Source organism: Oryctolagus cuniculus, chromosome X (assembly GCF_051225735.1).
Source record: "Oryctolagus cuniculus isolate XC-2025 breed Fujian yellow rabbit chromosome X, ASM5122573v1, whole genome shotgun sequence".
NCBI classification, from domain to species: domain Eukaryota; kingdom Metazoa; phylum Chordata; class Mammalia; order Lagomorpha; family Leporidae; genus Oryctolagus; species Oryctolagus cuniculus.
In genome coordinates, this window is record NC_142888.1 from 60,740,618 (window position 1) to 60,812,706 (window position 72,089).

At 38.7% G+C, this 72,089-nt stretch overlaps 1 pseudogene; it reads left to right on the forward strand.

Moving 5' to 3' along the window:
* Positions 1–10,967: 10,967 nt before the first annotated feature.
* On the forward strand, positions 10,968–41,332 carry LOC100356327 (transcription factor BTF3 homolog 4 pseudogene; annotated as a pseudogene).
* The last annotated feature ends 30,757 nt before the right edge of the window (positions 41,333–72,089 follow it).

Below are 72,089 nucleotides of genomic sequence, written 5' to 3' on the forward strand. Positions count from 1 at the left end.
CATATTGATGACCGTGTTTCTGTGTTTCTGTGTGCAACACATCTTTAAGCATCTTTTGCAGGGCCAGACGAGTGGTGACAAATTCTTTCAATTTCTGTTTGCTATGAAAGGTCTTTATTTCACCTTCATTCACGAATGAGAGCTTTGCAGGATATTATATTCTGGGCTGGCAGTTTTTCTCTTAGTACTGGGGCTATGTCTTGCCATTCCCTCCTAGCCTGTAGGGTTTCTGATGAGAAGTCTGCTGTGAGTCTAATTGGAGATACTCTGAGAGTAATCTGACATTTCTCTCTTGCACATTTTAGAATCTTTTCTTTATGTTTCACTGTGGTGAGTTTGAGTACCACGTGTCGTGGTGAGGATCTCTTCTGTTCATGTTTATTGGGGGTTCTATGAGCTTCCTGTATTAGGATGTCTCTGTCCTTCTCCAAACCCAGGAAGTTCTCTGCTAGTATCTCACTAAAAATGCCTTCTAATCCTTTCTCTCTCTCCATGACTTCAGGAACTCCTAGAACTCGAATGTTGGGTTTTTTAATAGTATCCTGAAGATTCCTGACAATATGTTTTAGATTTCTAATTTCCTCTTCTTTTCTTTGGTTTGACTGTATATTTTCCTGTGCTCTGTCTTCTAAGTCCAATATTCTCTCTTCTGCTTCACTGACTCTGTTTAAGGCTCTATAATGTGTTTGTCATTTGTTCTATTGAATTCTTCATTTCATTTTGATTTCTCTTCACTATCACAATTTCATGTTCTACTAGTTGCTTCATTTCATTTTGATTCCTCCTTAATATTTCATTTTCATGAGAGAGATTTTCTATCCTGTCCAGTAAGGATTTCTGTAGTTCAGGAATTTGTTTTTGAGAACTTCTTTATGTTCTTATCATAAATTTTTTGAAGTCCGTATCATGCATTTCTTCTATCTCATCATATTCATAATCTTGGCTTGGGGTGTTTTGTTCATTTTGGGGCATCATAATGTCTTCCTTGCTCTTATTTCCTCGCTTTCTGTGTTTGCTGCTTGGCATTGAGGAGATATTCTTTGGTTTCTTCCTCCCTCGCTCTGGTGTTTTTTCTCGTTATATTATGACTGTATTAAGTGGACTGTCTGCTTTTGGTGGATCCTTAGAGGCTTGTGATGGGTGTGGTCAGAGAGCTCTGTTTGGTTCTTCAGGGTTAAGGGTGTGCCAAAGGTGACACACCCAGGTTAGGCATGGTAAATCTTTCTTTCTTTCTTTCTTTCTTTTTTTTTTTTTTTTTTTTTTTGATTCAGAAGGGAAGTAATTCCACACAGCTGAGCAGAATTGAAGGCACTTAGTGTCTGATCTCTGGCTTCTGTGGGTATAATATTCATCTGCTTTTTCCCAAGGACCACACAAAGGATCTATGCAGTCCTCAGTGTAAGCTCAAATTTCTCTGCCGTCTCCCACCAGGTTACCAAGGTTACCGAGTTTGTGTACTCTTCCGAGAGTACTCACATCTCCCTGAGTTCCCTCCCACACCTTCAGTTTTTCACAATCTCAGTTCATTAGCTCCACACATTCACTAGGTCCTAACCTCATGTTATTTCACCACCCCCACCCCCACCCCCCCAGCGTCAGCTTTTTCTGCTTGGCTGATGGTGGGTGCAGCTTTTAGGTATGTCCAAAATGGCGCCTGCTCTTTGTCTTGCTCACCTTTGAAAGGTGAGTGGAGAGAGAGACTCGTGTCCATACTGGTCCCTTTTTTTTGTCCTCTCTCCTCTAGTTAGCCTGGTGAACTTTCCTCCATGGGGCTTCAAGCCTCATTCCCTCTAGGCTCTTCCTTCTGCTTTCCCGCCAGTGTCTTAGGGTACTGAGGTTTTGCCTCACCTCCCTTTCCAGCACTGGTGCATAGATTCCGTGGCTGAGGTCCCGAGCCATGGGCACCCATGCCCTCCATGTAGGTCCACCATGAACCAACCAGTAGTTCCAGAAGAGTTTCCTCTGCTGTTTATTTCCTAACTCTTCCTTGAACGTGCAGTATCTCCACTTTTATTAAATTGTCTTTTCCTGGACTATCAATGTGCTCCCTTCCTATTCCGCCATCTTGCCCTCCTCCAACAATAAGATATACTGCTACCTGATAGTCATTTAAACACTTATGGAGGGATCTTCTTCAATTGCAATTTTCAATGCCTGTTTTCTGGTTATGTAGAAGCTTTCTATGCAAGAAGGCTTATAGCATAGTAATTGAAAGGTTATCTGAAGTTGAGGGTTTTTTACATGGTACATTTCTGAAAAAGATTTCCAATGACAAAAGTATTCACTCCACTGAACAAATTGTAAGTTGAATAAGGCATTATTAATACAATATCATTAGGCAAAGCTATTCAAATCTACTGGATTGCTTTGGCCAAAGGTATTGCAGAATGAAGGCAATAAGATCCATTCCCCCTGAGAAACATAGATTGACTTTTATGAACTAGTTACTGGAAGTGCTCTGCCACTAACTTCATGTATTTTTCACTCTCCTAAACTTTGACTTGACTAAGTACCACAAGGCTTTAATGCATTATGGCAAAGTAGGTTTTCACTAGGTAAAGGAAGATTTTTTAATGATTGGCTGAAGACAAACTCTTCAAGATCTAGAACTTGGAGAATGAGCCTTTTGGAAAGAACATCAATATTGTCCATGAACACCAGAGAAATGGATCGTACCAAGTGCTTCTTACCACTCACACTGAAGTAAAGCTTTAGAGACTCAACTTGTGGATCCTCATCTCACAAATTGAAATGACCCCTCCAGACTCTTAGGACTGTCCACCTATTGGAGACCTCAAGGTAAAGATAGCTAGGGAAGTTTCTCCTCAAAATCAAATGATATCTTAGATATGGAAAGCTCTCCCAACACAATGGATCAAGACTTCTCTGCCGGCCAGCGCCGCGGCTCACTAGGCTAATCCTCTGCCTAGCGGCGCCAGCACACCGGGTTCTAGTCCCGGTCGGGGCGCCGGATTCTGTCCCGGTTGCCCCTCTTCCAGGCCAGCTCTCTGCTGTGGCCAGGGAGTGCAGTGGAGGATGGCCCAGGTGCTTGGGCCCTGCACCCTATGGGAGACCAGGAGAAGCACCTGGCTCCTGGCTCCTGCCATCGGATCAGCGTGGTGCGCCGGCCGCAGCGCGCAGGCCACGGCGGCCATTGGAGGGTGAACCAACGGCAAAGGAAGACCTTTCTCTCTGTCTCTCTCTCTCACTGTCCACTCTGCCTGTCAAAAAAAAAAAAAAAAAGACTTCTCTGCCATCATGAACCATCTCTGTTTTTAATTTTTCCTTATGACTACTTCTCTCACTTGGTAAGATAATGCTTCACTTAACAGTTTCACTATCTTGCTTCTGTGGGTAATGACAAAATATTGGCTCTCTCATGCCAAACCCAGATGCTTACATAACTGAAGGGGTCCTTTATTTTACCCTATTACATTAGTAATATCCCTAACACAACTGTTCACATTGTATTAGTGGTAAGATTTCTATATCCACCTATTATCACTACATGACTCTTTAAGTCATGAGATACAAGTATCAGGATCAATGTGTATATCACAGGACAGGTTTGTACCAGAAGCACAAATCAAATTTCTTGCAAAGTGACTTATGCGCCAGGGTACTAGCACCCTCTTTTAATCTGTAAGAACTTAATTGTGGATGATTTCAGGGCCAACTTTATACATGGGCAACTGCATGCCTTTATTGATAGAAAATGAAGGGCTAATTAGGGCTAAGAAAATTATTCTGGGGCTGTAACTAAAGTTACTTCATTTTCTGTTTAACAAAATCTAACTGATGACTTAACTAATTAGACTTTTTTTTTTTTTTTTTGAGAGAGAGAGAGAGAGAGAGAGATCTTCCATCTACTGATTCACTCCCCCAAATGGCTGCAACAGCAAGGTTTGGGCCAGGCAGAATCTAGGAGTGAAGAATTCCATCCTAGTCTCCCACTTAGGTGTCAGGGGTCCAAATGATTGGGCCATCTTCAGGTGCCTTCCCACACACATTAGCAGGAAGCTGGATCAGAAGCAGAGCAGCCCGGATTCAAATCTGAACTCTTATATGGGATGCCAGCATCACAAACAGTGGCTTAACTCGCTGTGCCATGATGTCTGCCTCCAGACTTAGTTTAACTTAACAGATAAATAATTCTTAAGAATTCCAGGGACCAACCTCAGAGTATTTGTCTAAAGTGGCAGAAATGGAGGAAATTTACAAATGCCAATTGTAGACATCTAAATCCAAAGTCAAATGGTCTATCACTTGGCAAAGCTAAGGGTGATTATCAGAACTGACTGTGGGAATCTGCTCAGTCAATAAAGTCCATTAATTTCCCTAACTTTCCTCACATCCTCTTTTAGCCCTCCTTCTAACTTAAACATTGGTGTATGAGTTTTGTGACTAAAATCCCAACTCACACTCAAGCTGCTGACTTCTTGAATAAACTTGATTTCTTTGTATAAACCCTTGTCCTTCAAATATCAACTTTTGAGCAGTGAATGATCCAGAGCTCTGTTGTTGATAACAATACTTTTGTTACACAATGATTAGGCAGAACAGAACATTGGTTCACTCCACTTAACCTACATCATAGGTTAAAAAGAACATTATCAAGAAATATTAACCTTTCTGGATAGGCACTTTTTGTTAAGTCTCTTTTATATCGCTTCAAGTCAATAAAATGAGATGACTATTAGAAAATTAGCCCTCAGGATGGACTATAGCAGACTCTACTATGGTTGAATAACAGAATTATTTAAATTCTCTTGCTAAAGTTGTACTAGAAAATACAACTTCTCTGTATTACGTATTGCCTGAACAGAGAGGAATCTGTTCAGTTTCCAATACTTCTTGTTGAACAGGGAAAGATAAATTGGGCATTACAGAGACTCGGTTGCAAAAATTAATGAATAGACTACTTGGTTAATATGTGTAGATGCCTATTCTGGCTCATTCTTTAATCAATTTAATTTTAATGGGTTTGGTTTGTGATGGCTTACTAAAGATTGTAGCTTTTGTGAGTGAGATCCCAGTGGATAGAAGGGACCATCAAAGAAGGAGGTACCTTTCTCTGAATGGAGGAGAGAACTTTTACTTTGATTATGGCCCTGTTTAAATAATGTTGGAGTTTGTGGACTCAAAAGGCTTCCATAGCCTTGGCAGCTCATGACAAGAACCTTGGATGATCAATGACGTCATAAATTAAGTGTCAATTATCAAATCAACAACAGGAGTCACTGTGCACTTGCTCCACATGTAGGACCTCCATCCTTAATGAGTTGTACTATGAGAATTAATGGTAAAACTTGTCTTCAAACAGTACTTTATACTTTGTGTGTCTGTGTGGGTGCCAACTGTTGAAATATTTACTTAGTATATGCTAAGTTGATCTTCTGTATATAAAGATAATTAAAAATGAGTCTTAATGAAGAATGGGATGTGAGAGGGCGTAGGAGGTGGGATGGGCGTGGGGGTGGGAGGGCAGGTATGGGAGGAAGAACTGCTATATTTCAAAAGCTGTTCCTATGAAATTTATATTTATTAAATAAAAGCTTTCTTTTAAAAAAAGATCATAGCTTCAAACTGTTGGTGTTATCCTCCTGATGGTCATAATAGTAGTCTCCCTGGGATGCTACATTTTCTCAAAAGTCTTAAATGTTTGCATATAGTCATGCATAGAATATTAAATAGTCTTTCCAACTGGAATGACAAAAAAATAACTCAAGGAAATGCATGATCATGAGGACACAATAACCATGTATTGAAGCCAGAAACCTGAAATAATGATAACTGCGAGTAGTGCTGATGTCCTAAGTTTTGGTCACACTCTTACCTAGGTGAGAACCTTTTCAAAAAGGGATAGCTATTAAATAAATATTTTGGAGGGAGGCCATTGTTTAGACTGGAGTTCATGCACTAGGTCTCAAGAGGCCAAATCAAATTAAAATGTAGTCACTCATGCTAAATGCCACATAATCAAACTGAATCTTCCAGGAAGCAAATAGATCCCAAAACAGACCTTTTTCCCCTTTAAACAGGAGATTATTGCCTACCTGAGTCAGCATAATAAGGAAGTCCCCTCTGGTTTAACCTTTACAAATAAAGTAATTTGAAGTAACCTGAGGTTGACCAGTTTTTCCAGCATTCCATTCCTTTTTTTCCCACCACACAAAACCCACTATTTTGCTATTTCCCAGTGGAGTTTGAGGTCAAAGAAGTCAATTCATGATGGTGACAACAATACCCAAAGTTTTGGCCTAAAGCTTTTCCTCCATATATTTTTATGTTGGCTTAAATGTTGCTCCATACATAGTGAATTATAACCTAATTTGATGTGTAAACAGACTACAATCTAGTATTATAATAAGTAGCCAAATCTCAGACAATAATAAAAATAAGCAGCACACTATGCAAATCATGTTCAAATAAGATAGAAATGAGTTATAACTAATCAGGCTGTCTCTGTATCTCAGCTCTATTTTCTTTATACCACTTCCTTTTCTCTGGTTATAATATGATCTGTACAGATGATGGAGTGGTGTATTCTCAACAATTTTTGGTCTGGATTGCTGTTTGATTATAGAATCACAAATAAAATCAATTAAGACCTGCAAAATTAAATTTGTTATAACTTTGACTTTTAACAAAGGGTAAACTAAAATTATCCACAGAATTACATAGTTTCTATAGTTTAATTTAAATCTTTTTTTTTTTTTTTTGACAGGCAGAGTGGACAGTGAGAGAGAGAGACAGAGAGAAAGGTCTTCCTTTGCCGTTGGTTCACCCTCCAATGGCCGCCGCGGCCGGCGCGCTGCGGCCGGCGCACCGCGCTGATCCGATGGCAGGAGCCAGGAGCCAGGTGCTTTTCCTGGTCTCCCATGGGGTGCAGGGCCCAAGCACCTGGGCCATCCTCCACTGCACTCCCTGGCCACAGCAGAGAGCTGGCCTGGAAGAGGGGCAACCGGGACAGAATCCGGCGCCCCAACCGGGACTAGAACCTGGTGTGCCGGCGCCGCTAGGCGGAGGATTAGCCTAGTGAGCCGCAGCGCCGGCCTATTCTATAGTTTAATTTATAGTTATACAGTTATGTAGTTTAATTATAGGTTATTTCAATCTACTAACCAAAAAAGCCTAAAGTCTAATTCTAGCAATAAGATGAATTGTAGTTGATAATAGTAGTGGATCTGGCCGGCGCCATGGCTCACTAGGGTAATCCTCTGCCCGCGGCGCCGGCACTCCTGGTGCTGGTTCTGTCCCGGCTGCTCCTCTTCCAGTCCAGCTCTCTGCTGTGGCCCGGGAGTGCAGTGGAGGATGGCCCAAGTGCTTGGGCCCCTGCACCCGCATGGGAGACCAGGAGGAAGCACCTGGCTCCTGGCTTCGGATCAGTGCAGCGCCGGCCATAGCGGCCATTTGGGAGATGAACCAACAGAAGGAAGACCTTTCTCTCTGTTTCTCTCACTGTCTAACTCTGCCTGTCCAAAAAAAAAAAAAAAAAAAAATAGAATTGGATCCAAATTCTATCTAGGTACTAGTCTTTGAAAGAATGACCCATAGAATTATCTATTTTTTGATTTAATTTTTAAATGCAGCTACATTGAAGAGTCTTGCATTTACATAAAACATAATTATACTCTTTAAAATACCTTATCAGATAAACCACAGACATGACATAAGTAGAATAACATAGCTATATGCAATGATTTGCTGGTAAAAGTTTAAAAAAATAGTATGTGTTGGGGCTGGTGCTGTGGTGTAGCAGGTAAAGCCGCTGCCTGCAGTGCCAGCATCCTATATGGGCGCTGGTTCGAGACCCGGCTATTCCACTTCTGGTCCAGCTCTCTGCTATGGTCTGGTCCAGCTCTCTGCTATGGTCTGGGAAAGCAGTACAAGATGGCCCAAATCCTTAGGCCCCTGCACCCGTGAGGGAGACCTGGACGAAGCTCCTGGCTCCTGGCTTAGGTTCGGCACAACTCCGGTCGTTGCGGCCATCTGGGGAGTGAACCAGTGGATGGAAGACCTCTCTGTCTCTGCCTCTGCCTCTCTCTCTCTGTAACTCTGCCTTTCAAATAAATAAATATTACAAATAGTATTGTGTTTTACAGTTTACATTTTGCTAACATAAACAATCTAATAAAAATGTAAGATTATTATAAACTAACAAGCTACTTTTAAAAAAGATTTATCATTTTGTCATTGGAAAGGCAGAGTGATAGAGAAAGGGAGAGAGCGAGAGGGAGAGAGAGAGAGAAAGAGAGAGAGAGAAAGAGAGATATCCTACATCTCCGAATTACTTCTTAAATTCCTGCAATAGTGGGGTCTACGTAAGGCTGAAGCCAGAAGTCAGGAACTCCATCCTTGTCTTCCATTTGGGTGACAAGAACCCAAGTTCTCTCCTCTGCTATCATCCGCTGCCCCCTAGGCACATTAGTAGGGAGGTAGGTCTCAAGCCAAATACTCACCACTCCAATCAAGCACTCCAATATGGGAAGCGGGCATTCCAAAGCAGTGGCTAACCCCTTGCACCACAATGCCTTCCCTCACATATAGCCAATTGATTAATGTGAATTGCCTCTTGGTTTTTGCCAAATATACATAGCCATAGATAACTGTTGGTATAACTGGGGAATGAGTATTATTTTGTATGAATGTTGGTTTATGTTTTTGTTTAGGTTGATGAACAAAAGTGAAACAATGAATATGTATTTCAGAACTTCACTTACTCTTCTTCTTCAGTAAGTGAAGATGCATGAAAAAATTTTGTACTGAATTGAATATAGTTTTCAAATTCTAGAATATTTCCTCAACTTTCTATGTTCACAATGTGCTGGTTATAGACATGGCATATTTGAGTTTAACTTGCATTAATAACACCTTCTCCATAGCTTTCTCACATCTAGACCGATTCTGAAACTATGGAGTTCAGTCACAATCCTCATTGCTACCTAATTTTTTTTTACTATGTCCAAACTACTTTTTATATTTTTTGTCAGAGATTTGTTTTTAAAAAACTGTAGAAGAATACAAAGCATATGCCACAGTGAGATAGTTTTGTTGAGGATCATCAGAAAAGTTATTAAATCCTAAGTAACAATTTCTGAAAAGAAGAGTTGATTGTATAAAAAGTTGAGGAATGGTCTCTTTATTTTTCTATAAAGATAAACTCTTAATAGTTGTAGTCTTCAAATTCATTTTTTTCCTTTTTCTTTTTTTTTTCAATTTATTTTTTAAGGAATACAAACTTCGTAAGTACAACTTTAGGAATATAGTTATTCTTCCCACCATGCCCGCCCTTCCACCACACTCTTACTCCCCCACCTCCCCCTCTCCCTTTGCCAGTCCCATTCTCCATTAAGATTCATTTTCAATTAACTTTATAAGTATCAACTTTATACTAAGAAAAGATTTCAACAATTTATTGCTACCTATTTTTATAAAGTTATATTTAAACATAGCAGTACTCATTTTGTTTGTATACTGTCTGTAGCCACTTGTAGGCTACTGTGACCCATAATATCTAATATATTCACTATCTTGTCCTTTAGGGGAAAAAAATTCAACTGCTCTTTAAGTTAATCAACAAAACAATAAATAATGCTCTGATTTTTAACATTTAGTGATCTTCCGGGTAAACTGTGACCAGTTTCAAGTTACTTACTTGATTTCACTGAATATGGAGTTAAAGAGAGATGTGTAATAGCACACCATTCTGTAGTATTTCAACTATACAGATAAATTATGCAAAGAAATTACAGGAAAATAATTAAAAATATTGTCTTGAGTATTTACTATCTTTAATATAAATTATTTAAGTAGAAGTTTATATAATTAAATTTTTAATAATGGCTGTGTTTAGCTATCAGTTCAAGCAATTTTGGAAAATTTAACACTCAGCTCTTGCAATACAGCACTGATCGTCTCTGGCATACCACTGGATATGGAAACTCTAGTAGTATTGATTATGTACTTAATAGCAGCAGAGTTGAAAAGCAGATTCTCAGCATAGAATAGGTCGAATAACATATGTATGTTTAACCATGAATGGCATGGAGGAGATGGCCATTGTAATCCTGAATGATGAATTTTACAACTTTAATTTATAAACCAATTAATGTATGATTATAATGGAAAAATATAATCATGAAAATGACATAGTCCCTGCTTAAGTTACTATATCTTTCTTTCAGTTAGTCTTATGCACCAGAGGAACCAATTGTGAAGCACAAAATTACAATCCAAAGTAACAAAGAGGACTGAGTGTAGACAAGTTACAGTGTTGATGTAAAGTGACAAAAGGTAATGCAATCTTTTTTTAAGATTTATTTATTTATTTGAAAGTCAGATTTACACAGAGAGAGAAGGAGAGGCAGAGAGAGAGAGAGAGAGAGAGAGAGAGAGAGGTCTTCCTTTTCCGTTGGTTCACCCCCCAATGGCCGCTGCAGCCGGCGCACCGCGCTGATCCGAAGCCAGGAGCCAGGTGCTTCTCCTGGTCTCCCATGCGGGTGCAGGGCCCAAGGACTTGGGCCATCCTCCACTGCACTCCCTGGCCACAGCAGAGAGCTGGCCTGGAAGAGGGGCAACTGGGACTAGAATCCGGCGCCCCGACCAGGACCAGAACCTGGTGTGCCGGCGCCTCAGGCGGAGGATTAGCCTAGTGAGCCGCGGCGCCGGCCAGATTTCCAGTTTAAAGGTAGAAAAATACATATATTTGCCTTTTCTTACTGTGTATATATCAATAAAATGAAAATTTAGGAATAAAAAGATAAAAAGTGCTCATGGAAAAAGAGAATAAGAGAAGGAACATAATAACACGGGAAAAGTGAAAATGGAAAACAGTTGGTAAAGTGGTAATGGCTTAAGCGGAAAAGCAGAGGAAGGTACAACCTTAAGGTTATTGAGTGTAGAATTATCATTTGTCCAGCAAAATTTTCCATAACATCAGAGTTGGAAGCCCTGGAAGAGAGAAAATGAGGCAAAGAATAGCAAAGAGAAGAGTTGACAATCTCCAAGCCCACTCACGGGACGCCTGTAGTTCGTTGCTAAACCTGAGGCAGGAAGCTCAAGGTTTAATCTGTGGAGTAAGTGAACAGAAGAAGCTCAGAACCGTAAAGACCAGGAGCGAGCATTAGCCAGGAAACAAGGAGTAACTACAACTCGGAATTCAGAATAGCTTGGCAGCCTTAGGTTTTTTTCATTTTGCCTGGTTAATGGAGTAGAGGCCACCACAATCATTTTTCCCCTCACCCCCAAGCACACCCCAGGAAATCCAACAAACTCTTCTCCCAAAAAAAACATAGAAATAATCCTGTAGGAAAAAATAAATACACACACACACACACACACACACAGAGCTAATTTTTTCTCTCTTATAGCAGGAAATCAATAAATGATGTCTAAAGCTGATATATCAAGAAATAGCAGAATAAAGCACACTATATATACTTTATAAACTGGTCAAACTAAGCTATTATAGCAAATTCACACCAAAAATTCAGTGGCTCAGGAACAAGAAGTCTATTGATCTCTTAGATAGCAATCAAAGATGCCTATTTGAGGCCGGATGGCCACTCGGCTGCACCCAGCCACTCAGGCCTCCAGCTGAAGGCAGCTCTCTAAAGTGGTGTATGTGAACTTCTTGAGACTTTCCAGCTGTTGATATTCTGGTTATGCAGCCAGGGAAAGAAAATATGGAAGAGGCACTGTTTATTCCTAAGGCAGTAGCCCAGACGTGACATATATCGATTCTTCTCACATTCCATTAGACATAGCATAGTCATATGGCTACAGCAAACTACAAGCAAAGCTGAAAAGTGCAATATCTGATGAAGCAGCTATATACTCAGTTAAAGTCCGACATTCTAGGGGACAAATAGATTTTGATGGACAGCTGGTAGTCTCTGCCCCAAGAAAGTAAAAATTGATGGCATGAATAATGAAAAACAATGGACTTTCTATCTATATGTAGTTGCGTCGAGGAAGTAGCATGTAATGATTAACTCTGAAGTTCCTGTTCACTCAAACATGTACATATATTTTTCCTATAATTGGAATTGTCAAAATACATATCAAATATAGCTGACCAGTATTTATAATGACATTTTTTTTCAGAGCTCACAACAGGAACTTGGGTAAATACACACACACACACACAGATGAGTATATGTGCATGTTTATTTATATACACACATGCATGTATACATGTATAATTGTACACACTTGGATATATTATATATGCCCATTTGTATGTGTGTAAATGTATTTGTTTACAACTCCAACGTATGCTTTGTTTAGGTGTCATAAAAAAATGAATGGTAGAGTGAAAATAAGACACTGGATGTTAATAATAGTGGCCTTTGTGGTAGAATACAAAAAAAAATTTACATTTTACACAGTTCTATATATTCCAGGTACATAAAAACCTAGCTATCCCATTGTAGCTAAACTATGAAATTAGATTATAGAACCTTACATTTACATGATGCTTTGTTACACTTTAATTTCGATTTAGGTTTTTCATGCATTATCTGTACTCCGCAAAAACATGGGCTACACGTGGCAAGGATTACTAAAGTCATTTTCTGGGTCAGGAGTGGAGGTTTGGTAGGTTATACACTTTGCGCACTATCAAAGTGATTAAGGAGGCCAGATGCTCATTCAGATCTGATTAAATCCTAGGTCCATGTTTTGTTCTCCCCTATACTTTGCTGCCATTCTTAACTGCAACATGCCATCCCCATGAATAGTCCAACAGGAAGCGCCATCTACAACAGGACTGCCACATAGCAAAGAAAAACACAGTGCACTCAGTTAAATTTAAGTTTCACATAAATAATGATTTTTTTTGTACAGCTATGTCCCAAATAAGGCATAGGAATATTTCTCCTAAAATATTTATGATTATTTATTTGAAATTGAAATGGGAGACATACAATTTTTCTGGCAACTCAAGCTTATAACAATATGAATGATTTTATTCCTGATCATATATCTGTTTGCTGTCAAACAGAAGTAGCCAATTCTGAGTGGTATGTAGTTATGTGAGCATTTTAGATATTGTAGACAGGCAATCTAAAAAAGGAAAAACTGATCAAATTTTAGTATTCTTCCTCTCAATTCCATGCTTCAAGATTATGAAAAATGTTGATATTCACTGCATATCACTTATAAACACACCACTATGTTTAGATAGTACTAGTAATAAGTGAAACTTTCATTTGCCAGATTTATTTTTCAGCTACAACTTGGACCTATATATATGATTGCCTATATTGATCAAATTTGCTGAGCAACTGTTCAATTATTACTTTCATGTTTATTGTAGCTGAGCCATATGGAGTATGTTTCACAATAGTGATTTATTGTATAAATCTGAATCATTAAAAAGTAAAAACTCCCAATGTATTTCTCTTCAACAAATGATAATTAAACCATTGAATTTTTGTTTGATATCCAAGTTGTTAAAATTTTAATGCTTCACACTTCCATTAATGCTTATTTTTGCAGAAAACTGAATGTTCTGGCTTATATTCAGGATCAGAAATGATGTGTGGTAAGAAAACTACTGTTTATGAGCAAAGAGGTCAGCATTGTGTGGCAGTCTTTATTTCTGGCTTTGAAACAGCCAGACTTGACCTTCTATGGGGATATTGATGTCCTCTGACACCTGAGCATGCCATTCAGGAGGGCCTTCAGCTACTTGTCACTCAATAGTTCAACCTCTGGAAAATGTTTCTTGTCTGGTCAAGACCAGACAATTGGTCTTTGGACTAGGTCCTGACATTCATTGTCACTGAACCTACAATGATAATCAATTGTATTGATGCCTTTAGCCATGTTATACTTCCCCAATTTTAAAATTATTCTTTTAGATTATTACTATATGACTGTTGCATAATTGTCAGATATAGATATGAAAACAAACTGTTGAATTGTATTGTTCATTTAAAGCTTCTTTTGTTTGCTAGTTTTTATAGAGTGAAGATTTGTTAGTCAAAGGATTAGTGATGACCTAGGACTTAGAAGCTCAACTTCTATGTACTTTTTAGGTTTACTGAGCTATTTGAATAATTTTAAATGGAGATACCTACTATAGTGATCTTTTAAAACCCTCTTCTTAAAAAAAAAAAGAGAAAAACTACTATGAAACTGTAATCAGAGTGTAGGCACCACCTCTGAGCATCTAAAATATATTCTCAGAAGGCATTGTTGTATTTTTTGTTAGTCTCTGCTTCATACATGTAGTGCAGGCATCTATTGTCAGTGAACAGAAGAGAAGGACTATCTCCATTTGCCATTAAGATTCACTTCACAGAATTAGAAGCCTTGGAAAACTTGACATTCAATCTAGAAAAATTCAACAACACATACCAGGTTTTATATCAAACACTTTTGTTTCAATTTATCTTCCCTATGGAAAAAATGAAATAATGCATTTGTGACAAACTACTAGAAGTTATGAGAAATAAAAACTTTGCAAGATGAAAGTTTTGCAGTAACAGAAAGCTAACTCTGAACAACACTATTATACTGTGGAAAAAAATTAGGATGCTATTTTACCAAACATAGAGATGTTTTACTTTTTCTTAAGAATTCCTGTTAATCAGGGCATGTGTTTAGCACAGTGGCTAAGATGCCACTTGGCACACCTGCATCCCATATTGGAGTCTGGGTTCAAGTGTCAGCTCCACTTGCAACTCCAGCTTCCTGCTAATATGCATCCTGGGAGACAGCAGATAATGACTTGAGTGGTTGAGTCCCTGACACCGACATGGGAGACCCAGATGAGTTCCCTGTTCCTTGCTTCTGTCTGCTACAGACCAAGCCACGGCAGACATTTGGGGAGTGATCCAGCAGACTGGGGGAGAGCGCTCTTTTCTGCCTGTTGTGTGCGCTCGCTCGCTCACTCGCTGTCTCTTTGATAAAAACAAAATTTCTTTGAATTAAAAACAGCAGAAAAATACTGCAAACAAATTAGAGTGGAGAATATATTTTAATACATACATTTCACAAGTGATTCATATTTAAAATACATGATGAACTCCTAGAAATCAATAATGAGATGGTATATAATATAATTTACAAAAAAAGGAAGAGTTAAAGTCAAGAAATTCTCCAGGAGAAAAATGTCAAATGACCAGCAAATATACGAAAGGATGATGGACCTAAACAGGGAATTCAAAGTAGATCACAATGAGATACTATTACATAATCACCAGAAAGGCTAAAATGAAAATGACAGCTAATATCAAGTTTGAAGAGGATGCGAAGTACCTGAGCCACTCAAAATTCTGGCTTGAAGCATACAGTATCATAACTATTTGGAAGAACGCTTGGTAGGATCTACCAAAATTGAGGACATAGATACCCCATGATTCAGCAAATCTACTCCTAGGCTTAAACCCAATAGATGTGCATACACATGCATATTAGAAGTCATATATGAGAATTTTATATCAACTCCATTTATAATTGATAAGAAATGGAAATAAAGGACCATTGAAAAGAATGGATATATATGGGGCAAGTGTTTTGGCACAACAGTTACATTGCTGTTTGGGATGCCCATATCCCATATTGGAAAGTCTGGTTTGTGTTCTGGTTCCTCAGCTCCAGATTACAGCTTCTTGATAATGCAAACTCTGGGAGGCTGGAAAAGATGGTTAAAATCCTTGGGTCTGTGTCACCCACATGAGAGACCCATATGGATTTCTGAGCTCCTGGTTTTGACCTGGCCAAGCCCTGGCTGTTGGGGACATTTGAACTATGTGGAAAATCTGTATGTTTCTCTGTCTCTGTCTTACAAATTAAATGAAAATAAAAAAAATAAAAAATTTTAAAAGAACTGGATATATAAATGTCAGTATATCCATACAGTATAATAGAATAAAATAATATAAATAAATAAAGTGCTCCTAACTGCAACAACATGTATGGAAATCAATAACATAATTTTGAATAAAGAAGGTGGAAAGAAAATAGTACATACATCAGTTTTTTAAAGCCAAAATTTAGGGCCTGTTTTTTGTTGTGGGAGTTAAGGACACCACGTAGGATTCTAGTACCTCATATTGGAGTGTGTGAGTTCAAATCCCAGCTCCTGTTGATGCCAACTTCTTGATCATGCTCACTCTGGGAGGTGGTAGGTAGTTTGGGTCTCTGCCACCCCCATGGGAGTCCTGAGTTGAGTTCCTGGCTCCTGGCTTTGGCCTGGCCCAGACCTGGCTTTTGTGAGCATTTAGGGCTAAACTAGCAGATGGAAGATCTCTCTCACTCTTGCTCTCGCTCTCGCTTTCGCTCTATTTATATTTCTGTCTGTCTCTTTCAAAAGATTCTTGGAAAAATCCAGTGCTGTGATTGGAGCCACGATAGTTTTCACTTTTGTGCACATGTATGTTTGTTGGGAGTTGGGGATGCGCTTGCATGCAAGTCTGAGGGATGTAGTATGTTGATTTTCCTGATATCTTGGTGGTCTCTCTGAAGTGATCACTACATAAACATTCATGGACCTGTATGTTCATCATTCATATTTTTGTGAATGCATGTTACTCTTCAATAAAATTTAAATAGCAAGACATCTTTTCGGTAATGCTCAGAGTACACAAAAGACAGGCTAAGAAGACAGGAAAAGGAGAGGTAGAGGGTTCATTATAAGGTGGTGAACTTTCATATGAAGTTCCTGTAAACCTACGTTTGAACTATATTATAGCTGCTAGCAGGCTATTATTGAAATAGCCTGAAACTACCCATGAAACTCAAGCTATATTCACACCATGGCAACTTTTTAGTCAATTGCTCTTGTGTGGAACTGATCTGCTAAACTCAACATTTTGTGTTGCAGCAAAAAAAGGTGATGCAGAATTTTAACCCACATTTCTGCACATTTCCATCACATCAAGTTAGATAATAGATGTGAAATGATCCTGAGACCCAGGTGTTCTAGTATATGATTATGTTACGGGCTAGCAATCATAGAAATTACATCTGATAACCATATACAATTCATCTGTTTGGTAAGGTCTTTATGGAAATAAAAAGATTTCTATGCTCTGCTAAGATATATTCTCTGAAAAATTATTTATATGGGAACATGGCAGATGAGTCTTATCTCTATAACCATTTTATGTTGATTATGGTTTGCAAAGACCAGCAGAGATTTCTTTTCTTCTATTATATAAAAATATCCTCTGGCCTTGACAAAGAGTTCATCAAGAAGCAGGGAGCAGATGCTGTTAAACTTTCTAGCCCCAGAGAAAGACACTGTCCAGTGCCAGTATATAATTTTATTCCATTTGATGCATAATTAGTACTTTTATATTTCTTTCTACTTTATTTTGACAACTGAGAAGTTTAATGAGAGAAAACTGTTGAGGAACCCCACGCACTCAACCTCTCTTCACCCTTAAGACTGTAGACTTGAAATTAATTGGTGTGTAACACATGCTTTTACTTCATATATTTAAAAAGAATTTCAATTCTACTGATAGGCTGATAGGTAAGTCACATACAAGATAAGAAACATACTTATTTCTGAGACTAGTTAACTGGATTGGAAGAATGGGAACCATCTTGACCATATGGATCTATATGAAGATAAATATGATGAATGTCAGATACAGATACATATCATGTAAAATGCATCTTATGAAAAAAGTCCTAATGTATGTTTTCAAAAACTTCTGAAGACTATATGCATGGATTTTTAAATTTTTTTGCACTAAAATACACATCTTTTAATTATATTTTTCATGAGCTTTTAAAATTGCTGGGGCTGGCGCTGTGGCATAACGGGTAAAGCGACCGCCTGCAGTGCTGGCATCCCATTTGGGTGCTGGTTCGAGTACTGGCTGCTCCTCTTCCTATCCAGCTCTTTGCTATGGCCTGGGAAAGCAGTAGATGATGGTCCAACACCTTGGGCCCCTGCACCCATGTGGGAGACCTGGAAGAAGCTCCTAGCTCCTGGCTCCTGGCTCCGGATAAGCTCAGCTCTGGCCTTTACAGTCATTTGGGGAGTGAACCAGCAAAATGGGAAAACTCTATCTCTCTGCCTCTCCTTCTCTCTCTGTGTAATTCTTTCAATTAAATAAAATAGATCTTTTAAAAAATAATATTGCCTTCATACACACACATACTCATAATACTTCTCAATAGTTACTACAATTATTTCCTGTTTTTTTTCATTACAGAAGCAAATCTGTTTGTATTTGTTCAGCAGGGGTATTTTCATAGACAATTTTTCTGGAATTTAGAAATTCATACTATACTGATATACGTGTCACTTTGTAACAGATCATATAGCTAATATGCAAAGAATCACAGCACCCAATCCAACATTTATCAGACAAATTAAGATAAAATTAGATAGATCTACCAATGTTATAATTCTCATCTAAAATCATAGAAATTCAGGAATAAATAGGATACCAGAGCTCAATTTCTAGAAACTTATCCTGATTCTACAAGAACTGCATAGGCCACAGATCCTTCCGTTTCCCTAGTTGTACAACATTCACTGCTACTTCCTTGGGACTCTCACCACTGTTCAGACAGCTATAATTTTTAAAAGAAATTCTTTATGGGGCTGGCACTTGTGGTGCAGTAGGTTAATCCTCCGCCTGTGGCACCAACATTCCATATGGGCGCCAGTTCGAGTCCCGGCTGCTCCTCTTCCTATCCATCTCTCTGCTATGGCCTGGGAAAGCAGTGGAAGATGGCTCAAGTCCTTGGGCCCCTGCACCCGCATGGGAGACGCGGAGCAGGCTCCAGGCTTCCGATCGGCGCAGCTTTGTCTGTTGTGGCCATTTGGGGAGTGAACCAGCGTATGGAAGATCTTTCTCCCTGTCTCTCCCTTTCACTATCTGTAACTCTACCTCTCAAATAAATAAATGAACTCAAAAAAAGAGAGATTCTTTTCATGTTGCAGGCGAGAATGTTAGATGATTTCCCAATATTAATTTTTGTCTGCTTCCTTACTAACATACCACCTAAATCAGGGAATAGGGCAAAAGGAAGATACAGGACCTGACTGGGGGGAAGAAAAAAGCTTCCTATGGTGGATTGGCAACTTCCAAAAGGTTGTAGCCTCCCCACCAGATGTGCTCAGCAGCTGCATTGGAGGTAAGTGAGAGGACCCCAGTGAATTGCTTGTTGAGCTATCACCCTAGGATCAGGATGCTGGCTGCTTTGCCTCTCCCTGAGATGTCATGGAGTACACACTTAACCCCACGCTCCTCCCCAGTCTTACCAGTGCCCCCTTCCAGCGTGGAGGGCAATGGTAGAACAGGGCCCTTCCCCCACCAATGCATCCCTGATACCACCTGTGACACAGAAACAGTACTAATGGGGCAGAAGCATGAAGAAAAAGGCTGAGAAACTATTCTGGGAAGTCAGGGAGGAGGAAAGCAGTGTGATCACTGCGGGACAATTTTACAAGCTGGGAACGTGTACTCTATTATCTCACTAGACTTCACTTACAAAAACATTCATTGGAAAATAAAAATATTATGAATTTTGAGCTAGCAAACAAGGGGCACTAAAGCTCTCGCATAGAGTCTGTCTGAGTTCATGGCCATCGGTAAACAGCCTACTTGCATGCCCATGAGGAATCACATATTGCCCTAAATCAGGGCAGGGGAACTTCTGTTCCTGCCAAGGCAACCACAGGTAGGACTCAAAATTCAATAAATCAGGGGCCGGCATTTTGTCATAGTGGGTAAAGCTGCCACCTTCAATGCCGGCATCCCATATGGCTGATAGTTTGTGTCCCAGCTGCTCCACTTCTGCTCCATCTCCCTGCTAATGGCCTGCAAAAGCAGTGGAAGATGACCCAAGAGCTTGGGCCTCTGACACTCATGTGGGAGCTCCTTGCTCCTGGCTTCAGCCTGGCCCAACCTGGGCAGTTGCAGCCATTTGGGGGGAGTGAACAAGAGATTAGATGATCTCTATCTCTCTCTGTAACTCAAATAAATAATTAATTAATAGGAATTCAGTAAATCTATAGCAGGTTAATTTTTAAGTTGATAAGCCTGTGATTGATATTATAAATATCCAAATGGCCCTTGGCAGAAAAAAGGTTCTCCACTCCACCCTAAGTTGATGGATGAAACCAATGTGCTAAGTATGTTGGAGCAGGAAGAAACTGGGGCCCAGACTATTTCATGAAATCTCCATATTAGCTCTGAGCTGCTGGTTTCCAAATGTCTTCTACAAAAAGAATAACTTCCACCTTGATTTTAAAGCCACTAGACATCTATTTTGGTCTTGGTTAACAACCACTAAGTGCAGCTCCTAATTAACACATACTATAATTAAATTTACTCACTGTCCCTTCCATATTTTGATCCTTGCTATATTGTGTGGGATAACAAAGAAACAGCTGCATGACTTATAAAGCTTGTTTTACAAGGCCATCCCATTTCTGAACATGTCTTTAGGAACTGCTACTGATTTTATATTTCTATTAACATAACTTTTCATCATTTCTACCACATATTTCTCGCTTTTTTTCATTTTTCTTTACTCACTCAACATTGAACTAAATCTCAGGCTATGTCTGGGCGTATCAGAAGAGCATAAGTAGCTCACTAGAGTAAAGAAAAGGGAGACTCTACCTCTCACCACATACAAAAATCAACTCAAGATGGATCAAGGACTTAAATTTAAGAGCTGAGATTATGAGTATTCTGGAAGAAAATGTAAGGGAGATACTCCAAGACATTGGTATAGGTGATGACTTCTTGGATAAGATCCCCAAAGTACAGGCAACAAAAGCAAAACTAGACAAATAGGTTTATATCAAACTCAGAAGCTTCTGCACAGCCAAGGAAACAATCCAGCTGAAGAGACATCCAGCCGAATGGGAAAAAATATTTGCAAGCTACATATCTGACAAAGGATTAATATCCAGCATATATCAACAACTCAAAAAAACTCAGTAACAACCAATCCAATTAAGAAATGCGCAAAAAACCTCAATAGACAGTTTCCATAAGAAATAGAATGGCCCACAAAGATATAAAAAAATTCTCAACATCACTAGAAATACAAATCAAAATCACATGGAGATACCATCTCACTCCTGTCAGAATGGCTATTATCCAAAAGACAAAGAACCATAAATGTTAGAGAAGATGTGGAGAAAGGGAAACACTTTTACATTGTTGGTGGGAATGTAAATTAGTATAACCATTGTGGAATGTACGGAGACTTCTTGAAACACTAGAAATAGACTTGCCATATGATTCAGCAATCCCATTTCTGGGTATATACCCAAAAGACATGAACACACTGTATCAAAGAGATGCCTGCATCACCATGTTTATAGAAGCACTGTTCACATAGGCAAAATGTGGAACCAATCAAGGTGACCATCATTAGCTGATTGGGTAAAGAAAATGTGATATATATTCATATATCTACATGTAATGGAATGTTATTCAGCTATTAAAAAAGAAAGATTCTACTATCTGCATCAAAATGGGAGGACATCATGATAAGTCAAATAAGCCAGACACAGAAAGGTAAATACTGCATATACTCCCTTGTAATATATATGAAAAAATACAAAAACAAAAAAGAAATAAATATGTATATCAGTATTGATGCAATAGACTTTTGTCAAAATTTCATATCCGTGTCAAATCAATGTTTAAGAATGAAATGCTATCTGTGATTATTTTAAAATTTATTGTATACAAGTGAAATGGTCATAATTTCATCAAATTATTGTTTATATCTCATGCTTATATTCCTGCAAAACTACAGTCTTTTTTACTTTTTACTATTGAGCTCTTTATGTAGTGGACGTGCAAAAATTAAAAAAGAAGTAGGAGAGAGGGAAGTATCATTGCATTCTTAAAATGTATCTATGAACCACATTAAATCTGTTGTCTTTATATAATTAAAGATAAATTATTTAGAAAGTAAGAAAGGGGGGAGGGAGGAAGAAAGGAAGGAAGGAAGTATTACTATATTCTTAGAATTGTATCTATGAACTACATTGAATCTTTTTCTTGTATTAATATCAATAATTTGAGAATTGATGAGAGTTACGTTGTAGTAATTATCATATATTTGCTGTGACCTTGGGAATCAAATGTATTAAATAAATTCCTTAAAAAAGGATGACCATTATTTTACAAAATGCCAACTCTAAATAATTCAAATGTTTTTAACCATCCTCCACTTCTGATTTTGTAGTATATTGGGTTGATATTTGGTATGTGCAACCCCTGTTAAATATAAATATAAGAGTGGGAATAAGAGAGGGAGGAGATGTACAGTTTGGCACATGCTCAATCGGACTTGCCCAAATGGTGGAGTTAGAAATGTGCCAGGGGCCTCAGAATCAGCCCTAAAGGCACTCAGATCTGGCTGAAAAGCCCATGAGAGTATTTCAGGCATGGAAAGCCAAGACACTCTGGCAAAAAGATCTCTGTGAGTGAGATCCCAGTGGAAAGAACAGGTCTTCAAAGAGGGAGGTGCCTTTCTCTGAAGGGAGGAGAGAACCTCCACTTTGACTATGACCTTGTCTAAACAAGATAAGAGTCGGAGAACTCAAGGGGCTTCCATAGCCTTGGAAACTCATGACTGGTGCATAGGGAGATTACTGATGCCATAAACAGGAGTGTCAATTGGTAAAGTCAACAACAGGAGTCACTGTGCACTTACTCCTCATGTAGGATCTCTGTCCTTAACGTGCTGTACACTGAGGCTTAATGCTATAACGAGTACTCAAACAGTATATTTCACTTTGTGTTTCTATGGGGGTGCAAACGACTGAAATCTTTACTTAATGTACACTAAACTGATCTTCTGTAAAAAAAAAAAAAAAGAAAAAAGAAAGAAAGAAATTATCAATTCCCAACTTGACTCTCACTGGGATTAAACATGACAATAGGTCAGATCTGATTTCATCATCATTTAAAAAAATCATCTATTATTTTTCACTTTATGTTTCTGTGTGGGAACAAACTGTTGAAATACTTACTTAAGGTATACTAAGCTGATCTTCTGTATATTAAGATAATCGAAAATGAATCTTGATGTGAATGGAAGGGGAGAGGGAGTGGGAAAGGGGAGGGTTGTGGGTGGGAGGGACGGTATGGGGGGGGAAGCCATTGTTTCACATGAGTCATACTTTGGAAATTTATATTCATTAAATAAAAGATAAAAAAAATAAAAAATAAAATTAAAAAAAAAAAAAAAGAAATGTGCCAGGGGATTCCAATACAATCCCATCAAGGTGGCATGTACCAATGCCATTTCACTAGTCCAAGTGATCAATTTCCGTTCACAATTGATCACACAGATAGGTCTAAGAGTCAAAGGGATCACACAAACAAAACTAATGTCTGCTAATACTAACTGATAGAATAAAAAAGGGAGAGAATGATCCAACATGGGAAGCGGGATACACAGCACTCATAGAATGGCAGATGTCCTAAACAGCACTCTGGCCTCAGAATCAGCCCTTAAGGCATGCGGATCCAGCTGAAGAGCCCATGAGAGTATTTTAGGCATGGAAAGCCAAGACACTCCGGAAAAAAAAAAAAAAAAAAAAAAAAACTAAATGAAAGATCTCTGCAAGTGAGATCCCACTGGAAAGAATGGGCCATCAAAGAAGGAGGTACCTTTCTCTGAAGGGAGGAGAGAACTTCCACTTTGACTATGACCTTGTCTGAATAAGATCAAAGTCGGTGAACTCTAAAGGCTTCCATAGCCTTGGCAACTCATGACTAGAGCCTAGGGAGATTACTGACACCATAAACAAGAGTGTCAATTTGTTAAGTCAACAACAGGAGTCACTGTGTACTTACTCCGCATGTGGGATCTCTGTCCTTAATGTGTTGTGCAATGTGAATTAATGCTATAACTAGTACTGAAACAGTATTTTACACTTTATGTTCTGTGTGGGTGAAAACTGATGAAATCTTTACTTAATATATACTAAATTGATCTTCTGTATATAAAGAGAATTGAAAATTAATCTTGATGTGAATGGAATGGGAGAGGGAGCAGGAGGTTGGAGGGGTGTGAGTGGGAGGGAAGTTATGAGGGGGGGAAGCCATTGTAATCCATAAACTGTACTTTGGAAATTTATATTTACTAAATAAAAGTTAAAAAAATTTCATCTTAAGTTGCTCTCATTCTTTTTATTTTATTTATAATCTTTGATTCTTCCATTAGATCTTTAAATCAACATCACAATATTTAAAATATTACATGGCTAATTTAATTTTTAATTCATATTTTTGACATTTTACACAATGAATATATTATTTTTGTTATAAACAGTTGATTAAAGGCTAATGGTCCGATATTGCTCTCGGGAATTCAGTCTTCCAGTTCTTCTATTCTGTTCTTTAAATTTGAGGACTCATTTTCTGGATACTCCTGTTTATCCTTGGGTATCTCAAAACTAAAAGGAAATCTGCATCCCAATACCAGTTTCACTATCTACATGCACAAATCATCAAATCATGGTGTGTGAAGCCTGGGAAATTAGAGATTTTTTTTTTTTCAGTTATTTGTTTGAGAGGCAGAGAGAGAGAGAGAGAGAGAGAGAGGAACAGATAGAGCAAGAGAGCATTCATTGACTGGTTCGCTCTTCAGATGGCCACAACAGCTGTGTCTGGGCCAAGACCAGAAGCCAGAAATGCAATCCAACTTTTCCACATGTGTGACAGGAAAACAATTAGCTCTGACTCCCAGGGTCTTTATTGTATTTTATTTTATTTTTTTAAAGATTTATTTATTTACTTGAAAGTCAGATTTACACAGAGAGAGGAGAGGCAGAGAGAGAGAGAGAGAGAGGGGTCTTCCATCCAGTGGTTCATTCCCTAATTGGCCACAATGGCTGGAGCTGCGAAGATCTGAAGCCAGGAGCCAGGAGCTTCTTCCAGGTTTCCCACGTGGGTGCAGGGGCCCAAGGACTTGGGCCATCTTCTACTGCTTTCCCAGGCCATAGCAGAGAGCTGGATCGGAAGAGGAGCAGCTGGGTCTCAAACTGGCGCCCATATGGGATGCCCGGCGCTTCAGGTCAGGGCGTTAACCCACTGCGCCACAGTGCTGGCCCCTCCCAGGGTCTTTATTAGCAGAAAGCTGCAGTCCGGAGCTAGAGCTGGGAATTGAACCCAAGTACTTCATTGTGAGATGTGGGTGTTTTCACTACCATCCTGCAAGGCTAAATGTCTGTTCTGATGTGAGGGATTTGTGAGAAGGTCAGTGGACTAATCACAGTTTAGGTAAAATGAACCCTGAAACATTTTGCATAGTGATAGATTTTTTTCACCAACTCCTAACTGAAAACATTATCCTATGATCTTCATACTAAAGCCACAAAAATTATATAGTCTATTAGTTGACTTTGCCCATTGAATGCCATTTTACTGCTGACTTACAAAATCAAGGTCAATATTCAGTTCTAATATCTCAACTTTTTATGGAAATGGTGCAGTAATTTGAAATAGTTAAATGGTGTATTCAAACAAAGCTATATACTTTAATCCCTTGATTAGCAAAAGTATTAAAACAGTGGTCTTTTATGTGTCCCATGTGAACCCAAACCTGAGGTATAATAACTGGAGTCTGATCTTCTTTGGTGCTTCCAGATGGTGCAATTCTATCAAATTTTTTCTAATTATTTTACAAATCTCAGTTATTATATTAATATCCATTTGCTCAATTCAGACCAAAACACAGTGATGAGATTTTATTTATATTTACGTAGCAATAAAAATATGTGATTTAAGTGTTGTCAACTAAATACAAAAGTACTTGTCCCAAGACAAATACTGTCTAAGAATAAAGGAAAATTTCTATTCAAATAATAAAATCCTAGCTCAGAAAATCATGCAATGGGGCCAGTGTTGGGGCACAGCTATGCTGGCGTACCACATCAGAGTGCCGGTGATCTGTTTCTTTGTGATACAGCTCCCTGCTAATGTGGCTGGGAAAGCCTCAGATTATGGCCTAGGTGCCTGGTGCACTGCTGTCCACATGTGAAAGTGGGATGGAATTCCAGGCTCCTGGCTTTGGCCTGGCCCAGCCCTGGCCCTCGTGGCCATCTGCGGAGTGAACCAGTGGATGGAAGAGCTGTTTTTCTGTCTCTCTTCCTCTCTCTATAATTCTGACTTTCAAACAAAAATAAAATAAATCAAAATTTTTTTAAAAATAAAATCATGTAATGAGTTTGCCTCATTGCACTAATTTTAGAGGATTAAAGAAAGAACATGAATGGACATAATCTATATATGATTCTTCCACATCAGGCCATGGATACCGAAGATTGTGAATGTTCTGTGTAATGTGTGAAATGAAAAATTGAATGAATTATTCAAAAAAGGGCAACTTCTCAAAGCAAACTTTGGTTTACAAATATCATTTGCCATTCAACAAATATTCTCAAGTGCCTAATGTATGAAAGGTCCCAAGGAAGTTACAGAGAGATACGAATATTCAACCCTGGTTTTCAGAAAGGGTGGAAGGACACATGTAAACAAAGACCTTATTAAGAAATTCACCGTTCTTCTGTGCAAAGGGAAAGAGGAAGTGCAACAGCTGAACATTACTGGGGAGAGAGAAGTCAGCTTTACATATCCTTTAGTGTGAAATGGATAAGACCTATTTGAAACACAATTGAACTAGTTAATCAAATACAAACACGAGCACACACATATCAGTCTTATCATTGATTTTTGGCTTCTCCTCACCTTAAACTCACCCAGCATACTGACTCACTTCTCTTCCTTTCCTTTCTTGTGTGTTCACTAACTCCTATCATATATTGTGTTGAGCAAATCCCACCAAATTAGCCTGTTTATTACAGGAGTAAGAAATTCAAATAATAAAAAAAAATCACTTACAGAGAACGCAGACAATTTTTTTAGTAATTTTTTCAGGGCATCCTCACTTTCTTCTCCATGTTTTTTACGCACGTGTGTGTGTGTTATGTATTCATATGTGTGCATTCATGTTCATACTTCTATCTGTTATCGTTAGGGCATGATAAAAAAATCACACTTCATTTATGAATCACTGAATCCAAGGATGAAAGAAGGTATAAAACTCTTAGTGAAACTCTTCGAGTTATGTTGAAAAAGCCACAGCCAAGAGAGTTTAAAGTGATTTATCAGAGACCATACTATAAGGGCAAGCTCAAAACCAGATGGACTCTTCCTTCTTGTTTAACATTCCGGTACAATTGTCCCTACCATGGCACATGTGAAGTAAATTTTACTTTAAACTTTGATCTTTCATTGGCCACTACATTAATGGCTGTTAAATATCGAAATTGGTTACTGGTAGACCTTTTACAAGGCATCTCTTTTTTATGGGGGTGATTAATTACTTTTTCCTGCAGGTAGATAAGCCCAGATTAAATTGCAAAGCCATTTTGACTCTCCACATCTAATAGTTCCCCTTTGTTACTATCATCAAAGAGAAGAAATAACTACATGATTAAAAAAATTGTCTTCTAATTTTTCTTCCTTCAGCAGGTAACTATTTTCCTTGATATGACCCATAACATATTTAAATTTTATAACTGATTAAATTGATTTTTAAAATTTATTTCTAAATAGCTTTCACTGCCTCAAAAAGCTTAGAATTGCATCCCTATTTACAAAAGGATAATACTTTCAGTTGTACTATGATCTAAGTTCATTTATTTTCCTTCAAGAAACACCACAGAAAATTATGAAAATGATAATCTATTAGTCTATGTGTTTATGTATGTTGCAGGGGAGGGGGAAGCTAGTTTACCTAAGCAAGTTACCCAAGTCAGAAGAGAAAATACTTAAATTAAAAATTTAGTTGTCAAAAAAAATTGGACCAAAGCATTTACATATTTCTTTTGTGAGACTCGATTCAAATGTTAAAACACACAGACACACAAACCTGGAAAGATGACACTTCAAATCTGTAAGTTTATTCATGGAAGTCTGTAATATTCTATTTGGAATCCATATTGGCTTGCTATTTCTACCACAGAAGTTTATCCTGCCTGCTTGGGAGAATTTTTTGTTTGTGTCTGATTATGTGGCCAAAGTGCAACTTGTTTTTTTACTGGTTATGAAGAAAAACAGCCATTGAAAATAAGACCTGTATTTTATTTTATTTTTTTAGAAACAAAATGGCTAAAATTAATGTAAGTTGTAGTTGACTTAAAAATATAGCTATAATTTTCAAAGGATTGTAGTGATTGTTCTTCAGATTCCTATATACTTTTTGATTTATTGTTGGTTAAATATGTATGAGATAGTCAAATACATTTGATCTCACACTTTAAATTTTATAAAACTATATATTATTTCAGTTTGAGAATTTTATTTCCCTAATTGCCATTTAAGACATAGTTTAAATAAGGACTGATTTTGTTTGCTAAGGAGTATTAAATAGCAAGTACCTTGAAGAGAAGATATAGAGTACTTATCACTTTATTAAATGTCTGTAAATATAAAATGAAAAAGCAAGATAGGAAATTTTGATCCTGTATATAAATGAAAAACATAAAGATTATACCCAAATATTTTGAGAATCTCCAAAATGTTAAGAGAATCTCTTAAATGTTAAAAAACATTTAATCAACTATGAATATTAAGTGATAATGAGTGCAAACAGTTTTTTGTGAATAATAACACATTTGAAATCATGGATAATATTTTTCAGTGAAGGATCTTTTTAAAAATATATGCTTGTGAGTTTTGTTTTAAAGGAAAAATGATACATGGAGTTTTAAAATTGATGTATAATTCCTAAAATATCAAGCCACAAAGCCATTCTCATTGGAGAGAAGAAATCCGTCACAGTAGCTTAAACACATAAAATCTCAGCAAAAGTAATTTGAAAAAATAAAAAGACAACCTTTTTTGCTACAACAGAGAAGTCAGTAGAGCCATCATTTGTTAAATTGAGTATTCTCATTAACTTTCTAAGCACAGTGTTATAAAAGATTAGAAAAGACTGACAGATTGCAGTTCCTCAACCATTTTTCTTCAACCCTATGACAACAAAAGTAGAAATGAAATACAGGAAAAATTCATGCATGAAAAAATCCAGTCCCCTATGCAATTTAAGTGCCATTTATTTATAACTGTTTAAAGCGTTTGGTTGATACCCATATTAATTAATATGTATGTTAAAATCAGTGAATTGCCTCCATCATATATTTTAATAGGTAAACTTATTATTAATTTACAATAAGGGCTAATAGGCCAGATAAATAGCTAAATCTGAGTTACTAAAGAAATGATAACATTTTCATTAACCTTAAAGTTGATTGTATTTTAACTGTTTTGTATTTTTCGTAAGCATAACTATTTCTGGGGGCTGGCATTGTTGCCTAACAGGTTAAGCTTCTGCCTCTGATGCTGGCATCCCACATGGGCCCTCGTTTGAGTCCCAGCTGCTTCACTTCTGATCCAGTTCCCTGCTGGTGTGCCTGGGAAAGCAGCAGAGGGTGATACAACTCCTTGAACCCCTGCATCCATATGGGAGACCTGGATGAAGCTTCTGGCTCCTGGAGTTGGCCTTGCCTGGCCCTTGACATTGTGGCTATCTGAGGAGTGAACCAGTGGATTAAAGATTTTTTCTCTCTGTATCTCCCTCCCTCTCTCTGCAACTCTGCCTTTCAAACAAATTTTAAAAAAAGGAGTATTCCTATTGATCTGAAAAAAAAAATAGGGTTGGGAAATCAAAGGTGGTGGGTATTTTTCAGGTCAATTACACCTACACTTACCAATTTAAATATTCATTAAAATTAAAGGATATCAGCAACACCAATAATTTAACATTTTATAGATGTAATCTGTAACACCAAACAATTCTGGAATGAAAAAAAGGTTTATTTTATGACCTGAACATTGTCTGTTTTTCTAGAAAGTTCTTTTCAGATATTTCAATCTGGTACATCATTCTTATAGTATGTACTTCATTTCTTCAGTTACTGAAAATAACCATTTCTAGTATAATCAAAAATTTGGCTCACTACAGAAGATAGCATTATTCTTCCCTAGAAATACATATATGAAGATAACCAGATTTAATAATAATGCATCTCAACAATATAAGTTTTAAAATTTAGTTTTCTAACTTATTATGAAGTAAATTTGTTTTTTTTTTTCCCATGGATTTGGGTAAGCATCACTATAGTCTGAATAAAGTTCCATCATTCCCCCCAAAAAACTGTGTAATTTCTTTTAAAATACATATGTATTAGAAAGGTGGGGGGAGAGAGAAAGAGAGAGAGAGAGAGAGAAAGAGAGAGAGAAAGAGAGAAAGAGAGAGAGAGAAGGAGAAGGAGAAGAAGAGACCTCCCATCTGCTGGTTTACTCTCCAAATGCTTGTAATAGCCAGGACTAGGCAAAGCCAAAGCCAGGAGCCTAGAACTCACTTCAGGTCTTCCACATGGGTGATAGCAACCCAAGTACTTTAGCTATCACCATTGCCTCCTGGGGTGTGCATCATCAGTAAACTGGAATCAGAAGCAGAGATGGGACTCAAACCCAGGGACTCCCTTATGAGCTGTGGGTGTCTTAACTGCTGCCCCAAATGCCAACCCATAGCTGTTCTATTTTACATTCCTATAAGCAATATATGAGTGATCCAGTTCTCTGCATCCCCTCATCAGTTGATATCCTTACATTTTTTAAATATTTAGATGTTCTTATAAATATATATCATTATTTTAATTTCCATCTCCCTAATGAAAAACAATGTTGGGCATTTTTATATGCTTATTTGCCATTGATACATAATGTTTATCTATGTGTGTGTGTGTGTAAAGTTTCTACTCATACCTTTTTCCATTTTTTATTGGGTTGTTTACTTCCTGTTGAGTTTTGAGAATTCTAATTTCTGAGTATATTGCCAGACAGATACATTGCAAAATCTTTCTAACACTTTGTGACTTCCCTTCTCATTTTTTTTTTTTTTTTTTTTTTTTTTTTTTACAGGCAGAGTGGACAGTGAGAGAGACAGAGAGAAAGGTCTTCCTTTACTGTTGGTTCACCCTCCAATGGCCGCTGCGGCCAGCGCACTGCGCTGATCCGAAGCCAGGAGCCAGCCACCTGGGCGATCCTCCACTGCATTCCCGGGCCACAGCAGAGAGCTGGCCTGGAAGAGGGGCAACTGGGACAGAATCCGGCGCCCCGACCGGGACTAGAACCCGGTGTGCCAGTGCTGCAGGCGGAGGATTAGCCTATTGAGCCGCAGCGCCGGCCACTTTCTCATTCTTTCAAAGGTGCTTTTTACAGGACAACAGGTTTTAATTTTGATGAACCTAGGTTTTCTATTTTTTCTATCAAGTATTAGGTATTTATTAACAAGTTTAAGAGCTCTTTTAGCTGACTACCAATCACAATGATTTTTCTCTTAAGAAGAAAAGTTTAGGAGAAAATTAATAAAGACTGATTTTTTAAAAATTATTTATTTATTTATTTATTTGAAAGTCACAGTTACAGAGAGAGAGAGAGAGAGGTCATCTGTCTTCTGGTTCACTTCACAAATAGCTGCAACGGCCAGGGCTGTGCCAGGCTGAAGCCAGGAGCCAGGAGCTTCATCTGGGTCTCTACATAGGTACCACTGCTTTCCCAGGCCATATCAGAAAGCTTTGGCTGGCCCCGTAATATGACTCTTATTTAACACTCCTTAAAGAGCTGGCACTGTGGCATAATGGGAGACCTGGAAGAAGCTCCTGGCTTGTGGCTTCGGATCTGCCGACTGGAGAGTGAACCAGCAAATGGAAGATAGCTTTCCCTCTCTGTCTCTCCTCTCTCTGTGTAACTCTGACTTTCAAGTAAATAAATCTTAAAAAAATAAATAAAAAGTTGGATTGGAGTGATGATTGAATATCCCAGTCTTGTTCCTGATGTTAGAGGTATATCTTTTTGAGTATTGACCCCTATATGATCACGTAATACCCATTGTATCCTTGATAACTTTACTGACTCTCAAGTCTGCTTTGTCTAAAATTAACATAGCTACTTCTGTTTTCCTTTGGCTAGTGTAGAAAGCTTTATCTTTCTCCATCCTTTTGCTTTTAATTTGTGAGGGTGCTTCAAGAAAATAAGCGTTCAGGTTTTCAGTGCAAAAAATTTTTGAAATCTACACATGTAAGAGGCCCTTTAAATAGTTCCTGGACATGCATATTATGATTGTATTTTCATGAATTTTTGTAGTATCATCATATACATGTCTATATATAAAATGGGTATCCTCTAGGCAATACATAGTTGGATGTGTGTTTTTTTTTTACCTTGACAAACTCTGTCTTTTAATTAATTGGTACATTTAGATCATTGAAATTTAAAGTCATCATTGATAGAACTGGATTAATATTTATTGTTTCTTATTGGTGGCCTTTGTTCCTGTTTTTTGTTGCCCATGCTTTTCCTGATTTTTGTTTTTTAAGTTTTTTAAAATTTCTGATTGGCAAATAATAATTATAAATATATATGAAGTATGATGTGCTATTTTGAGATATACATGCCTGCACATGTGCACGCGTACACACACACATAACACACAACACACAAAGTAGAATGGTAAAATGAAGAAAGTTAAAATAGCCATGCCTTATATAATTTTTGATGATGCAAAAAATCTACAACTTACTCTTTGGCAGTTTGATAGATGTAGTATTAGTAACTATAGTCAGCATACTTAACAACAGATCTCAAATCTTACTGCATCTGTCCAATAAAAGATTTGAGCCCTTTGACCAACATCCTCCAATTCCTTGCCCATTCTTCTTCTACCCTGGGGTAACTGGCATTCTATAATCTGATAGTTTGACATCTTTAGATTCTTTCTATAAATGAGTATTTGTACAATACAGTATTTGTCTTTGTGCCTGGAGTATTTCACTTTGTATAATATCCTCCAGGTTCATCCATGTTGTGGCAAATGATAGAATTTTCTCCTTTTAAAAAAACTTACATATTTTACTGTGTACATGTATCACTTTTTCTTTATCCATTCATCCTTTGATGGACTCTTAAGTTGATTCCATATCTTGGCCATTGCAAATAGTACTGCAATGGACATCAGAGTGCAGATAACTTTTTGACAAACAGAATTCAAATCACTTGTATATATACCCAGAAGTTAGATTTTTGGATCACAAGGTAATTCTATTTTTAGTTTTTTGAGAAAACTTCATACTGTCTTCCATAATATACTATACTAATTTATATATCCACCAACATTGTATAAGTGACAATTTTAATCTATGTTCTCACTGACATTTATTTTTTATTATTTTGATAATATCCTTTCTAACAGGTATGAAGTAGTATCTCAATGTGGTTTAATTTACTAGTGATTAATGATTCTGAATATTTTTTCATGAAACCATTGGACATCCATATGTCTTCTATTGAGAAATACCTACTCAAGCCCTTCGCTCATTTTCAGTTGAGTTATTTTTCTTGCTATTGAGTTATTTGTGTCTCTTCTTCACATATTTTATATACTGACCCCTTATCAAATGTATGATTTGCAATTATTTCCTTTTACTCTATGCATTGCCACTTTTTTAAAAAAAGATTATATTTATTTATTTGACAGGAAGAATTACAGACAGTGAGAGAGAGAGACAGAGAGAAAGGTCTTCCTTCCATTGGTTCACTCCTCAAATGGCCACTATGGCTGGCGCTGCGCCGATCCGAAGCCAGGAGCCAGGTGCGTCTCCTGGTCTCCCATGGGGTGCAGGGCCCAAGCACTTGGGCCATCCTCCACTGCCTTCCTGGGCCACAGCAGAGAGCTGGACTAGAAGAGGAGCAACCGGGACTAGAACTCGGCGCCCATATGGGATGCCAACACCGCAGGTGGAGGATTAACCAAGTGAGCCACAGCGCTGGCCCCAACATTGCATTGCCTCTTTATTAATTGTTTTCTTTACTATACAGAAGCTTTGTAGTTTTGCTTTGATGCCTGTTCTTTTTGGGGTCATATAAAAAAAAACCACCCCATATATCAATATTGTAGATATTTTCACCTTAGTTTTATTCTAGTAGTTTCTAGTTTGAGTTTTTTACATTTAAGGAATTAATATATTTTAATTTTATTTTTCTACATGCTATGAGATAAGGATCAAATTTCATTCTTTAGCATACTGATATCTAGTTAGCCCAACATCATTTACTAAAAACTGTATTTTCCCTGTCATGTGTTCTTGATACCATAGCCCAAAACTGATTGTCACTAGGTGTGTAGGCAGGCTGTCTTTTTCCATTTGTTGATGTGTCTGTTTTTATGTCAGAAGCATGCTGTTTTGATTAATAAAGTTCTGTTGTATAATTTGAAATCAGAAATTGGGATGCCTCCAGATTTGCTCCCTTTTCAAGACAGCTTTGGTTATTCAGGGTCTTTTGTGGCTTCATATTATGATTAATTTTTCTGTATCTTTGAAAAATTCCATTGAAATTTTTATAGGAATTGCACTGAATCTGTTTATCACTTTAAGAACTATGAATATTTTTGACAAAACTGATTCCTGTAATCCATGGACAGGATATATTTCCATTTATTTTCATCCAATCATTTTTTTCACCAATGTTTTATAATTTCTCTTATGTATATGTATATGTATATGTATATGTATCCACGACATATCCTTTACCTGTGGTTAAATTTACTCATAAGAATTTTTGGATTGCTACTCTAAGTGGGATTGTTTTCTTCTTTATCAAGTAGCTCAGTTGTTATGCAGAAATGCAAATTTTTGTGTCTTTTCATATTCTGTAACTTTCCAAATTTATGAGTTCTAAATTCTTCTAATAATGTCATTAAAGTTTTCTCTATATAAGATATGTTATCAGCAAATAGAGACAATTTTATTTTGCCATTCATTTTTTTCACTTAGCTAATTGTTCTGGCTACAATTTCCAATACTATGTTGAAAAGATGTGTGAGAGTGGCCATCCTTGTATTTTTCCTGATTTCACAGGAAAATCATTCAAATTTTCACTGCTGGATATAAGCTATAAGATTTTCATATATGGCCTTCATTATGTTGAAATTCATTCCTTGTATACCCAATTTTTTTAAAAATTTTATTTATTTATTTATTTGACAGGTAGAGTTACAGATAGTGAGAGAGAGAGAGAGACAGAGAGAAAGGTCTTCCGTTTGTTGGTTCACTCCCCAAATGGCAGCAATAGCCAGAGCTATGCCCATCCGAAGCCAGGAGCCAGGTGCTTCTCCTGGTCTTCCATGCGGGTGCAGGGCCCAAGCACTTGGGCCATCCTCCACTGCACTCCCGGGCCACAGCAGAGAGCTGGACTGGAAGAGGAGCAACCGGGACTAGAACCCGGCACTCATATGGGATGCTGGCGCCGCAGGCAGAGGATTAACCTAGTGTGCCACCGCACTGGCCCCCCAATTTTTTTTTTAACATTCATTTATTTATTTGGAAGGCAGAGTTACATAGAGGGGGAGAGAGAGAGAGAGAGAGAGAGAGAGAGAGAGGTCTTCCATCTGCTGGTTCACTCCCCAGATGGCCGAAACATCTGAAGCTGCGCCGATCTGAAGCCAGGAGCCAGGAGCTTCTTCCCTGTCTCCCACATGGCTGCAGGGGCCCAAGTACTTGGGCCATCTTCTACTGCTTTCCCAGGCCATAGCAGAGAGCTGGATTGGAAGTGGAGCAGTGGGGACTCGAACTGGCATCCATATGGGATGCCAGCACTGCAGGCGCTGGCCCCATATACTTAATTTGAGGAGAGAATATTTTTTAAACATGAATAGATGTTTAATTTTGTCAAAAGCATTTTCTGTATCTATTGCAATTATAATATGGTCTTTGTCCTTCATTCTGTTACTGTATTATATCACATTTATAGATCTGCGTATGTTGAAGCACCACAGGGATCAATCCTATTTTGTGAAAGCCAATTTTCTTTTCATTTTTTTAAATTTGAGTTAATTTATTTATTTGAGAGGCAAAGTTATACAGAGAGGGAGAGACACAGAGAAACGTCTTTCATCCATTGGTTCACTCCCCAAATGGTCGCAAAGGCCCGAGCTGGGCAGATCCGAAGCCAGGAGCCAGGAGCTTCTTCCCGGTCCCCCACGCAGGTGCACTTGGGCCCTGAGCTTGGGCCATCTTCCACTGTTTCTCAGGCCACCAGCAGAGAGCTGGATGGGAAAGTGGAACAGCCAGGACAGGAACCTGCACCCTTATGGCACGCAGGCATGGCATAGCCTTAGCCGACTATGCCACAGCGCCAGCCCCTGATCAGTGATTCTTTTAAAATGTTGTTAAATGCAGTTATTTGGTGTTTTGTTTATAATTTTTGCTTCTACGTTCATCATGACTTTGGTCTGTAATTATGTTTTCTTGTAGTATCCTTTTCTGGCTTTGGTATTTAGGACATTGCTGGCCTCATAAATTCACTTTGGAAGTATTCACTCTATTTCAACTTTTTGGAAGAGTTTGAAAAGGATTAGTATTAATTCTTTAAATGGTTGATAGAATTCACCAGTTAAGCCATCTGGTCCTGGGCTTTTTCTTCGTTAGACTTTTGATTACTTTTTCAATACCCTTCTTCATTCTTGGTCTGTTCAGATTTTCTATGTCTTCATGGTTCAGTCATGTTAAGTCATATGTTTCCAGGAATTTACCTATTTCCTGTGGACTACCCAATATGATAGCATATAATTGGTTATAGTGTAGTCTCTTATGATCCTGGTTATTTCTTTGGGGTCAGTTTATAATGTTTCTAATTTCATTTATTTGAGTCCTCTCTCTTTTCTTAATCTAGACAAATGGATTTTAATTTTTATAGTTTCATGAAACCAAATATTTTATGAAACCAAATCTTAATTTTCATTGATTTTTTCTTATGTATCCAGTTCTATTTCATTTATTTCTGTTATTATTGCTATTTCCTTCCTTATGCTAACTTTAGCTTATTTTTCTGCTTTTTCAGGTTCCTTGAGGTGTAACGTTATTTATTTGAGATCTTTCTTTCTCTTAAAATAGGTGTTTCTTGTAATGAACTTCCATTTTAGAAATGTTTTTGGTATATATAATTAAGTTTCAATATATTCTATTTTGCTTTCATTTTGTCTCAATATGGTTTTTGATTTCTCTTGATTATTTAATTTTTTTGATCCATTCGTTGTTCATGAATCTGCTGCTTAATTTCTATACATTTGTAAAATTTTGAAGATATCTCCCATACCACTGTGACCAGAAAAAAATACTTGAGGTTCAGGTGTTTAGTTAGCAGTGAAGATTCTGGGGAAGATGCCAACATGTTGAAATACTTAAGTTATACACAAAATTCCATCTCCTGACTCCAGTTCCCTGCTGATGCAAATGCTGGGAGGTAGCAGAGATGGCTCAAGTACTGGGCTCCTGCCGCCCATGTGAGATACGTAGATTGGGTTCCAAGCTTCTGGCTTTGACTCCATTTGGGGGCTCCCTCTGTCTCTCTGCTTCTCAATTGCAGCTGTTTTAAAAATTAAAAGACACTGCTGTTTAAAAAATACACGATATAATTTCAATCCTCTTAAACTTAAGATCTGTTCTGTGATCTCCTATTTGATCTATTCTGGGAAATGTTCCTGTGTGCTTGATAAGAATATGTGTTCTGTCCCTGTTGGATGGAATGCTCTGTATGTGTTTGGTCTATTAGTTCTGTTTTCTCTAACGTGATTCAATCTACTATGTCCTTATTGATTTTCTGGTTGATTGATCTATTCCTGTTGAACTGAGGTACTGAATTCTCCTACTATTTTGTATTGCAGTCTGTCTATTCCTTTCTATCATTTAGTATTTATTTTATGTATTTAGGTGTTTCTTGCATATATATTTATATATTTTTAGATGTTGAATGCATACATATTTATAGTTACCTACCCTTTTGATGAAATGATCACTTTATCATCATAATATGACCATATTTGTTTCTTTTTACAGTTTTTGACTTACATATGTAAGTATGGCTGCTTCTGTTCTCTATTTTAATTTTTATGAATTATATTTTCCACTCCTTTACTTTCAAATACTGGTATCCTTTCAAGGGAAGTGAGTCTTTCTTAGGTAGCATAGTTGGGTTTTATTTTTAATTTATCCATTCAGTCACTTTATATCTTTTTAAAAATATTTATCTTATTTGAGAGGCAGAAAAACACATATACACACAGAGAGAGACAGAGGTAGATAGACAGACATAGAAGGGAGATTCTATCCATTGCTTTAATTTCTTTTTTTAAAAGATTTATTTATTTATTTGAAAGTCAGAGTTACACAGAGAGAAGAGGCAGAGAGAGAGAGAGAGAGAGAGAGAGGAGGTCTTCCATCCGATGGTTCACTCCCTAATTGGCCGCAACGGCCGGAGCTGCACCGATCCGAAACCAGGAGCCAGGAGCTTCTTCTGGGTCTCCTGCGTGGGTGCAGGGGCCCAAGGACTTGGACCATCTTCTACTGCTTTCTCAGGCCATAGCAGAGAGCTGGATCGGAAAATGGAGCAGCCAGGTCTCGAACTGGCACCCTGAAGCTGGTGCTTCAGGCTAGGGTAATAAGCTGCTGCACCACAGCGCTGGCCCCTCATTGCTTTAATTTCAAATGCCCACAATGACCACTGCTGGGTTGAGTCCAAGCCATGGGCCAGGAACTCAATCCAGGTCTCCTATGTGGGTGGCAGAAACCCAATTACTTGAGCCATCACTGTTGCCTTCCTGGCATTAACATTAGCAGGAAACTGGAGTCAGGAGCCCAAGCAGAGAATCAAATCCAGATACTCTGCTGTGGAACATAAGCATCTCAATTGCCAGGCTAAATGCCCACCCCTTTATCTCTTTTGATTGGACAATTAAATACATTCACATTCTAAATAACTATTAATAGATGAGGACGTAGTTGTGGCATTTTGTAATTTGTTTTTTTGATCATTTTCTAGATGCTTTGTTTCCTTTTCCCTCTCTCGGTGTTTTCTTTTGTGGTTTGATGACTTTCCATGGTATGTTGCTGTGATTCCTCTCTTTTTATATTTTATTCAACTGTTACATGTTGTTGTCTTGCAGTTACCATAAGGCTTATGTAAAACATTTTATAAAAGGCTATTTTGGCCGGTGCCACGGCTCACTAGGCTAATCCTCTGCCTGCGGCACCAGAACCCCCGGTTGGGGCGCCAGATTCTGTCCCGGTTGCTCCTCTTCCAGTCCAGCTCTCTGCTGTGGCCCGGGAGTGCAGTGGAGGATGGCCCAAGTGCTTGGGCCCTGCACCCCATGGGAGACCAGGAGGAAGCACCTGGCTCCTGGCTTTGGATCGGCTCAGCGCACCGGCCGTAGCAGCCATTTGGGGGCTGAACCAACGGAAGGAAGACCTTTCTCTCTGTCTCTCTCTCTCTCTGTCTAACTCTGCCTGTCAAAAAAATCCTCTACATCCAAAAATAAAAAATAAAAAAATAAATAAAATGAACAGCTACTATGAGTGTTAGGAAAAATAAAAAATAAATTAAAATTGATAAGTTTTGTTTTCAGAAGACTCTTCCATTCTGTAGCCTCTGCTTTTTTGATGCTTCCTTGTAGGTAACATGACCGCTGACTATCTAGTGACTTTTGGTTTCCTCCACCATGAGACTTACTGAGGTATCCTCTTCAAGAGGTACCTAATATTCTAGAATTTTTCTTGTTCTTTCCCTCTCTTTTTCCCAAGGTGATACTAGCTGTGAGGTGATACACATATGTAATGTATTACCTATATGTATCTATATCTGTATATACATATATATATTTCAATATATCAGTGCCTTTCAAGTTTGTGAGAAAATGGAATTGAAAGATAAGTTTAGGGGCTGGCATTGTGTTACAGTGTATTAACTTGTTATCTGCAATGCCGGCGTCCCATATGAACTCTGGTTCAAGTCCCAACTGACCCAGCTCTTGACAAATGGGAAAACAGTGGAAGATGGCTCAAATGCTTGTGCCCCTGCCACCCATGTGGGAGACCCAGATGGAGTTCCAGACTCCTGGTTTCAGCCTGGTCTAGCCCAGGCCATTGCAGTCTTTGTGGAGTGAACCAGTGGACACAAGATCTCTCTCTCTCTTCTTCTTCTCTCTCTCTCTCCCCTGACTTTCAAATGAATGAATCCTTCTTTTAAAAGATAAGTTTATTTTGGTACCAAAAAGACCTTGAAATCTATGCATTGTTTTTTCAGAATATGCATTTCCATGAACATTTTGAATATCTGACATGCATATTTGTTTTTTGTCCCAGTTCTTGACACAGAGCTCCTGAAGGTCTTGGGATTTCCTGAATCATAGATATATCTTTTGAAATTAATTAAAACAAACAAACAGAAAAAAACCATCTTTCTACGCTAAGTTTACACCATTAGGTGGTTTCAGGCTGGAGACTGGTTGCCAGAGAAACCAACCACATGACTTGAGGGCTGGAACTTTCAGGCCCGTTCACTGACCTTAGGTAGAAAAAAGGGCTAGAGATTGAACTCAATCACCAAACATACATCATGACAATGTAATAAAATTGTGATTGGGGCTGGCGCTGTGGCACAGCAGGTTAAAGCCCTGGCCTGCAGCACCGGCATGTCATGTGGGCACTGGTTTGAGTCCTGACTGCTCCTCTTCTGATCCAGCTCTCTGCTAATGCACCTGGCAAAGCAGTGAAGATGGCTCAAGTGCTTGGGCCCCTGCACCCACGTGGGAGATCTGGAAGAAGCAGTCACAGAATGAAGAAAGTAGTACATAGAACAGCTACAGCTGATGACAAAAAGCTTCAGAGATCTCTCAAAACAACTGGCTGTGACTCATACAGCTGGTATTGAAGGGGGTCTTGCCTGAAATTTAGAAGCCCATTTCTTCCCCCTCCCTTCTGGTGCTGTCAGTGGTGATCACCATCTCTGAGGAAGAAAAGCCCACTTCCCACTGACCATGGAGAACACTTAGTATCTTGCTTGATTGTGACAAGGGCAGTTTTTGCTTGGATCATGCAATGCTTCTAAAGTAGCCAAGAATTAACTCTCCCAACTTTTTATACAATCAGCATGTTACCACCAAGGTGAACAAGATTAAAGATGATGGGACAGTTATTCATTTCAATAATCCCAAAGGCCAAGATTCCCTCTCAGCTAACACCACTGCAATTACTGGTCATCCAGAAGCCACTTCAATCACAGAAATGCCTCCTGGAATAGTATGTCAGCTTGGTGCTGACAGCTTAAAAAGCCTTAAGAAGTTAGCTGAACAGTTCCCCGGGCAAGTATTGGACAGCAAAGCACCAAAACCAGAAGACATTGATGAGGAAGATGATGATGTTCCAGATTTTGTTGAAAATCTTGATGAAGCATCAAAGAATGAAGTTAACTAATTTCTTGTTTGGTTTTTGCAAGCTAGCATGGACTAGATTTAATAAATCAGGTGTGTGGTTCCGAAGTTTTATAGACACAGAGAACATCACCTTGTTACTAGTTCGGTATATAAATACTTTATATATTAATAATGCTGTTTGTTCAGCATTGTTCAGTCGTTTGATTTTACATTTTGCACTTCCTTCCATGATCTATTCTTTTGCTCAAACTATGAAGTACTGGTGCAGTTTGAGGGTGTTTTGGGTTTTGATTCTTGTTTTTCTTTTTCACTTTTTGTTGTTGTTGTTGGGGTATTTTGGGTATACGTACGTGTATGTATGCATGTGGGTATGTTTGTATACAGTGAAGAGCAAATTGGAAAGCAGTTCACTTTATCTACCTTCGTCCTCTAGTAGAAAAAAAAACAAATCTTTACATAACATAAAAAGAAAAAGGACAGCACTTAGTTGAGTTCTAGAAGTCATTGTAGGGGATTCTCAAACCTGAGAGGAGTTTCAGAAATACTCAAATATATATCCAGTAGGTCAGAAATATGGGTGGCACCTGGGACTTGTCACTAGTGTCTTAAGTAAGGGCAATCTTGTGGGATCAAACTCTTATTACTTGTAGAATCTGACACTAACTCCACTTAGTAACAGAATTGAATTGAACTGTTGAATACCAATTTGGTGGTAGACAGAGAATCAATTGTTTGGACACCAAATGCTAGCTAATGTGAAACAAGTAAAACAACTGGCCGACTAATCAACTAATGTGATAGTGTTTAATTTCCAGACTACAATTCAAGTTTGCAAAACACCCGATGGCAGACTCTTAGTTAATTTAGAGTAAATCAGGCATTTCAAAATTTTTACATAAATTTATAATCTTTTTCTGAGAGTTACATCTGCCATATTTTATCAAATTTAAAACACCAAATACTGTTTAGATATGCCATTTCTGTAGCTGTAGATAAAGAAAAAAGTGCTGAAAAATAAACTAATGCAATGCTATCTTATGACTCTGAAAATAATAATCATTTTAGAAAGACTTTTAGACTCAATTAGCTTTTTGTCATATATCATTCTTACACATATTCAGAAAAGCAAGATACAAGCAAAATAAGTTAGTTATAGCAATTCTAGAACTGTTTTCTATTTTACAGCACCACTCTTCTTATTCACACTCCACCTCAGAGTCATCACAATATATATTGATTTTTGTATGATGCTCTTCTTGCCAGCAACAGTATTGTTAATGCAGCATTTCTTAGAGGAATTTATAAAATAACTTTAGGTATTAATGCTGGGCTCCTATGCCAGATTTGAAATTATGTAAAGTTAGACCACATTGATTCTTTCTTTAGGGAGCTTGCAAAGTACATCCAATACACCACTTCTACTGCATCCCTGAAATCATGTGTTTCCTAGAGGTAAAACTAAGCAGTCCGCTATGGTCTTCAGTCCTTGTCATTAACGTTGTACGTGATGGTTTTGATGGTATGCACAAGCTCAGATGATGACTACTACAATTGTCACTTGGAAAATATCAATTGTAAAATGTGTTTGATGTAAGCTATATGTATATTTTGGACGTGGAAATATGTGAAAAAAATTTAATGTTAGAATCCATGAAAATTCTGAGATGTCAAATAATATATTAAGATATCTGTGGTGACAATGAGTGGAATACAGGGAGTAAATGTATATAGTCACAAATTTTTCAAGGCAAAGAGAACTAGGAACTCAAACTTTCTTTATATCTCTGTAAAATATTTGAGTATATCTGCAACCATTTTCTCTTCCTTCCTCCTGGTTGAAATGATTCCACTACCCGCCCCCCCTGAAGGAAACATGAAATGTTTTAGATCTTCATTTTGTAGACTCAAGAAAAATACCAGGATTTTTCCTCCAACTACATCATCCTAAACAAAACCCCAAAGACATTTCTACTCAGCTTATTTTGTAATATTTTTTAAAGAATTTATTTATCTATTTGAAAAGCAGAGATACAGAGAGATAGAGATAGAGAGAGACAGAAAGAGAGAGAGAGAGAGAGAGATAATCTTGCATACTCTGGTTCACTTCCCAAATGACCACAATAGCTGGGGCTGGATCAGGCTGAAGCCAGAAGCCAGGAGCTTCAATCAGGTCTGCCACGTAAGTGCAGAGGCCCAAGCACTTGGGCCATCTTCTGTTGCTTTCCCAGGCACATTAGCAGGGAGCTGGATCAGAAGTGGAGTAGCTGAGACACAATATGGGATGCCAACACTGCAGCTAGAGGCTTAGCTTTCTACGCCACAATGCTGGCCCTACTTATTTCATACTCTGCTGTGCACCATGAGATTGTACAAGGCTTGAGAACTCTCACAGGCTTTACCCAAAAATAAGACAGATTTCCTACACTTTGGAATTATACCTATTGGTAGTTTCTAATGCTCCTCTGTGAAGTACTTGCCAGGAGAGAGGGAGGGTATTGCAAAGATACTTACTAATAATACAGTGAATTCTTTCCATATATATTTCTTGTCTACCCCCAATCTAGAAAAATTTTATCTTTTCTGAACAACAAAATTCACTTGAATCATCATAATTTGTTCAAAATCTGTTGTTTAAGCCAAAAATTCCATACCAATTATTCCAGGGCCTACCCTTTTACGCAAACTCACAGATTCTGATATTCTGAAATATTCGTCTCAAACTATTAGTCATGACTCTGTTCCTCTATATTCCTAATGTAAAGCCATACATTGATGCAAATGACTTAGAGTTCACCTATGCCATTACTCACAAAGATTTATCCAGAAAGAAAACATCTTTGTTGCATCATCATATTATCCTACCTTGTTAATCATATCTAATATTAGTTTGAACCACGTGAAATTTCTGTTTTTGTAGGGCAAAGGGGAAAGATCAGCATGTGGTTCAATTTAATATTATAATTTTACCATTAGTACCATGATTACCCTGCTTTTGACATAGCTTTCCTGGAAAGTCTGTCTTGTTACACTGGTAGTGGGTATTTAAGATCCAGAATATAGCAAATACCTAGGAACACTGGTAGTGGGTATTTAAGACCCAGAATATAGCAAATACATAGGGAACACGTTAGTCCACCTTTTTTCATCTTTCTGTGTCTATTTGTGCTTATGGATTAGAAAACATGAATGTCATTCCTGAAAACTCTCTCTCTGTTGGAGCTAGCCTCCACTTCTGCTTCAATCAGAGCACCACTCTTTTATCTATTCAACATTAAATATTCAAGCAAGGTTTTATTTGAAGGAAAAATTTTATATCTAAAAATATTTTTTTTAAAGAGGAAATGAAACCAATATGAAGAAAGATCAAATAAGCTCAGAGTGATTCAGTTACTTGCTTCAGGTAATAAGGTCATTTAGTCCACAGAAAAACTGCTAAAAATCAGTTCTCTTGATTGTTAGTTAAGATCTAATTCCAACATACAAGAGTAAGAAATAGGTCCTGTCCTACAGGGGAACTAATGACTAATTGGTGAAATTCAATGTATACAGGCAAAAATATGCACATTATGGAATCAAAACTGAAATTCACTAGTTTATTTAAATTCTACCACTTGTGCTATTTCCAATAACAAACCCATGTTGATTTTATTTGGCAGCTATTTCTAAAGTAATACCAAACCACCAAAATACAGTGGCTTGCAACAGCAAATATGATTTTCAGAATCATACTTCTGTTGTTTGATCCTGCTAAGTGCAATTGGGTGGCTCTTCTTCAGACTTGAAATCCCTGTTTAAGGCTGTGGGACAGATGGGATTGGATACAGGTTTTGGATTGAATTCAGGTCTGCAAGATATGTATTCTATTTTTGTTGTATCAACAACTATCCCAGACATGTTCTAGACACGACAAAGAAAACAACGTAAAAAACCCTACGAAATGGTATGAGTATATTTAAGGATTTTTTCCTGTAACCTCCACACTAATATCTTTTTTAAACTTTTATTTAATAAATATAAATTTCAAAAGTACAACTTTTGGATTATAGCGGTTTTCCCCTCATAACCACTCTCCCACCCGCAAACAATCCCATCTCCTACTCCCTCTCCCATCCCATTGTTCATTAAGATTCATTTTTAATTATCTTTATATACAGAAGATCAACTTAGCATATATTAAGTAAAGATTTCAATAGTCTGCATCCACACAAACACATAAAGTATAAAGTACTGTTTGAAGACAGTTTTACCGTTAATTCTCATAGTACAACACATTAAGGACAGAGATCCTACATGAGGAGTAAGTGCACAGTGACTCCTGTTGTTGATTTGACAATTGACACTCTTATTTATGATGCCAGTAATCACCTGAGGCTCTTGTCATGAGCTGCCAAGGCCATGGAAGCCTCTTGAGTTCACAAACTCCAACCTTATTTAGACAAGGCCTTAGTCAAAGTGGAAGTTCTCTCCTCCCTTCAGAGAAAGGCACCTCCTTCTTTGATGGCCCGTTCTTTCCACTGGAATCTCACTCACAGAGATCTTTCATTTAGATCATTTTTTTTTTGCAACCACACTAATATTTTATTGGCAGTGCAAGTCATTTAGCTAAACCCAACACTAATGAGCTAAGAAAGTATTCTCCACCCACAAGGGGAAAACACTGTAACGCTACATGTCCAATGCTATAAATGTATACTTCCATTACAGAGAAAGGAAGACACAGGATTAATAAGCCAGTTTACCACAGACCTCTTTCAATTCTTTAAATACACCAAAATCTTTTGTTGCTTTAGTTAGATGAACATATGAGGGTACTTCCAAAAGGTTGTGGAGGGGCTGGCGCCGTGGTGCACTAGGTTAATCCTCCACCTTAGGCGCCGGCATCACATATGGGCACCAGGTTCTAGTTCTGGTTGCTCCTCTTCCAGTCCAACTCTCTGCTGTGGCCCAGGAAGGCAGTGGAGGATGGCCCAAGTGCTTGGGCCCTGCACCCACATGGGAGACCAGGAGAAGCACCTGGCTCCTGTCTTTGGATCGGCATAGCACTGGCTGTAGTGGCCATTTGGGAGGGTGAACCAATGGAAGGAAGACCTTTCTCTCTGTCTCTCTCTCTCTCACTGTCTGTAACTCTGTAAAATAAATAAATAAAAAATCTTTAAAAAAAAGATTGTGGAAAAATAAAATTAAAAAATAAGGGGTGGGGCCGGCGCTGTGGTGTAGTGGGTAAAGTCCCCGCCTGCAGTGCCAGCATTCCATATGGGCACTGGTTCAAATTCTGCCTGCTCCACTTCCAATCCAACTCTCTGCTGTGGCCTGGGAAAGCAGTAGAAGATGGCCCAAGTCCTTGGGCCTCTGTACCCACGTGGGAGACCCAGAAGAAGCTCCTGGCTCCTGGCTTTGTGTGGGCGCAGCTCCAGCCTTTGTGGCCAACTGGGGAGTTAAACCAGCAGATGGAAGACCTCTCTCTCTCTGTTTCTCTGCCTCTCCTTCTCTCTCTGTATAACTCTGACTTTCAAATAACTAAATAAATAAATAAATCTTTTAAAATAATGGGTTTTTTTTGGTGGTAAAAATTTAAACTACATGTTGCTTTTTAATCATATGTATTCCATGAACTTTTGAAGATACACATATATTGTGTAATATTCTCACTCATCTTTTTAAAAAGTGCTAAGTATGTAAGATCATACTGCAGGCCAGCGCTGCGGCTCACTAGGCTAATCCTCTGCCTTGCGGCACCGGCACACTGGGTTCTAGTCCCGGTCGGGGAGCCGGATTCTGTCCTGGTTGCCCCTCTTCCAGGCCAGCTCTCTGCTGTGGCCAGGGAGTGCAGTGGAGGATGGCCCACGTGCTTGGGCCCTGCACCCCATGGGAGACCAGGAGAAGCACCTGGCTCCTGCCATCGGATCAGCGTGGTGCGCCAGCCGCAGCGCGCCGGGCGTGGTGGCCATTGGAGGGTGAACCAATGGCAAAGGAAGACCTTTCTCTCTCTCTCTCTCTCTCACTGTCCACTCTGCCTGTCAAAAAAAAAAATCATACTGCAGCAAATACATGTAGAAATAAGAATAAACCACAATCTGTCTGATTCCAAAGTTGGTGACCATAACTGCCACGATGCAGTATATCTTTTTGTAAACAAATCATGAACTGATGAAGATAGAAATTTATCTAATAATTTGCACTGTATCTGGCTAAGAGAACTAACTCAGCAAATACTTGTTGAAAGCTTCAGATTCCATCGAATAACAATCATTTGAATATGAATCACCAAAAGGGACTAGCATCTGAATTATAATCTCTACATATCATCAGAATCTAATCAGCAAACATATTACACCCATAATTTTAACCCGAGAGACTATAGTAAAAAGAATTGTTAGCAGCAATTAAAAAACTGTAAAAGTAAAAGGGAGGTTGTAAGGTTTCTCAGAGGCGGTAACTTTAGGGAGCAGCTATCACCTCTCGGGCTCAGGGAATGAAGAGTTTGAAACTCCTAAAATCTAACAACTGGGAGGAATGCCCCCATGAACTTGGGATCCGGTGGCTAGGGGTGTGCCAATCCTCGGTTGGTGCTGTAGTCTCTGGAAGAGCTCAGTAAGATTGGTTGTAAACATGAGAAAGCAGCGAATTGAAACCAACTGATGTCACTACAATCAATGCCACTGCAGAGTAGGAAACATTGTCCTTAAATCAGGAAACAAAACAGCGCCACCCTTCTTTCTCTCCTAGTCTTTCAGAGATTCCCACAGCTCCTACTGGCAGTATGGAAACATAGTTTGTAGAATCTGAGCAGCAGCACCAGGCTACAAAGTATACAAAGGTGAGTCTGAAACTAAGAGACAATTTAGTTATCCTTCTGTATGACAAAAAATAAAACATATCGGGGGCACTTGGCCTAGCAGTTAAGATGCCCGTGTCCCATATCAGAGTTGCCTAGATTAGAGTCCTGGCTCCAACTCTGATTCCAGCTTTCTGCTCATGCAGATGCTGGGAATCAGTGTTGATGGTGTTAGTGGTTAGGTTCCTTGCCACCCGTGTTGGGTTCCTGAATTAGGTTCCCAGCTCCCAGCTTGGTCCCACTCCAGCCCAGTCTTGCCTGTTGTAGGCATTTGGGGAGTGAACTGACAGATAGGAGCTTTCAATATGTGTCTTATCTTTTTGTATGTCTGTCTCTCTTCCTCCCTAATAAATAAACATCTGTAATATGTAATATTTATTTCAATTGCAATTTAGAATGTAACAGATATTTATTTATTTGTTTATTTATTTTTATTTATTTTTGGCAGACAGAGTTAGTGAGTGAGAGACAGAGAGAAAGGTCTTCCTTCCATTGGTTCACCCCCCAAGTGGCCGCTGTAGCAGGCAAGCTGTGCTGATCCGAAGCCAGGTGCTTCCTCCTGGTATCCCATGCAGGTGCAGGGCCCAAGCACTTGGGCCATCCTCCACTGCCTTCCCGGGCCACAGCAGAGATCTGGACTGGAAGAGGAGCAACCGGGACAGAATCCGGCACCCCAACCAGGACTAGAACCCGGAGTGCCAGGGCCACAGGTGGAGGATTAGCCTAGTGAGCCTCGGCACCGGCCAGATATTTATTTTTAACAGTATGCAGAACAAGGAAAATAAATGCAGAGTATTATTTTGTTTCAGGAAGGGTTAGTTCCTAAGGATGAAAGAGTCATTCCTTATTAAGTTAAAATGTAACCTTTAGTGCAGCACATTTTTGTCCTTTCTCAAATTTTTCTTTTTCTTTCTTAAGTACTATGTAGATTAGCAACACCCGCTGGTGGAGTTATTATCAGTCCACAGTGAGCAGAGGGGATTAAGACGCCCTTGAATTTGAGGGTACCATAAATTCTAAGGGTTGCAATATGCAATACTGCACTGCAGTTATAATAAACAGAAGCTTATAATAAACAGGAAATACTCCTTTTTCAAATAAAAATGCTATCTTTGAGTCTTTGAAATGACTTTGGATAAATCTTTTATAAGGAAATTTTTCCCTGCCCAATGATATGGACAGTAAAATCATTCTTCTTAATTGAATGGAATTAAAGTGTTCTCTTTGTTGTAAATAAAACTTTATAAACCAACAGCAACAAATATGAACCCCTCCTCTTCCCTTGGTCCTAGTCACTGGTATGACAAACATTTTCAAAGGCTAATTATGGGACAGGTATGTTTCATCATCATTTTAAAGCTATTCTCTGATTATTTCAGACTACATTCTAGTAACCATAAAACAGATGCAATCAGTGAATTCAATAAAACATCAACAGAATCTCTATAAGAGGCAGTAAATAGCTAAATTATATTTAACAGCTGTACCATTCAAGAAATTTAGCTATCTAAAACTGTCATATTTTTGTGAAAGAGAAGACAGAACTGTGACTATGCTGTAATTTCTTGACAAGATTTAGAGATAATTGTAATAGTCTATTCTGTCATTTTGTAAAAGATATTGCACTCTTCAAGTAAGTTCAGAATTCAAATGGTGTTTGAAAATTTAGAAGAGATGGCCAAATGTCATACCATGTGTTGTGTGTGTGTGTATGTGTGTATACACATTTTTCCCCCTCTAAAGGCAGTAAGTACGTACAGTTTTCTAGAAGAAAAGAGATAATGAAAATAGCTGAAAGTAAGTTGGTAAGTTTTTGTGTAACAACTCTTCTGAGAAATGTAAATGAACTTTCATGCCCTGAAGGCTGAAATGTTACACAGACCCAAACTTACTGAAGAATCTAAAGAATTCAGTCTGAGTTTGCTTCCCTGTTTGGATGTAGTCTTTTTATTCACATCAATCATTTATAATCAGTGAGGACAGTGGTTCCTAATTAAGCTTAGTTGTATTTCCACCAATCTCCTTTAGTTTTGTTAAAGCTAGTCACCAAAAGTACCCATAATAATCATGGCACACATATTTCAGATTAATACAAGTTGAATAAGAAATAAACATTAAAGTAGTCTTAATTTGTTTTTTTTTTGTGCTGAACTCTTTTCCCTTAATAATTGACCAACTTAAATTAAAAAAAAAAATTGACCAACTTCTCTCTGAGTAATACCACTTATTCTTCATCCCTTTGACATGATGACCAAATACCTTTGAATCCTGAAGTCACATTTGTAAGAATTAAATAAAAATTTGTGGTAATAATTATAATGCCTTTGCAGCAATTTTCAAATTTAAATAGCATACATATGATCTGGAGATCTTTACAAAATGCAGATTCTGATTCAGGAATTTGGGCATGAACTCCGGATTTTGTATATGTAGCAAGCTCCTGTGTTATGTTAGTGCAGCTGAATGGAGAACCGTACTCTGCGATTTCTTTCTTTCTTTCTTTCTTTCTTTCTTTCTTTCTTTCTTTCTTTCTTTCTTTCTTTCTTAAGATTATTTATTTGAAAGTCAGAGTTACAGGGAGAGAGAGAGGGAGGGAGAGAGAGATAGCAAGAAAGAGATAGAGAGAGAGAGAGAGAGAGAGATCGATCTTCTGTCTGCTGGTTCACTCTCCACATGTCCACAATGGCCAGTGTTGGGCCAGGCCGAAACTAGGAGCCAGGAGATTCCTCCAGGTCTCCCATGTGGGTACAGAGGCCCATGTACTTGGGCCATCTTCCACTGCTTTTCCCAGGCCATTAGCAGGGATCTGGATCAGAAGTGGAGTGGTTGGGACAGGAACCGGCACCCACATGGGATGTTGGCTTTGCAAGTGGTGGCTTTATCCACTGCGCCACATCGCTGGCCCCACCATTTTCAAGTCTTTTCTGGGTGCCAGAATTTACTCCTGTGCTTGTTTGTACTCAGTACCATTGATTTCATAAACATATTGGTGCACACCTAATTGTAGCAACTAAATTGTTTCCTATTTCTGCATAATAAATCTTCTCTGGAAAGAGAAATATATATAAAGAAGAAATATATGTAAAGAAAGAAAGAAAATATATATACAAAGATAAGGGCCACAGTAAGAACACTGAAGAAAATTTTAAATTTTTCTGGCTCTTGACTTCACCTATGCTCACAGGATATGGATCACCTGTGATTTGCTCCACAAATATTTTTGGAGTCTGAGAACTCCATATGCGTATGAGAATGACTATTTCCATGGGATTTTGGGCTTAATCAGCTCATTCTTTATTTTTATTTATTTATTTTTTGACAGGCAGAGTGGACAGTGAAAGAGAGACAGAGAGAAAGGTCTTCCTTTTGCCGTTGATTCACCCTCCAATGGCCGCCGCGGTCTGCGTGCTGCGGCCGGTGCACTGCGCTGATTTGAAGGCAGGAGCCAGGTGCTTCTCCTGGTCTCCCATGCGGGTGCAGGGCCCAAGCACTTGGGCCATCCTCCACTGCACTCCCTGGCCACAGCAGAGAGCTGGCCTGGAAGAGGGGCAACCGGGACAGAATCCGGCGTCCCGACCGGGACTAGAACCCCGTGTGCCGGTGCCGCAAGGCAGATGAGTAGCCTAGTGAGCCGCGGCGCCGGCAATCAGCTCATTCTTAACAAGCACCTATCTGCTGGTCATGATCACTTCCTGCTGCATGGGAAGCCATGGAGCTTTTGATCTGGAAATGCTGCAGCATCCCAGGTGTGATAGGGAAGAATATCTCTTTTTCTCTTTTTGCGTGAAATTATTGGACTGATGCTAAGCACTTCTGCTTCTGTCCCAGTATTTCATAGACCAATTATTGGTTGATGATTATCACTTTAGGCTTAGTGCCTCCTTACTCTCAACGAGACTCATTCTTAAGTTTAAAGAACTGGGAATAGTGATTAAGCCATGTGACAAATAATACCATATCTTTCTGTTGTCCTCCTGAGTGATTATAAGGCCTTGCTACTTGATAGTCATATGTGGTTGTTCTGTCATCGAAATATATATCCTTGGCACCTCTACTGAAATGGACTTCTACAGCACTCTAGCTGACATTTTGCTAACAGACACACTGCTATACCAGTGATCTCAGGCCATTAATAATCTGGCATCCCAAGTTAGAATTAAAATCACTACACATTTAATCTTTGAATTTTTTCCCTTTTAAATAATAGCAATGCTGCCTCCTTCAAAATGTTTGTGGTTAACTAAGTTTTATCTTATTCTTCATTCCTTCAGCAGGCACACCAACCAACTCATCCTGAATTCACTTTCATTATAGCTAAATTAATTTTCAAATATGGATCATTTCCATTCTATGTCATTTCTTCTTTAACAAGCTTTAAAATGGTTGAAAACAGAGATTCCCCAGTTACACTTGCATACACACAAAATTGTTATTTCCTGGAAAGGTTTGAAAATGGTCATCAACTCACCAGTAGTGAAAAGATGAGAGAGAAGCAGATGGTGAAATTGCATTGGGCTGGAACTTTTTTTTTTTAAATGGAATTCTAAAATTCCAAAGTCTAAGCATACACATAACTATAACAAGCTGTTATATTATAAAAGTAATTTGATGTTTTGGCTTGGCTTAAGGTGACATCTATAACAAAACTATATACAAGGTGCTCTTTACTAAATGGTCAAGAAGAAAAATGATGAACATGTGGGTTGTAGAAACTTACTATCTTTAACTTGTGTAATAGTTCAATTCTCTGTAGTAATCAACTTGATATTTCAAAATTAAAAGTGCCATTCCATTTAATGTTGCTTGGGGATAAATTTTCCTTTTACCACAAAACTTTCTTTCAAAGGAAAGGAAATACTTATTCAGGACATTGATATTGAACCCTCTTTCCCACCTGATGACCCCACAGAGATTATGTTCTTAGACTCACGCTTCATTTTTATTATTTTGTAAAAATACCCCTAGTTTGTGTTAATGGAAAGTGGTTACTTTATTTCCTGACTTCAAAAACAATAAGTTGTTCTTTAATTCAGAATCATAGCATTATTTGAATCTATAGATGCAAAAATGATAGAGGAAAACTTTTTTGCTTAAACCCATGTGAGATGTGATTTTGTGGAACATACTTAGTGTCCTATATTAGGGCATACTTCTTTTTTTTTATCATGCATTAGTTCATTCAGTACTGCTATAACAGAAAGTACCTAACACTAGACCATTTAAAATGAATAGAAGTTTATGTCTTACAGTTCTGGAGGTCAAAAGGTCCAAGATAGCATCTGGTGAGAATTTTCTCTGCCTCATAACATAGCAGAAGGGCAAGGTGAGGGTGAGACAGAAAGAAATGGAGAGAACAAAGTTACTCTTTTATAATGAATCTACTCCCATGATAATGGTATTAATCAATTCATGAAGGTGGAGCCCTCATGGCCCAATCACCTCTCTTATCTCTTACTATTGTAATAATGACAGATTAAACATGCATTTTGAAGGGACAAACTTTCAAACCATAATATACTGTCCTTGATCCCCTAAAACTCATGTCCTTCTCACACACCAATTAGATTACTTCTATCTGAGTAGCCCCAAATGTCTTAACTCATTTCAGCACTAGCTCAAAATTCTGTAAAGTCTCATCTGAACATCAAGAGACTCAAGACATGATTCATCCTGAAACAAACTGCTCCCCAGTCATGAACTTGTGAAATCAAACAAGTTAACAGCTTCTAAAACACAATGATGGAATAGGTATAGGATAGACAATTTATTAAAACCTAAAATATATTTCCCTGTTTTTAAATTTTAAGACATTTCTGACATCATTTATATGGGTAAGAAGATTTTGAAAAATACATATCTTTGTATCAAATATTCTCTTAAACTTCAAACTGCATAGTCATAAGTGTCTGTATACAATATCAATTTTGATCAATTGAAAATCATTGTGCCTTTATACATCTTTGGATAAAGTGGTATTCTAGATACACAGTAGTAATGATAAACTGATTTGGCTAAGAAAATATAAAGACATTTTATTCAAATGTGGTTTAGGAAATAGTTAATTTTGATATAATATGAATTCAAAATTATAATTTTCTTCTTAGTTTAAAATTGTTACTCCTATGTTACACTTTCATATTCAACATAACGAAGTGGAAATTCCAGTAGATCCTTGAGATTTCTGTGTGGTAAATTTTGAGGTCTTTATGACTGACCCAATTTATAAACATTATTATAGCATATAAGTTCTCCTGTACAATAAAACCAAGTTGTTACTGAAGTATTGAGTAATCTTTTAGGATAGTTTTCATTAAATAATCATATTTAGGATAGTTTTCATTAAATTTTTCTTTAAACTTTTTCATTAAGTTCTCCATTCTAGATATATTCTCTCCATGACACTAACTTCAACTTTCAAGCTGACTCTTCTGTTACACTGTATTAGCTTGTCTATTTCAATCATGAACACTAGTATTTGGCTTTAATTTCTTAAAGTTTTTTCTAAGTACTGAAGTTCACATTATATTAAAAATGATAATATAAATGTTGACCAAAAGAAATACAGCATTATTAGAATGTATGTGCTTGATAAGCATGTGAGTTTACTCATTAGTAAGATTCTCACTTCAATGTACATAACTGATAGAACCTAGAATGAAATCTTTGACTTGAAAAACATTTTAAATACATTAATATACAAAAGGTACACTTAAGATAACATATGTTCCAAGGAAAACTATCCCATAAGCTTGCACTGGATTGTAATGTGTCAACTTGGCTAGGGCTAGTGACTGTTTCTCAGATTCCCCTTCCAACATATTCTAAACTAGAGCTGACTCAAAGGAGATCTTGTGTGAGGTTGAAAAGTAGGAATGAGGTGGCCAGGGCGTTAGCTGGAGTCCTGGCTGCTACACTTCTGATCCAGCTCCCTGCTAATATGCCTGGGAAAGCAGCAGAAGATGGCCCAAGTGCTTGGGCCCCTGCCACCCACGTGGGGAGACCTGGAAGAAGCTCCAGGCTCCTGATTTTGGCCTGACCCAGCTGTAGCCATTTGGGCAGCAAATCAACAGATGGAAGATCTTTCTTTCTCTCTCTCACTGTAACTTTGGCTTTCAAATAAATCTTTTTTTTTAAAAGTAGGAATGTAGAGCAATCTATATACACACACAAACACACAAACACACACAAACACATTGGAAGTAAGATAAAGTGATAAATAGCAATTGTTGTCTAATAGGCTCTATCTTCCACCCCATGTCCACAAATTTTGTATGGTAGCAACACAAGCAGTCCTAAGCCGATCACCAAAGACTTGGCTACAGTTTCCTTAGGAGCAATAACTGTGATAGACCTCTGCACAGAGCTTCCACTTCAGGGTTCTGATTCAGCAGCCGGGCAGATGCAGCTACGGGCTTTTCTTGCAAACCATGATCTACCAGCTCAGACTATCACTTCAAACATTTCTGGTTAGTGATTTTGTCCCTTTTCTAATAACTTGTTCCCATAATGCTTATAGTGTCTTATTCTCCGTCCCCCCCCCCTTTTTAAAGACTTATTTATTTACTTGAGATTCAGAGTTAAAGAGAGAGAGAGACAGAAAGAGAGAGAAAGAGAGAGAGGTCTTCCATCTGCTGGTTGATTCTTCAAATGGCCAGAGCTGCGCCAATCTGAAGCCAGGAGCTAGGAGCCAGGAGCTTTTTCTGGGTCTCCCAGGCGGGTGCAGTGGCCCAAGTACTTGGGCCATCTTCCACTGCTTTCCCAGGCCATCAGCAGGGAGTTGGATCAGAAGTGGAGTAGCCAGGACTTGAACCGGCGCCCATATGGAATGCCAGCACCGCAGGTGGATGCTTACTCTACTATGCTACAGCGTCGGCTCTTACAGTGTCTTTTTTTTTTTTTATCAGATTTTTTTTTTGACAGGCCGAGTTAGACAGTGAGAGAGAGAGACAGAAAGAAAGGTCTTCCTTCTGTTGGTTCACCCCTCTAATGGCCGCTATGGCCGGCGCACCACGCTGATCCGAAGCCAGGAGCCATGTGCTTCTCCTGGTCTCCCATGCGGGTGCAGGGCCCAAGCACTTGGGCCATCCTCCACTGCACTCCCGGGCCACAGCAGAGAGCTGGACTGGAAGAGGAGCAACTGGGACAGAATCTGGCGCCCCAACCAGGACTAGAACCTGGGGTGCTGGCGCCTAAGGCGGAGGATTAGCCTAGTGAGTCACGGTGCCGGCCCAATATAGTGTCTTCTTAATCATTACTAAATGCTAGGCTCAAAACAATTGGACAAGTCAATTTCCACAGCTTCAGTTTACTAATCAATAAAGTGTCAATAACAATGCTCCCTAAGAGTTATTGTGATGCCAAATATCATATTTTAGAACAAGTGCTTAGTACAGCAATAAATGTTAACTAAGTAGGTTGTGTACAGTTGAATAGTTTTATTTACTGCAAGAATCATCAGGGATTTTAACATACTAAAGAATATTTATAAAATGAAAAAGGAAGGCAGAAAGAAAAATAGAGAGGAAAGGAGGGAAGGGAGGAAATCAGAAAGACGGAGAGGAAGGAAGGAAGGAAGGAAGGAAGGAAGGAAGGAAGGAAGGAAGGGAGAGAGGAAGGGAGGGAGGGAGGAAGGAAGGAAGGAAGGAAGGAAGGAGGGAAGGAAGGATGGAAGGAAGAATTTTTGTCATACACTGATTAAAATTTGCCAGAGAAATATGCACAAAATAATGGCATAGCAATGATAGCAGAGAGATTAAACTGCTGTTCAGATGTTAAAGGGATTGATTATTGATTATTTTAAAACAACAAGAAAACTGATAAAATTTCAAATCATTTATAATTATCATCATGTAACTAATTGTAAGCACTGTCTACAATCAATAAATCTCCTTGAGAAAATCATTTGTTGAACTAAGTGCTAAACAACAGCTTACCTTGAATTTTATTTACATATATTTTAAGTCATCACATTTGTACTACTTATACTTTCACAAAAATTGTGTTTACCTGGGGCTGGTTCTGTGGCATAGAGGGTTGAACTGCTGTCTACTGTGCCTTCATTCCATATGGGCGCTGGTTAGAGCCCAAGCTGTTCCACTTCTGATCCAGCTCCATGCTAATGTGCCTGGGGAAGCAGCGCAAGATGCCCCAAGTGCTTGGGCCCCTGCATCCACGTGGGAAACCCAAATGAAGCTACTGGTTCTTGGCTTTAGCATGCCCAGCCCTGTTGCAGCCATTTGGGTAGTGGAAGATATCTCTCTCTCGATCTCTCCATCTCTCTCTGTAATTATGACACCTCTCTCTCGATCTCTCCCTCTCTCTCTGTAATTATGACTTTCAAATAAATAAATAAATCTTTTTTAAAAAATTGTATTTACCTGAAAATTAATTAAAAATGTCCCAATTATAAAAATGGTCCCCTAACATGTGAAGATTCAGATCGATATGTTCCCTGTGTAATATACATGTGCAGTTTTTTCATGAATTCCTGAAGACCCTAACATGCACGTATTTCAATTTTTCCATTGCACCAAAACAAACTTATCTTTTAATATATTTTCCACTAACCTTTTGAATTTCACTCATATAACTAGAATTAAGCTGGTATCAATTTAAATTTTTTTTAAGTTTAGGATGTTGCATGAAATCCACAATTGAACTCAAAATATATTTATAGAACATTTACAAAAGAAAATAAGGAGGGAAATACAAAGCATCACAATTCAAAATCAAGTAGACACAAAGGAAGTCATTACGGAGTAAAAGTACTCATATGCATAAAATAAACAAATAACTAATAACAAAATGGCAGTAACAAATACTTATATTATAGTGATTAGCTTAAAAGTAAATGGAATAAATTCCTTAATCATAAGACATAAAATTACCCAACTTTATACTTTTCACAAAAGAGTCACTTTAAATAAAAGAATCAAATAGATTGAAAGTGAAAGGATGTAAAAGTGTTATTCCATGCAAAGAGTAATGAAAAAAAGCTGTGATTGTTATATTGATATCAGGCAAAATAGACTTCAAGTAAAAATATCTATTGGAAGAGAATAATAATGAAATGGTGTAATGACAAAAGCCAATTCACTAAGAAAGTATAGCAACAAATATTGAGGTGTATGCACAAATTGTGGAGCTCGAACATAAATACAGAAAACACTGAAAGAAATGAAGGGAGAAACAGACAACTTAATAATAGTGCTGGGGAAGTGGAGCAGCAGGTTCAGTAGCCACCTGGCGTAGGCCACTGCCACCCATCAGAAAGGAAACAGAGGACTTAAAGAACACCATAGAGCAATTGGACCTAATAGACATAGACAGAACTCCAACCCAACAATAGCAAAATATATTTTTCCTCAAATATATTCTCCAAGATAGATCATATATTAGATCATAAAGAAAGTCTTAATACATTTTGTAAGATTGAAATGATGCAAAGTATCTTTTCCATATATAGTGAGACAATACTAGAAATCAACAGAGCAAGGAACATTGAAAAAATATACAAATATTTGGGAATTAAATGTGTTAGCACTTGTTGCTTTAACTTAAATACCTCTAAGAAGCTAAGTTATAAAAGAAAAGGTGTATTTTTGCTCACAGTTTTGGAGGTTCACAGTCTAAGATTGGGTGGCCCTACTGGTCTGTAATCTAATGAGGGTGGAGGCTGGTAATGTGCAACGGAACAATCATATGGCAAGCCAGGAAACAGAGAAAGACAGTGAGCATACTTGGCTTATATAACCATAGCTCTTTTGAGAACTACTTTCCAAGGGCAAGCACCCAAGGACCTAAAGACCTCGCATGACATCCATCTGCCAGATACCATCATTGAATCAAACTTTCACCATTGATCAATTAAACCCTTAATATTAATCCTTTAACTGTTAATATAAGACTTTGGAGGTTAAATGTCATTTGAGAACAAAATCATGTTCAAACTGTCGCTCCCCCTCTTCGTGGAGGAGCGACACTAAACCCTGCGCTGTTCTTTCATCTGCTCGGCCCTCCCCGGGTTTGCTGCTGGTTCTTCCCGGGTTGGCTACTGTCCCTTCCACCTCCGTGGAAGGGCAGTTCCCCCTGGCCACATTCCCCACTTCCGCAGGGGAGCGGCACACCGCCGGCCGGGTCTCTCGGGGGCTGCACGGGTGTTCCTTCAGCTAGATGTTCCCCATAGATGTTCCCGGTGCATGCCGTCTCTCTCCTCCTTTATAGTCCTCCTCCGCCAATCCCAACTCGGCTGCCCACACGCCGAGCACGCTGCTCTCCAATCAGGAGCAAGTCCTACAGTCCATTGGTTGAACTGGAGGCAGCTGTGCGGAAGCTGCTTACTTCTCTCCCAGCGCCATATTGTGGGAGAGCAGATGCATAGAATAAGTCTTAATTCCAGTAACTCAGTCTAGTCCGGTTTGCTCCCCACACAAACTATAACATTCCTCCCCTGATTCCCCAAAATTCCTGTCCTTCTCACATACAACATAAATCATTCCATTCCCAAAGTCCTAAAGACTTAATTAAGTCCAACATTAATTCAAAAGTCCAAAGTCTAACTTAAGATTCAAAGTAACTTCTTCAGTTGTTCAGATGTACAATCCAAAACAAGTTATGCACCTCCAAGATACAGAGGTGGGATAGGCACAGTATATACATTTCTATTACAAAAGGGAAAGACAGGCAAATACAAAGGATTAATTGGGCCAAAACGAAAACAAACACAAAAACTAGCAGGGCAAATATTATACCCTAAAACTCCACGTCCAGCATCCTGGCACATTCTGGTGGTGGCTGGGCCCCCAACAGCTAGGGAAGCCCTGCCCCTATGTCTTTGCTTGTCACAGCCCATACATCAATTCCCACAGGTTGCTGTCTCATCTCTGCAGCTATAATAGATATCACCCTCGTGGGGACTCTGTGCAGTAGCTCCAAGCCCACACTGCACTTGGCTTTGCCCTAATTGGGGCTCTCTTCAGTGGCTCTACCTGTATGACTGATCTCTGTCTGGAGCCTCATTTTGTCTGAAACACTCTTTGATATCTAGGTGGAAGCCTCTATGTTTCCATGGCCCTGCTTTCTGAGGTTACAGGATGATGTCTAAGAATTTCCCAAACATGCCTGGAACATGGCTTGAAACTTTCCTTGATAGGTGTCTCACACTCCTGGCCCTCTAACTTTCTGACTGTCTTTCTCACAGCTTCAATATGCTTAACTCCATCAAGGTTTCCATGCAGGGGCTCCAACCCTGAAGCATAACTCTGACAAGCCCTCCCCGCCAGGATTTCCTTATAAATTATAATGAAGATTCCATGACCCTATAACTTTCACACTCTATACACTTCCAAAGCAAGAATCACATGTGCACCAACACCAAGTTCTGCCATTGATAGGAGCCACACCTAGGCCTACTTGAATGAGGGCTGCAGTGGCCTCTGAGCACTTGGCCAGCAAACTAGAATTTGGAGCTGGCCCTGGGTGAAGAGAGTGCCCAGCTTCTTTTTACTGAAAAGATTTTTTGTCCTGGGAGATCTTTGAAACAAATTTTCACTTCAAAATCTCTGATGTTGCTATCATGGGAGGGTCTGCCTCAAACATCTCTGAGATGACTTCAGGGTCTTTGTCCCATTGCTTTGCCCTTTTACTCATGCTAATCTCTTCAATTAGCATTTTCTCCATCACATTGTGTCCCAAACCCTTTCTACCGTGGCCAGGCTGTGAAGTTCCCAAATCTTTCTGTTCTTTTTGCTTCTGATTCAGGCAAGGAAAACAAATAAAAGACATGCAAACTGGAAATGAAGGAGTAAAATTATCTCTGTTTATAGATGACATGATTTTATATGGAGAGAGTCTCAAGGATTAAAAACAGCTATAATAAATGGGCTGGCGCCGCAGCTCACTAGGCTAATCCTCTGCCCATGGCACTGGCACCCCGAGTTCTAGTCCCGGTTGGGGCGCCGGATTCTGTCCTGGTTGCTCCTCTTCCAGTCCAGCTCTCTGCTGTGGCCTGGGAGGGCAGTGGAGGATGGCCCAAGTGCTTGGGCCCTGCACCCTCATGGGAGACCAGGAGGAAGCACCTGGCTCCTGGCTTCTGATCAGCACAGCGCACCTGCCATAGCGGCCATTTGGGGGGTGAACCAACGGAAGGAAGACCTTTATCTCTGTCTCCCTCTCACTGTCTAACTCTGCCTGTCAAAAAAAAAAAAAAACCTAATAAATTAATTCAGCAGATTTATGAAGTACACAATCAACATGCAAGAAATCAGTTCATACTATATGTTGACAGAGTCATCTGTAAAGGAAATTACTAAGGTGATTCTATTTATAATAATGTCAAGAAATAAAATAAAATACTTAGGCATAAAACCAACCAAAGAGACAAAAGACAATGCTACAGAATTCCTGAGAGAAATTAAAACAAATAAATGGAAAGATGCTTTATGTTTATGGATTTCAAATTTCACATTATTATGTTTATATTACCATTGTGACCCAAAGATTCAATGCAGTCCCTATCAAAATCCCAACAATGTTTTTGCAGAAATGGAGACTCCAACCTAAAGTTCATATGGAATAGCAAGGAACACAGATTTTGTAAATGAAGAACAAATTTGTATACCACACACTTCCCTGGGGCTGGACCAGGGTAAAGTCAGGAACTGAGAGTTCAATCCAGACCCTCCAAGCAGGCGGCAAGGACCGAACTATTTGAGCCATCACTTTCTGCCTATCAGATTCACATAGCAGGAAGCTAGAATCAGGAGTAGAGCTGAGACTCAAACCCAGGCACTGTGATACGAGACTTAGAAATCCCAAGAAGTGTCTTAGTCTGCAGGCCAAATGCCCAAGCCAGTGCTATTTTCTTAAATTATTTTAAATTATGAGCTATAATAGAAATAGCATGGAATAGAAACTATTTCAAAACAAATGTGCATACTATACTAAGACTGGAGGCATTCTAAAAGAAATGAATGAAGGAAAATAATGCAAATGAGTTTGTAGCTTATGGAGTAAGACAAATACCAGTAAAAATAAAAAAAAAAACTTGAAAAAAATCCAATGTTTCCGAGAACATTACAAACTCTGATGATATGTTGTAGGGTCTTAAAGTTTTTTTTTTTTTTTTTTTTTTTTTGGTGGTGGTGGTAGGGGTGCATGTGTTGGGGGAAGCAAAGCAAGTGTTGCAGCTCCAGTACACACTATTTAACCTTTATTAAGTTTACTGAGTGTAAAAACAGTTAGTCTTACTCTTTATGACTCACCACACAATCTTGGAGAAGAAGAGGTCAGACAGGGTGGGACAGGAGGAGATGAGGTAATATATCAATCTGTCTGACCCTTAATCCTGCAAATGATTGTTATTAGACATTTGTGATTTAACTATCTGCCTATTCTTGTAAAACACAAAATGAAACTCAGGGTATGAGGACAGGATATTGTAGTACCACTGAGATTATTATTCAAAGGACTCCAAAATGATTTTTGACTTTATCATGAACAGAGGTGGCAATAAGCAACAAATCGGTAAAAGAATTAATTTTTTTCTAAATTTCCATAAAATATTGTTAATCCTTCTAAGAGAAATATGGAAAAATTCACTGGCTTCAAGCATAAAGTTTTCAATTCCTATCTTCGTATTTCTGTGATTGATTCTATGTTATACCAATGTAAGTTAAAAAGTGTTTTAATCAATAATATATGTTCAATCAATTCTAATATTTACTACTGAATAGTTTACTCTCAAGCATCTTAGAATTATAGCTCTCGGGGCTGTCATTGTGTATAGTGTGGAAAGCTGCTTCCTGTGGTGCTGGCATCCCATATGGGTGCTAGTTTGAGTCCCAGCTGCTCCACTTCTGAACCAACTCCTTGCTAATGGCCTGGGAAAAGAAGCAGAAGATGGCCTAAGTGCTTGGATCCTTGTCATCCACATGGGAAACCAAGATGAAGCTCTCAGTTCTTTGCTCTGGCCTGGCTCAGCCCTGGCCATTGCAGACACTTGAGGAGTGCAACCAGTGGACGGAAGATCTCTTTCTGTCTCTGTCTCCCTCTCTCTGTAACTCTAACTTTCAAATAAATAAATATTATTTCAAATAAATAATTTGAAATTTTAAATAATTTCAAGTAAATAATTTTCTTATAATGTGCTTGAAGTTTCTTTCTCTCTCTCAACATACACACACACACACTCACACACACCACAAATCTAAAAACACACATTCAAATAGACTTCATGCTCACATTATTAGAAAATGAAAACAATCTTTTATACTACAGTTTCTAGGAAGCAAATAATTAAGTGAACTGTGATAATCCCTGGAGGTATTTAGTAGGTACTTTTAGCGGTGGGTCAGTATAACAATTTTTATAATCCCTGATAGACATGATTATTTTGATGACATCTGTTGTAAACTGAATCATGTCTACTGCCCCGAAATTCATTTGTTGAAGCCTTAACCTCCAATATTACCTCACTTGTCTTATAAGGAAAGGAAGAGAGACGGAGAGAGACGCCTACACATAGGCACCGAGGAAGTGGTGAGGATGCAGGAAGAAGGTAAATGTCTGCAATCCAAAAAGAGAGCACTCATCAGAACTCAACCATCCTGGCACTCTGATCTTGAGATTCCAGCCTCCAGAACTGTGAGAAAATAAACATCTTCTGTTTAAGCCACCTGGTCTACGGTATTTTGCAATGGCAGCACAAATGAACTAAAACAATGCTATTTTATCCTAGATTAACAGATAATTTGTTATTAGGAAGATGCACATTTTTAAATCCCCTTATATTTTCTGCCAAATACTTTCATGTCTTCCACCTTCTTTCTCAACCAAATTATGTCTATTATTTTATTAGAAAGTGGCATCTTAGGGGCCGGCACTGTGGCGTAGAAGGTTAGGCCTCCACCTGCAGTGCCAGCATCCCATATGGGTGCCAGTAAAGTCCTGGATGCTCCTCTTCTGATCCAGCATCCCTGCTGATGGCCTGGGAAAACAGCGGAAGAAGACCCAAGTACTTGGGGCCCTGCAGCCATGTGGGAGACCCAGAAGAAGCTCGTGGCTCCTGGCTTTGGCCCAACCCAGCCCCAGCCATTGTGGCTATTAGGGGAGTGAACCAGTAGGTGGAAGATTCTTTCTTCCTGTGTGTGTGTGTGTGCATGTCCCTCTCTACTTCTTTCTCTGTATCTATGTCTTTCAAATAAATAAATATTTTTTTTTAAAAAAGAAAGAATTAAAAAAAGAGAAAGTGGTATCTCAAAGCAAATTTATTCTATATGTCTTTGCAATGTCCTACAGTCATTTGGCTTCCTCTGCCTTTGTGATTTAAAGCTGTGACATGTTGTCAGAGTATTTGGAGATCCTATTTTAGCTCCATATATCATTAGAGTCCCAACTTTTGGTAAGTTCTTACAAATTGAAGTTGGTGTACGTTCAGCTTGTGTCCAAGTTCCTGGTTGGTCAGTGGAACTCATGGCCTTTCTTTGATTGGCAATTTGGTGCTCTTCAGGGGAGTTGTTATGATGGCTAAATGGGCTTCTGTCTGTCTGTGGGTTACATGCAGGTGGTAGTTACTTTCTGCCCTGGACCTAGAATTCACATAAATGAAATTCCTGGAGACAATCAAGGTGTTATGTATTGGAGAAGCAAATGACCTCATGAGTCTGTTCATCAGAACCTTGCAGGACTGATTGTACCACTCCCTCAATTCAGCAAGTTAATTTTATTGCTATCAAAAGGCAGGACAAGGACAATTTAAGGGAGAGAGGCTAGGATACTGAGGCTGGATGGCCTCTAGCATCTGCATTCAAGGCATTGTTTATGGGTTCAGCTTCAGTCACCACACCCTTCCCAACCTGGGGCTGCTGTGTTTAGCCATTTACCACTAAAATTTTTTAACAAGTGTGCTGGGGTCCTTTAATTGAAAATAAAATCTCCCAACCCAAAGGTCCTCTCCATAAAAGTGGAGGAGAAAGAAAACACGTTTATTATTTTTTAAACTTTTATTTAATGAATATAAATTTCCAAAGTACAGAATATGGATTACAATGGCTTCCCCCCCATAACGTCCCTCCCACCCGCAACCCTCCCCTTTCCTACTCCCTCTCCCCTTCCATTCACATCAAGATTCATTTTCGTTTCTCTTTATATACAGAAGATCAGTTTAGCATACATTAAGTAAAGATTTCCCACACAGAAACATAAAGTGAAAAATACTGTTTGAGTACTAGTTATAGCATTAAATCTCAATGTACAGCACACTAAGGACAAAGATCCTACATGAGGAGTAAGTGCACAGTGACTCCTGTTGTTAACACGTTTATTATTGAATATTAAACTAGACTATAACGTATCATAGACAGTCTCTAAGAGACTGAAAGATCTCCCCAAGCAGGTACAGTCCACTACATACACATTTTAAAGATAAGTAATCGTATCTCAAATGAGAGGATTTGGCATACACATTTTGTCACAGGTGGTTCATCCTAACTTCATTAGGGCAAGTGGGAGACCACCTGTGTTAATGAATTGGTTTTTATTAGGACAAACTTCTCATATCTTCATGAGAAGGTAGCTGTGCCAATTGGAGCAACACCCCCATGAAAGTTAGGCTGTTAATGTCCAGTGAGAACTGGGAGATTGGGGAGCTTGATGTTTGCGTTTCAAAAAGATGGCTTTCTACTTGTTCCTATTTCAAGAAAATTCCTCCCATGTTCTTCAAAATAATATTCCTGCATCATAAAGCTGCTGAGAAAGGGTTAGGCTGGCTAATGAAAGGCTATCTAGTTTTCAAAAGGAAACCTAACAAATTGCTGAGCTCCGGAAGGTAAAGTTATCATGTTTCCATGCCTTTCTCTCATACCTCTGTGCTCCCATATCTCTGTACCTCTATGGTAACCATGGTAACCAACAGGCACATCTACCTGGATAGCTGCCCACAAACTGTGTTATGTAACTATTTGGCTCTAGAGCACTATTGTCTGTAAACACTTATAAGCAACTGCGGGGCAGGTTAGGCGCAGCTTTTGGCAGATGTGGATGTAGATGTAGAAGTGGACGGATGCAGATGTGTGAATGTGTATAGGTGTCTATGTGTGGGTGCCCAACCTCTGCCATGGACCCAACAGCCGTTATCTCCTACGGCCACACTGTTGGGGGTGGCTAGTGGCTGTTCATTGTGTATGTCTCACCGCCACTGTGAGTAAAGGAGATAGAAATCCACAACCAACTCTGAGTTGTTCACTGACCTGTTGTAATCTGGATCTGTTTGTCCTGTGTCCACGGGCATACATTGAGAAGTACAGCTTTTCTAAGATAAGGATTCTGACAAAAAGGAAAGGAAAGGAAAGGAGATGACATTTCTCCCTTTATTTTCTTTCTTTCTTTTTTTTACAAGCAGAGTGGACAGTGAGAGAGAGAAACAGAGAGAAAGGTCTTCCTTTGCCGTTGGTTCACCCTCCAATGGCCGCCGCGGCCGGTGCACCGTGCTGATCTGAAGGCAGGAGCCAGGTACTTCTCTTGGTCTCCCATGGGGTGCAGGGCCCAAGCACTTGGGCCATCCTCCACTGCACTCCCGGGCCAGAGCAGAGAGCTGGCCTGGAAGAGGGGCAATCGGGCAGAATCCGGCGGTGCCTGGTGTGCCGGCGCCGCAAGGCGGAGGATTAGCCTATTGAGCCACGGCGCTGGCCTCTCCCTTTATTTTCAGCAAGGAGAAGTACAACTCTTATTTTTGATTAGTATTTGTTCTTCTAATACCAAAGAAATCCCAACGTATTACCTGTTTGCCAAATGTAGCTTCCCTGGCCCTACTGTCTAACAGCAGCCATAATACCTTCTGATAACCAGAGTAAATTACACCTGCCATGATAGTGGCTTCTTTGCTATTTTGCTGAACTCTCTACATCAGAAGCCTGAATTGACCATAAGGAAGCCATAACTCAAGGGTTAATAGGATCCTTGCTAAGAACTGTAATGGAAGTGTTTTCTCTTCAAGAACCAAAAACCTTTGACCCTCAGAAATTTGAGTAGGTAGCTGGAGTGATGGTAATTGAATCACTCTTGCTTCTACTCTTTTGTTCCCAGATTCCTGTGTTCTACTTTTGTAGACAAACACCACCTAAGGGTCATTGCTTTAAGGTATAGTCTTCATTATGGATAGTGGAACCCCCTTGATAGAGTATTACCCCTTTTAAGATTTATTCATTTATTTGAAAGGCAGATTTACAGAGAGGCAGAGGCAGAGAGGGAGAGAGAGGTCTTCCATCCACTGGTTCACTCTCCAGATAGCCACAATGGCCAGAGCTGCGCTGATCTGAAGCCAGGAGCCAGGAGCAACTTCTGGGTCTCCCATGCGGGTGCAGGGGCCCAAGGACTTGGGCCATCTTCTGCAGCTTTCCTAGGCCACAGCAGAGAGCTGGATTGGAAGTGGAGCACCCAGGACTCGAACTGGTGCTCATATGGGATGTCGGCGCTTCAGGTGGCAGCCTTATCTGCTACGCCACATCACCAGCCCCCATAGAGTATTCCCTTGAAAATTTACTCATTTATTTCAAATTCAGAGTTACAGAGAGAGAGAGAGAGAGAGAGAGAGAGAGGTCTTCCATCTGCTGGTTCACTCCCCAATTGGTTGCAATGGCTGGAGCTGAGCCAATCTGAAGCCAGGAGCCAAGAGCTTCTTCTGGGTTTCCCACGTGGGTGCAGGGTCTTTGGGCCATCTTCTCCTGCTTTCCCAGGCCACAGCAGAGAGCTGGATCAGAAGCATAGCAGTCGGGACTAGAACTGGTGCCTACATAGGATGCCGGCACTGCAGGTGGTGGCTTTACCCGCTACACCACAGCACCAGCCCAAGGTATTCTCTTTTAATCCCACAGCCTAACTGTGCTTTTGAAATTAAAAAATGAATTCCACTGGTGACCAGCAGCTTCTAAGATACACCATGTAACATGACCTGTGGATCTTGTAGTTGTGTGCCCTCTACCGTTCATCCTTTGCTGTATAGTTTATCTCTAGTTTGGATGCAATCCGCTGTGGGAGTCCATGCCAGTGGATAGAACACTGTGTAAGCTCCTAAATAGTAGTGCTTTCTGAGGCCCTATAGGCAGGAAAAACAAACTCATACCTGAAATACGTACTAATTTCAGTCATACTTAATTGCCGTTCCCTGAAGAGTGGAAGTAGTTCAATGCAGTAATTTGCCTTAAAGTGGCTGATTTGATTCTTCAACAGATAACGCTCTTTGGTGGCTCATTAGCCTCTGTTGCCCACATGTGGGACTTTGAGCAGTGGCAGTATCTAGTTTAGTCTTGTTAGCTACTCACTCATGATCATGTACTCATATGCATGGGTTTCAAAAGTTCATTGCACCAAAATTAAGCTTATCTTTTAATTTCATTTTCCATGAACGTTTTGAGGAACATCATATATCCTCCTTTCCCTGCCACTACGGCTGCTCTGTTCATATGTGTTGCATTAAGATGGAAAATGACAGAAGCTAACTCCCATCAGTTGGCTGAGTCATTCCGCTTATTTCATTGTTTAGTACCTTTTCTATGGGAGATACTATCTGGTGGGTGTTCATATATAAAGCAAAGATAATTATAGGAGTAAATGGAATTTTTTCCCTCTTTCCTCTGAAGGTTCAAATATTTAAAGTCTGCTACAATAAACTAGAGATAGACTAACAGGACAAACAGAATACAAATCCATTTATGTGCACGTGAGCATCACAGGAAGGTGAGTACTCAATAGTTCAATGAGATTCAGAAATGTGTATACTCTTCTTCAGAGGGAAGAGAAAAATGGGGAGTATAGGCAATTTAGAGAGATAGATGTTGGGAAGGTAAAGTTTATCAAGTTCTCATACCTTTTTGCACCCTCATCTGTGTGTCTCTATATCAACCAATGTCATGGTAATCAATGGGCCCATCTGTTTGGCTAGTTGCCCACAACTGTGTTATGTAACTGTTTGCTTCTGGCCACTTTTATCTATAAGTCCATATAAGCAACTGGGGGGAGAGTGGTTATGATTAGATGTAGCTATAGATGTGGATGTGAATGTACAGATCTCTGTGTGCATATTTCTGACCACTGCCATGGGCACAAACGCAGATTTCTTCTCTGGCCCCACTACTGTCAAGGTCTAGTGAATGTTTCTTGTGTATTTCTCACCAAGAACATGAGAAAAGGAGATATAACCTTGCAAATGGCTCTAGGTTGTTCTCTGACCTGTTGGTATCTGAACCTGGTTGGCCTGGGTCCAAGTCTAGGGCATACAATAGTAAATGATTTTCAGGGAGATTAATAAATTCAAAGGACATATAATAACCTAGGACAAAGTTCTCTGGACTCTGGATGTGGTGTTTGATTTTCAGTCTTTTCCTCTGTGATATGAATTTAATCTTCTTTAGTTAATGAAATTTCGGTAAGAAGATTGAGGGCAATTGTGTTCCTCTTTGGTGGATTCTTTCTTTAAGCAGATAAGGTGATTAAGAGACAAGCTTCATCCCATATCTGCTGATCCCCAAGTGCCTTAAATTTAAATAAGTAGTATACTAGAGAGCCATATTTTAGGATATTATTTTCTGAATCCCTAAATAGTTATATTTCATACCACTTCCCATAGAAACATTCACAAGCCCCTTCCCCAGAGTTCCTTCTTTCTGAAGATTTTCTCTCTTCCCTTCTAGGCTAGTAACTAATGGTATATATTCTATGAGTTATGTGTGTGTGTGTGTGTTGTATATGTGTGTGTATACAGTCAGGCACCACAAAATAACATTTTAGCAAATGATAGCCAGCATATATAAGTGTTCCCATAAGATTATATCACCTAATGATGTTGTAGTGATCAGATTTTTTGTATTTATACTCTATTATATTTGCACAATGACAAAATTGCCTAATGACAAATTACTCTGAACATGTCACTATCACTAAATGATACATAAATACATATATTTTGAATCTTTTTTAATTGACATATACTAATTATACATATTTATGGGATGCAGTGTGAAATTTCAATAAATATATCCAATGTATAATTATCAGATCAAGGTAATTGACATAACGATCACCTCATTTATCATTTCTAGGTACTAATATGCAAATACAGATGTCTCTTTCACATAGTGATTTTGTTTCCTTTGGATGTATATCCAATAATGGGATTGCTGAATTGTATGGTAGTTATATTTTTAGGTTTCTTTCTCGTGTGTGTGTGTGTGTGTGAAAACTGCATTCTGTTTTCCACAATGACTGCCCTAATTTACAAGCCCATAGATAGTGTCTAAGAGTTTCGCTTTCTCTCCAGCCTTGCTAGCATTTGTTACTTTTTGTCTTTTTGATAATAAGCACTTTAACTTGGCTGAGATATTTCACTGTGGTTTTGACTTCTATTTCCCTGATTATTAGTGATGTTAAGCATAATTTCATCTACTTGTTGGCCAGTTGTAGGTCCTCTTTTGAGAAATGTCTATTCAGCTAATTTATCCACTTATTAACTGGATTATTTTTATGATGAGTTATTGGAACTTCTAACATATTCCGGAAATGAATTCCTTTTCAGATGAACAGCTTGTAAATATTTTCTCCCATTCTGGAGGTTTTCTATTCCCTTTGTATAGCTTTTTAGTTTGATATAATCTCATTGGTCAAATTTTGTTTTTCTTCCCTGTGCTTTTAAGGTGATATCCAAAAAGTTGTCGCTAAGACCAATGTCCTTAACCATTTCCCTGCGTTTTTTCTACTTTTTTTTATAGATTATGATCTTAAATTTAGGTATGCGATCCATTTTTAAAAAGATTTATTTCTTTATTTTAAAGGCAGAGTTATAAGGAAAGGGAGAGACAGAGCGATCTTCTATCTGTTAGCTCACTCCTGAAATGGCTGCAATGGCTGGGGTTGACCAGTCCGAAACCAGGAGCCATGAGGTTTATTGAGGTCTCCTTACATGGGTGATAGGGGCCCATGCACTTGGGCTATCTGCTGCTGCTTCCCCAGCAACGTTAGCAGGGAGCTGGATCAGAACTAGAGCAGCTGGGTCTTGAACCAGCACACATATGGGATGCCAGCATCACAGACAGCAACTTATCCTGCTGTACCATAATGCCGGATCCTAAATATATAATCCATTTTAAGTTGATTTTTGTATATAGTGAAAGAAAACTGTCAGGTTTCTTTCTTCTAAATACAGATGTACAGTTTTCCCAGCACCGTTTTTTGAAGAGACTTTCCTTTCTCCAGTGTATGTTCTTGTGGCCTTTGTAAAAAATCAGTTGGCTTTAGAGACATAGATTTATTTCTGGTGTCTCTAGGTTGTCCCATTCATCTATTTGTCTGTTTTGATGCCAGTTCTATTCTCTTTTGCTTACTATTGCTCTTTAGTATGCTATAAAATCCACATTTTTTGGTAATATGTGTTTTCCATAAACTTTCAGAAGACTTCTCGTATGCATAGATTTCAAAGATTTTTCATACCAAGATATACTTGCTTTTTAATTCCATTTTTATGCAAACTTTTTCAAGTACTCTCATATGTATTCATTGTGGAATGGCTAGTGAATAAATTACTTCACCTACTTCTTCTTATGGTGAGAACATTTAAAAGCTACTCTCTTAGCAATGCCTAAGTATACAATCATTTTTATTGACTCTATATCATCACTATGTTTTGCTATAAACCTCTTGAACTTATTCCTTCTAATTGAAATTTGTATCTTTTGACCAGTATCTCCCTAATCTTCATCCCCTCTGCTACTCTCTGATAACTACCATTCAATGATCTATTTCTGCATGTTTAACGTTTTTAGATTTCACATATAATTGAGAACACACGGTACGTACCTTTCTGTTTTCATCTTTTTTTTAAAAGATTTATTTATTTAGTTGAAAGTCAGAGTTACACAGAGAGAGGAGAGGCAGAGAGAGGTCTTCCATCCGATGGTTCACTCCTCAATTGGCCGCA